General features: G+C 52.8%; 2 protein-coding genes across 4 annotated transcripts; one reads left to right on the plus strand and one right to left on the minus strand.

Annotated features, from left to right (window-relative positions):
* Nucleotides 1–27274: 27274 nt before the first annotated feature.
* On the minus strand, nt 27275–45037 carry Mvk (mevalonate kinase). Its single transcript, XM_075982884.1, has 11 exons — nt 44945–45037; nt 43946–44037; nt 43039–43186; nt 39488–39632; nt 37312–37467; nt 35602–35705; nt 35049–35094; nt 32409–32499; nt 31992–32108; nt 29259–29412; nt 27275–28339 (listed from the first exon to the last, which is right to left on the minus strand). Exons 2-11 carry the CDS (start codon nt 44021–44023, stop codon nt 28191–28193), a joined length of 1188 nt encoding a protein of 395 aa, XP_075838999.1. The 5' UTR covers nt 44024–44037; nt 44945–45037; the 3' UTR covers nt 27275–28190.
* Nucleotides 45038–45256: 219 nt separating this feature from the next.
* On the plus strand, nt 45257–59791 carry Mmab (metabolism of cobalamin associated B). 3 transcript variants are annotated; one of them, XM_075982910.1, is made up of 10 exons: nt 45259–45431; nt 46616–46677; nt 50253–50346; nt 52801–52858; nt 53821–53893; nt 54127–54224; nt 54458–54522; nt 56029–56088; nt 57388–57445; nt 57628–57748. In XM_075982910.1, the coding sequence occupies exons 1-9, from the start codon at nt 45316–45318 to the stop codon at nt 57422–57424; spliced, it is 663 nt and encodes a 220-aa protein (XP_075839025.1). In that variant the 5' UTR covers nt 45259–45315; the 3' UTR covers nt 57425–57445; nt 57628–57748. The 3 variants fall into 3 exon arrangements, with proteins under 3 accessions (XP_075839014.1, XP_075839025.1, XP_075839034.1); XM_075982899.1 differs by lacking the exon at nt 57388–57445 and having other exon boundaries at nt 45257–45431; nt 57628–59791; XM_075982919.1 differs by lacking the exons at nt 54458–54522; nt 57388–57445 and having other exon boundaries at nt 57628–59656.
* The last annotated feature ends 1157 nt before the right edge of the window (nt 59792–60948 follow it).

The following is a 60948-nucleotide window of genomic DNA, read 5'->3' on the forward strand; positions in this document are numbered from 1 at the left end:
GTTATTTAGCCAGGGTCTCTCCCTGAAACTGGGCGAGTCCCTGAGCTCCTCTGTCTCCGCTGCCCCGTGCTGGGACTGCGAGCATGAGCTCTCTGTGATTGCTGGGGATTCAGACTCAGGCTCTCTCATGCTTGCACAGTGAGCACTCTGCTTATCGAGCACTTACTAGTCCTGAGGAGCTTTAGGCTGCGTTCCTTGGGTTGGATGGTGTGAGGCATGCGCAGTGCTGAGGGTACAAGTCTTGTGCTCAGAACCAAGACTGTGACATCATACACTGCAAGGGTTGCCAGGGACACCTAGTATTCATTATGCAGTTGACTCTGAGTTAGGATTTTGGTATCATGTGTTCAGAACCCTTTTACTGTTGCTAAATGTCCAGTACCCCCACATCCATACATATCTCTGTATTGGCTCACAGCCCACAACCCACAGTTTAAGACACTGGGTTCCTTGTATGGGTACCCTGGGGTGGGACCCTGAGCTGAAGGTGGCTTGCTTGGGGCATGAGCTTAGCTGGGCTGGAATGGACCCCAGTGCTGGCTCTCCCCAGTGCAGGAGTGCAGTGAAGGGCCACACAGAAGACTGAGGGGGTCCCAGAGAGACATTAGGGTTAGGAGTGGCAGGGAAGGAGTCCCTAACATTGTCCTGCAGGGAGAGGGTAGGAAAGAGATGGCAGGGTCACCTGCCCAGAGTGGCCACCCTGCAGCCGTCTCTAGGAATGCTATCTCTATGGTGACCGTCTCTCTTGAGGACTATCTAGGAACAGGGACAGAGATTCAAGGGGGATGGGCAATGGTCACTAGTCTCTGTGAGGACTCAGGTTCTAGCCTGGGGTCCACAAAGGAAGAACTCCACTTTGGCACATAAGGTCACTGGGTGGTGTCGCAACAGTGTTACAATGCCACTCACAGGCCACCCAGACAGGATCACAGAGACAGAGAAGCATATGGGTCACCAGATGTCACAGAGACACACACAGAAGTCGCAAGGATGTCATGGAAACCAAATGTGTTCCTCAGGGGTCATCCTGATGGTGTCTGGAAGACTAGCAAGTGGTACTCTTTATAGAAACACGGCGACACACGCTTGCACATGCACCACTCACCGGCAGACCCTGATTAAAAAGTGACATTGACTGTGTAGTTCATGGAGAACATGTCACACATCCCAACACACAAGAGTTTGCCTGTGTAGACCTGGATAGTCCCTTGCAGATGTATCTGAAGGACACTGGCTGCTTCTGTAGCCCACACACAGCCAAGCTGTTCTGTCTGCGCTCTGTGGTCAAGAGGAAGTGACACTCTGTATTACAGTCAACAGGGTCATCTGCCAGTGTCCTCTGGGCGTAGATGCTGTGTGACTAGTAGACACTGTCCTGTAGCATCCATGGGCATGTTATCCCACATAGTGTAAGATACCACACCTACACCTCCACGCCCAAGGTCATACACATGCCCTCCCAGTCCATGGGTCCAGAGCTGAGGTCTAAGCTCTTCCGTGGGACTCCGGCTGTGGGCTGGATTCCGGTGTGTCCTCCTTTGGATGTGTCTTCTCGGATCTCTTCTCTGCTGGGCCTTTGTGTTCCCTCAAGAGAGGAAGCAGGGGTGACTGAGGATCCTGAAGGCTTCAGGGGTGACACGCAGGAGAGCCGAGCCCAGGTGGGCATGGTATGGGTGCCCAGTGGGCAGTGGTCCTTCACTTATCCTACTGCTGTGAGAGTGGGTTCTGGATGTAGAGACTGGCAAGGTCTCCAAGCCCGGGAAGTCCTTGGGAAAATAACACAGAAGGGGAGTCCTCTGAGGGAGGTGGCCCAGGGCTTTGTACCAGGGCTGTATTTGTCTTGGAGGCCCTGGGAACCCCTTCCTACAGGTGGAGGCTCAGAGGGGCCCAGAGGCCTGCACAGTATTGACCACACTCAGGAGGTGGGGATTTAGAAACCGGTTCTCTGGCCACCCAAGTCTATTTCCAAGGTCTGGAGGGTCCTTCTTGAAGCCCACCCTAGGTGTCTCCTCCTAGGAACAGGTCTGCTCTAGATGCAGCAAGTAGGCCCAAGAGTGGTTCTCTGAGGATGAACGTGGACCCTGGTAACCTGGGGTCCCCATGAGTGTGCATCAGTCCCAGGCACTGCCGGTGTGGGAGAAGTGGGGGTCTGGAGGTAGGTGTCTGAGTACCACCCTGGTCCTTTGCCTTTGAGTGTCAAGGGCAGGCTGAAGAAGAAAGACTGAGGCATTGCAACCTCCGGCCACTCCTCCCCACTGGTCAGGGATAAGAGAAAGTCCAGGCCTGAGACTACGGCATCCTGGCCCTGCTGTGGGACCCATGATGTGAGCCAATGTCTGGGTACCCAGGGGCCATGGCTGAATTGAGCTGATGACCCAGCTCAGTCCAGGGCACAAGGCTGCAGAGCCAAAGTCACCAGGAATCAGCCAAGACTCAGTAACCTTGTCAACTCTAGGTTCAAATTCTGGCCCCGTCTGGGACCAGCTGTGTTACCTTGGAAAAGTTCCCCAGCCTCTCGGAGCCTTCAGTCCCTTTCTTCTGAAGGCCGGAAACAAAATCTGTCTCCTGGGACTCTCAGATCAAACACAACCACAGAGGAAGGCATGATGTCGCTCACCCATAAATTCTGTACTTAGAGGGTGAAGGGGGAGATTCTGAGTTCAAGGCTAGCCTGAGCCATGCAGCAAGACCTTGTCTCATAAGAGAAAAACAGCTGGGGCCGTGGTGGCACACGTCCTTAATCCCAGCACTCAGGAGGCAGAGACAGGTGGATCTCTGTGGGTTTGAGGCCAACCTGGTCTACAGAGCAAGATCTAGGACAGTTGAGGCTATACAGAGAGACCTTGTCTCAAGACTCCCCTCTCTAAAATGAAAGAAAGAAAGAAAGAAAGAAAGAAAGAAAGAAAGAAAGAAAGAAAGAAAGAAAGAAAGAGAAAGAGAGAGAGAAAGAAACAACAGGACTGGAGGTTAATCTGGCTCAGCACAACCACCTGTAACCCCAGCTCTAGGGGCTCCTGCAACTCCGTCTCTGAAGGCACCTGCGGGAGCACATGTGCTCCTGTGTGAGCTCACACTCACACACAAACACACACACAAACACACACACACATACACATACACACACACATACACACACACAAACACACACACAAACCACACACAAACACACACACACACGCATACACACACACATACACACACACACACACACACACACACACACACGAGGGGGTATTAAAAATAAAACAAATCTTGAAAACAAACAGCCTTAGCTTTTAACTCTCTCTGCATCCAAAGACGGCACAGACTCCCAGGGCCAGTCTCAGCGAAGTGTCTGTCAAGCCATTTTCAAAACACAATCTGAAGGATAAAGGAGGCCATAGCTCCCCGCATGGCTCCCAGGTTCTGAGTCCCTCCCCTCCACATTGCCTATGTGTCTACTGGTAGCAGCTGCAGCCTCTTCCTGGGATGGGGACTCCCCAACCTGCTCTGCCAGCCCCACCCCGAGCTGTGGGAGGCTGGACACATGTTCAGAGGGGGCATTATCTGTGCTCGGCTGAGTGTAAACGTTTAAGCGGAATTGACTGTGTACTCAGCCACTTTCAAACACAACTAATCTCCACCGGGGCGACGGGAAGTGAAATACGTTATTGTCGGTGACAGTAAATTACCCGTGCCAGACCTGGTGCGGGAGGCATTATGGGACCCGGGCAGGCAAACTCTTTCACCCGGCCGCCACCCGCTTGCCCTGAAATCCATTACTGCCCACCACCCTGGTCATCCCACTAGGCCCAGCGACTGCTCCTTGTCCAGGTCTGGCCCCCATCCTCCCAGGGCCAAAGAGGTCAGGGAATGGCTTTGTGCTTGCCAAACAACCTGCCTCCAGATGTCTGGGTAGGAGACACAACCACCCGTCTGATTCTCCGAGAGTTGAACCGAGGCCCAGCCCAGTCTCTGCCCCTGCGATATGGGGTCATTCACAGGTTTTCTCTTTGCCTCTCCCTTTAGTGATTGGTTTGAAGGAATGCAGCTGGACCCCTGGAGCCGCTGTTCATTAGAGCTGAGAGACGCCCTGATTTGACTGGGGTGTAGAAGAGACCTGGCCATAGCCAGGTGCGCAGCCTGAGGAGAACATCAAGTTCTATGATGCTAAATCCAAACCCCACCAATCGTCCCTTCTTAATGGCTGGTGGCATCTGCAGCCATGTTTCTCACCTCTGCCACTTGGTCAATTCAAACCCTTGGATCTGTTTTGCATATAGAACGGAACGACATTGGTCATTGGGAAAACACTGTTTACTGAAGCCTATGGCTCTCCCATGCGTTGATATATTTCACAAGGCATAGCACTAATTCTAATTGATCTTAATAATAAAATCCCAGCCGGGCAGTGGTGGCACAGGCCTTTAATCCCAGCACTCGGGAGGCAGAGGCAAGCGGATCTCTGAGTTTGAGACCAGCCTGGTCTACAAGAGCTAGTTCCAGGACAGGCTCCAAAACCACAGAGAAACCCTGTCTCGAAAAACAAAAATAAAATAAAATAAATAAAATTCCAGAGCCGGATATGGGGGTAAATGCTGAGTGATCGGAGAAGTAAAGGAGCCAGCCACTAGAGAGACTTTTTACCTCTACTGAATCCTCAGACCGAAGGGAGCAAGATCCTGTCTCCATGAATTCTCAGACGGAATGGGCTATCCTGTCTCTACAAGTTCTCAGACTAAATGCCCCAAGCTCTTGTCTCCTTCCACCTTATGTTCTTCTCTCCATCAGACATCTCACTCCTGTCTCTGCCTCCCTAGTGTTGGGATTAAAGGCATGCGATCTCAAGTGCTGGGAACACCTCTGTGTGAGCTCTGTTTCTCTTTTAGACAGATTCAATCTCTTGTAGCCTGGGGTGGCCTTGAACTCACAGAGATCCATCTACCTCTGTCTCCCGAATGCTGGGATTAGAGGTGTGTGCCACCACTACCTGGCCTCTCTGGCTAACTAGTGTTACGTGTTACTAGTTACTGCACTCTGATCTTCATGTTTTATTTGTTACAGCACAAACAAAATATCATCACAACAAAATAATATTTAAACATTTTAAATTACGTTTCACTTATTGAGGCGGCATGTGGTAGTCCCAGGACAACCTGTGGGAGTCCCTTCTCTCTGCCACACCGGTGCTGCGTGACAAGTGCTTCTTCCCACTGAGCTGTCCTCCTAGGCCACAATATAACACTTTTGAGAAGCTGCATTGGCTGATACCATCACCTGCATCTGTAGGGAAGTGAGCAGGAATGCTAAGCCACCATGGCTGATACAAGTTCTCAAGATTCTGATTTGGCAGGCAAGTCCAATGCTATCACTGGCAACTTTGTTCATGGGGGTGGGGGGGATAACTGCCCAAAATTCAGCCATGAAGGGCTAGGTCATTTGTTGTTTTCAGTGGCAATGGTGTCTCAGGCAGAAAGAAACCGTGGCTGGGGCACCTCAACAACACACCCCTTTTCTCCAGCAGAGTGGAATTTCTGTTTCCCCACAAGGAATTATTTGAAAGCTGTTCACTGAGAAGCTTTGGTCACTTCTCACCTAGGGCTTCCTTAAGCAACTAGTGTCTTAGTCAGGGTTTCTACTGCTGTGATGAAACACTACAATCAAAAAGCAAGTTGAGGAGGAAGGGGTTTATTAGTTTACACTTCCAAATCATAATCCATCATTAAGGAAGTCAGAACAGGAACTCAAGCAGGGCAAGAACCTGGAGACAGGAGCTGATGCAGAGGCCATGGAGGGGTGATGCTTACTGGCTTGCTCCTCGGGGCTGTACAGCCTGTTTTCTTACAGAACCCAGGACCAGCAGCCCATGAACGGCCCCACCTACAGTGGGCTGGGCCTCCCCCTCAATCACTGATGAAGAAAATGCCCTAAAGCTGGATATTATTGAGGCATTTTCTCAATGGCGGTTCCTTCCTCTCAGATGACTCTAGCTTGTGTCAAGTTGACATAAAACCAGCCAGCACAACTAGGGTGAAAGACATGAATGCTGTAACTTCTCTGTTCCTCAGCTCACGCTAGCAGGCCAGCAGGACTTTTCCACTGAGACAGGCTTTTACTGTGTAGCTCAGACTGGCTCCAAACTCTCAACTCGTATGTCTCTTGATCTCCAAGTGCTTCGTGGTCCACTACCCGACGTCCTGAGGCCGGCTGCATTGTCTGTCAATCACTTTTCCATCACCGACTCAAACATCAAACATAACAGGAAGGACAAATCATGTCTCTGCAATATTACAAAAGTAGCTGTAGCCTCACAGATACACAGAGGGAACTGGGCCCCCAGAGGTGTGAGGATTCACTCTGAGGGTCCCTCAGCCAGCCCGGTCCTTCCAGACAGCTGGGGTGTGAGTGAACGTAGACGGATGAAGGGACCTTCACAAATCGCCCTACCTCATCAGAAGCCACATCATGTCTGACGTTACCTGAGCTTCTGCCCCACTTCAGATAAATGTCTCCAACCCTAGACCCAGTCCTAGCTGAGACTGCTAATAAAAATACGTCCATTTCCTTGAGACGTGGTTCCAGAAGCCAACTTCTTGCCCAAGTCTTCCACCAATGGGATTCTCATTTCCCTGATATGAGCTGTCAGTGAGTTCATTCTGTTATCTTTCTTGAGCCTGGCCCCCTAGCCAGACCCTGTTTTGGGGGTATACTAATTCCTCACCAGACTCCTGTTGATGGAAAGTAATGAAGACTCCACACATGCAGGGCTGATTCATGACACTAATGGTCCCTGGTGAGCAGGCCAGAAGCTCGTGGAGTTTCTGCTCAGAGCCATGTACCACAGCACCCCAGGCCAACCCGTTAAGCTGGCCAGGGTAACCAAAGAGCTGGATAGGACTGGTTTGCAGGGATATGCACACGGGTGTGAAGGAATTCATGAACCACACCAGCCAAGCTATCATCCACACTGTGAAAGGCCCCGTGTGAGAGGGTGATGTGTTGGCCATATTGCAGTCAGAAAGAGAGGCTCAGAGGCCATGCTGAACTTCCTGCTTGGTCCTGGATATCCACCATTTGGCCCATAAGCTACAACTGGCTAATAAAGCATTTGTATTGTATGTTAAAAAGGAGAAGGGGAGAAAGAGGAAGGGGCAGGAGGAGGAGGAGGAGAAAAAGGAGAAGGAAGAGGAGGACTCTTTTAGCTTCTGAACTCTGCTGTAGCAGCCTGTGATATTGACTTTCTCGCTTCCTATTTGGGTCCATGCAAGCTTTCTGGGCCACAGCCATCAGACAGAGCTCAGCCTGATGCTGACATTCAGGTGTTCCCTGACATCATCCGATGCTACTGACATCATACCTGCACTTCAGCTAACCCGTGAACGGCTCTGACATCCAAATGTCTACTGATATCAAACACTCCAGGACACATGCGCTAGAGAACACAGCCAGATCCGTCTCTCCTGCCCACAGTCTGGGAGACGTATGGGCCCTACACGCTCTCCAGGGCAAGATCTGGGGAGACATAAGTCACCGCCTCCCAACACACAGAGTCCCTTCTGTCATATGGAGAAGTGATGTCTCAATAACAAGTGAATGTCACTCCCACACAAGCCCCACGGTCCCCACATTCAGTCTGTCTTGTCAAAACCCAGAGTTGTCAAATCTGCAGCTCTGACCCCCAAGACTTCTCTGTTCCCCATTTTCTACACAAGGCCACCACTGGTGGGGGTAGGGCAGAATCCTAGGGGAAATAAGACTTAGATGGGGCGGAGCCCCGGGAAGACTCTCTGGGAACCTCCAGCTCAGGCTGGGCAGCACAATGGTTAGCAGACAGGCATTCATCTCACCCCAGGAAGCTGTCCAGGCAGCGGTTCCTCCAGCCCCTGCATGGGCCTCACCTCCCTGGTTTTTCTTTTATTCTTTTAAAACAGAAATCCCTGCAAGTGGAACAATCATTTTGTTGGATTTGGGAGATGTTATTCCTCGTGACAGACAAGGGCAATTACCTGCGATCCGCCAGCAGTTTTAGCCTAATTTCATTACTGCTGCGTGAGCTTCCCCTAGCAGCGAGTCTATCAATGTCTTGCAGAACGGATTAGTGGGCACTTTCTTCATCTTCAAATGAATTTCAGCTGTCATGCCCCTGATGAATAGAGGAGGGACAGGCAGCTGACCCGGGTCTAGTAGTGGCCAAGGGGTGGCCGGTAGGCACCCTCTGGCTCTGGTGGGACTATGCAGTCAGATGGGGTGATCCTGGGAGGGGAGATGAGGGGCAGGGAACTCACGAAGTCCACCTTCTTAGATCCCTCTGTGCCCTCCCCATGACCTGGACTCAGCTCTGCTTGTATGCTGTGGCCTTGCTCACGCACCAACACCCCGTCCTGAGGGCAGCTCCCTGAGTGCCAGGCTGCAAATATAGCAGAGTACTCTCTATCTGCTGGGAGCAGCTGGCAGGCACCCAGACCCCCACCCCACGAACACTTCATAGCTAAAACTTCAAGATACTGGAGACCTCGGAGGCCCAGGGTTCAGATTTGTCTCACAGTTCCTGCAAAGATGCTCAGATCATTTTCACAGCTGGACAAATGGCCCTCAATTTCCCTGCAGTTTAGTCCTCGCACACAGCAGGGCTGTCGGATGGGGCACTGTGACAGAGGCTGAGGAAGAGGACGGGCCAGGCAGAGTTGGTACTCTGCACAGACCTATTGTGCTCGGTATGTTACCGGGATAGCCTGGTTTAATCTCAGAGCCACGGCTACTCTGCCTGGGGTGGAGCAAGGTGGGAGTTAGTGCTGGAGGGCCTGTTTGAGAGGCCCAAGGATCAGCCACACCGTTGTGAGGCCTGGACCTGTTGAGGCACTGGAGCCCACTCCCACTCAGAAGCCAATTCTTCAATTCTTGCCAACAGGAGCTATGGTTTTGGGTTTTTTTTCTGCTTACTTTAGGTCTTGTTTTTTGAGACAGGGTCTTACTGTGTCTTACTATGCTCAGACTACCCTTGAGCTCGTGATCCTCCTGCCAGCATGGAGTACTGAGATTACATACCTGTGCCACTGCGATCCCAGTCTGTGGTAGGTTTCTTCTTACCACCCACCTCCTGGTCAGCTCTGGACCCCAGGAAGACGACCTTCACGGTGGCTCCAGGGCACTCCTGGACCCTCTGTCATCCAGGCAGGCTACCTGATGGGAGGCTATGGGTAGGAGGAGGGGTTTGGGTATCCCTGTCCCACAGTGCCACATTCGGGGTCTCAGTGTAGTATCCCTGGCAGATGTGTCCTTTGAGATTGCAGCTCGGTGGCACCGACACCCAGGTGACTCTGGATCTTCCTAGCTTTGGCAGCTCCATTTCTGCCCCATCTGACCTGGCTTCAGCTTCTTCCATAATGGCAGAACCGTTGGGGAATACTGAAGGATGAGTATTATTAAAGACCGCCTAGGCTGTAGTCAGTTCCTGTCTCCAACCAACCACACTAACCATTCAGAGTCCTCTTGGTAGGAATTCAGGTTTCCCTGAACTGTGAATAGGGCACGAGAGGGCCGAAGATGCTTAGAGCTGCCGACCCACTTTATATATGAGGAAACTGAGGCAAGAGATGTGCTTAGAGCTACCCAGCAGCCAGGCAAAGCCAGGAGTCTCAGGCGGAGGTTTAGCAGTTTGGAGTGGAGCCACCTCCCCCATTTCCAATTCTGTTTCTTGCTCCTGCCCCCCTGGAGACTCTCCCAAGTTATCGATCTCTGAGGCCAACCTTGAGTCAATATGGTGCACTTTGCTAATTAATCTCTTCCAGATAATTGCAGGGAATTATTGGTTGGTGTGAACAGAGGAGAGAGAGGCAGCTGTGTCTTCCAATCTGCCCAGGGCAGCTTCAGGAGGCAGACTCCACCCTTCGCCCTAGCTTCCTGCCGATCTGTTACTTTCCTCTGCCTCATCCAGATAAACCTGTCTGGAATCCTTAGCCCAGCACCCCTATTAGCTCAGCTCCTGGGGTCTCCTTGGAATGTGGCGGGAACAGATCCTGGGGTCCCCTTGGAATGTGGTGGGAACAGATCCTGGGGTCCCCTTGGAATGTGGTGGGAACAGATCCTGGGGTCACCTCGGAATGTGGGGTCCCTTCGGAATGTGGGGTCCCTGGAATGTGGTGGGAAGGGATCCTCTCAGCATGTGGGGTCCCCTCGGAATGTGGGGTGCCGCCCTGAATGTGGCAGGAAGCACTGCGGCGAACTGTACGGGAATCAAATCCCAATTTTGACAATGTCTAGCTGTGTGTCTGTAGGTAGGTTGCTTCGTTTCTCTGTGCCGTTTCTCTGTGCCGTGAGTGAAAGATAATACAGAATTTGCAATCCCCGGGTCACAGACTGCCCCACAAACAAAGAAAGCAGGTATTTTATAGCAATGTTTCACACTGCTCTGCCTAGCGAAAACATCCCCGAGGGCAGGCGGCACCAGGCTTTGCTAATTGCTGGGTGCATTTGGGGTGTCCAGTAGATGCTTTGATGATCCCACTTTATGAAAAGGGAAACTGAGGTCCTGGCTCACAATCACACATACCTCGGTAAGAGCCAGAGCCTGGACCCTCAGTCAGAGATGGAGACACTGATCCCGGCTCCACATTGTCACCAAGCCCCATGTGGTGTCAGTTGGAGGTAGCCTTCTACGGTACCCATCTCAGAAGGGAGAGTGGGACTGGGGTCACAGGACGCTGGAGGCTTCCCCTTATCCCTAAACTCTGTCTCACCAGGATGTGAACTCAGGGTCCTATCCTCACTCATTACAACAGGGTGTGTCCAGATGAAGCTTCCTGTCCGGGGTGGGGTGTCCCAGATAGCAGTTCATCCACAAGCAGGCCAGGCCCTGCTACCTGCTCTAATAAACCTCGGAGACGTTAATGAACTAAATAGCAAATTACTTTTTTATTCAAGAATGAAATTTCATCATATTCATAATTCATATTTTATTTCAGACATCTGCTGCTGATTACATTACATTTAACTAAAATTAGATGACGCTCAGAATGCAATTAAGACTCTGCCAAATTCTTGGGCCCACCAATGCCGGCGGAGCACAGCGGGGGCCGCCAGGAACCTAATATGTAATTAGGAGCTATTTTCTAGCTGTTCTGGAGTCTGAAAATTAGCTGCCTTTATTAATCACACAGACAAATATAAAGTGGAACCGGCGTTCGCTGAAATCTCTAAAAGGGATTTTTTGTTTAATTATACACCGCAGAGCGCCGGGACTCGTTTCGCATGTTGATTTGTTGTGCGTTGACATTTTGACAACTCGTTCTCAATTTGTCTGTCGTAGTTAGGCAACAACAAAGCCGACGGTAACACTTTAACTTTCAAAACCTTCAGTGTGCCAGGGAGAGGGAGAATGGCACTCCTCGTGGCAGGCCTGGGGCTCAGGCTCCCGAAGCCACAGGGGTCAGAGGTGCAGGGAGGAGGGTGAGGAGGTGGCGGAGGCCTCGGATGGGAGGATGATGCTGGGCCAGGAGTCCAGAAGCTGGGGCAGGAGTTTCTCCTTTCTTCTCATCCCAGGGCCTCAGTTTCCTCATCCACACCACAGAGGGGTTTGGAGTCTGAGCTCTGTAAGGAATTTTCTAGATAGTGAATTACGACTTCCTCCCCACGCAGGTGACCTCTTAACCCCCTGAGAGGAATTTCTGATTTCTCCACTGTACAGATCATGAACCGCGACTCGGTAAGCAGCCACTGCAGAACTCAAGCACTCGGCACCCGCGGCTGCCTGGGTGGCCCTGAACCAGACGCAGCTTTGGGTCTTTGTTTTCTGATTGCACAGCTGCAGCACCTTGAAGTGACCTAGTCCTGCTGGGACAAGGGAGAGGACACTGTGGGGTCCCACTTCAAAGAAAGACAACCCCTAAGGGGGTTCCTCAGCCCTGGAGCAAGCCCCAAGCCCATCTCACGCCCGAGGGTGCCCCTGTGCCATCCTGTAACCCGACTGAGTGATTTCCATTGGGCCCTCAGCATCGAGTGGTTACCATAGAGCCTGGTCCGTGCTACTCAGCACAGCAGCACGGTTTTCTCCATGTGCAGACACTTTCTTACCTTTGCTCTTCCAACGGACCCTACAGCACAGGCTTATGACCAGGAATTTCACGGCCTGAGTTCAAATCCAGTTGTTGCCTCTTCTCTGGTCACCTGACCAGTACACTGGTCCCCATCACTAAGATACTGACGGTGATGGACCAGCCTTCCCGGGTTCGGGTGGCCTGAACAGGATGACAATGCTTGGCCTAGATTTGGCCTCAGCCAATGGAAGTACTGATTACTCCCACTTGGTAGATGGGTATGTTGAAGCACCACAGGAGAAAGATATGCTCTCAAGTGCCTAGCACCACGCTGAGAAATACCCCTGAGTGGGTCTGATGCCGTGGCCCATTTCCTCACGCCATCACCTTGCCTCCTACATATCAACTGGGAGGGCTGAGGACTTGGAAATCTGTGGAGTCTGGAGCTCCACAGGGCACACCCCACTCCCTGTCTTTTGTTCTCTTTGCTCTTAGGTAAGGGGATGCCATGTGGGGTCTTTCTCTGCTGACCCCAGGCCAGGGGCACTGATACTGTCGGTTCCCAAAAGCCAGCTCTGCCTCCTCCTCCTACCCAGCCTCGCCTGATGAAAATGCCAACTGAGAGAAAAAGATTTTGGGGGTGACAACGAAACTGTCAATAAAATCTGGGACGAGAGCTAGGAGTGACAGTCACTGACTGTTGAGATCTGCTGGGAAGGAAGGTGGCAGGCATGTGCTGATATCAGCACGCTTCGTCCCGAGTGCAGCCCCAGGGAGAGGCATGCTCAGGAGACCTGCCCTGCCCCAGTGCCACGCGGACTCCAGCTGCTGCTCTGGGTAAAACAGTCTGAGGTCACAAGGAGAAGTACCTGAACTTGGGTTTCTCCAGCAGTGCGTGTCCCCTGGCTCCCTGAGTGCTGAAGGTGCCAACAACCTGGAAATGTCCCTGCCGGGAGGACAAGAAGGAGCTGTGTCCTGCCAAAAGGACTGGAAGGGTCCGGCCCCCCGGGCCCTGTGGTGTAGTTTTATTAAAAAACTCAAATCTTTGTAGATGTATTCAGGTTAGATAAGGTTTGGAGTGTGTTCTAACCCAGGGACTGGTGTCCTGTGAAAAGACTCCCAAGACGCAGTGCAGGCATTGTGCTGCACAGGGAAGACCCAGGGACCATACATGGCTACTGCTAGAAGCCAACAAGAAAGGAGCCAGTGGCACCTGAGGGGAAGAGGGCCAGCCTCTAGACTGAAAAATTCTGCCCGCTGGCTTTTTTTTGTTTTTATTACACACAGGGTTTGTTTGCCAAACAGCCCCTGGCAGGAGAAGTGCTAAAAGCCAATATATTCATCCACTCCCTGGACGGGGCAGACGATTGGAACCCTAAAGCTGAGAGGCCCCTTTAGCAGCTCTGACACTTCCGTGTGTTCCCCCTAGTGTCCCCTCCAATGTCTGTGACTTCAATACCCATTGCCCTCACCTCTTCCCTCCTTCTTTCCACCAGAGAACTTTCTGAGGCCGTGACCCTGCTCTCCTCCTCCACTGCTCAAGCAGGCTCCCCCAGCCCCAGGACTTTTGCTTGGTCCAGATCCCCCAGCACACACTGCAAGCTCCATGTGAACCACCGTGTGCCAGACTGTTTGCATGGGGGACCTCTGCTGCCTAGCATGCCTTTCTTCACCCAGGGGCTGGCAGCTCAACTGGGAGAGTATCTGCCTGGCATGCATGAAGCTGTGGGTTCAATTCCCGGCAGCACATAAATCAGGCATGCTGGCGAACACCTGTGATTCCAGCATTTGGGAAGTAGATACAAGAAAGTCAGGAGTTTACGGTCATTAGCTACATACTGAGCTTGAAGCTAGCCTGGGCTACTGAGACTTCATCTTAAAAAAACAAAACATCCAGATGCCACATTCAGGATGCCCTCTCCCTGCCCCCTCTGCATCCCTGTAGCCACTACAGGCTGAACAATCACCCCTCTCTCCTCGGGCTCCCTAGGGAAGTCAGAACCTACAACTCTGTCTCACAGCTATTTGCTTACCTAGCTGAGTTCATGGGGTGTGGCCACGTCTCACTCAGCCCTCAGCTCCCAGTCCATGCCCTTCCAAGAGGCTGAGGGACAGTGACCCCTCTTGGATCCCAGAGCCTGGGCTTGTGTTCCGTCACCAGCTGGTGGGCAGCTTTGTCCCTCTGATCAGCTTGTGGTCCTGGGCTGAACTGCAGTAGTCACCGTGGTTCTCATCTCTGTCACCGTAATATAGAGATTATCACAGATCCTCTTCCACAGACCCATGCCCTGACCCCCCCGTGGCAGTGTCAGCCCTGCACATCCCTGATGCTACATTGGATTCTTGGTACTCTTTATATATGCGTTGTCCTCCCAATCAGATGGTAACTCCCTTACCAGCAGGGACTGTGCCTGTCTTAGTCAGGGCTTCTATTGCTGTGATGGGACACCATGACCAAAACTACCTGGGGAGGAGTTTATTCGGCTTACACTTCCACATCACTGTTTACCATTGAAGGAAGTCAGGACAGGATCCTGGAGGCAGGAGCCGATGCAGAGGCCTTGGAGGGTGCTGCTTTCTGGCTTGTTCCCATGGCTTGCACAGCCTGCTTTCTTATAGAACCCAGGACCCAAGGATGGCCCCATTCACAATGGGCTAGGCCCTCCCCATCAATCACTGATCTTATGGAAGTGTTTTCTCAGCACGGTTCCTTCCTTTCAGATGACTCCAGCTTGTGTTGACAGAAAACCAGCCAGCACAATTGACCCCTTGTCAGCTTGACACAAACACATCACTGTTAAGCCGTAGCCTTTCTTTTCTTGTTCTTCCCCAAAATCACACATTAATATCAATTTTTAAAGTCCTACACTCTCTAAAAACTCAAACACTTAACAATTCAGTCTCTTTAAAATAGTCAGTGAGGGGGAAGGTGGAGAAAGTGGGAGGAGGGGAGAGAGTGGGAACTGGGATTGGTATGTATAATGAGAAAAGATAGGTTTTTTAAATTAATTAATTAAAAAATAAATAAGATAAAATAGTCTGTTTTTAAATCCAAAGTCTTTTTTAAAAAGTCTCCCAAATGTGGGCATCTTTAACCTAAAAAAAATATTTAATTAAATATTTTCTCACTTTAAGAGGAAAGAACTACTCACAATCTGAGCAAAGCCAAACAAACTCCAACTACATAAATAATTCAATGTTCAATAGTATCTGGGATCCACTCCCCATCTTCTGGACTCCTTCAAAGGACTCGGACACTTCTCTGGCTCTGCCCTCTGCAGCACACAGCTTGTCTTCCAGGCCCAGGCTGGCTCCACTCCTCCACTGCTGCTGTTCTTGGTGGCTGTCCCATGGTACTGGTGTCTCCAAAATCCTGAAGTCTCTGCTGCAACTGGGCTGCACTTTCACCGCTGGCCTCTCCTGGGCTCTCTTCAGGGACCCCAGCCCTGCCACACAGTGCCAGGTCTCAGCTGCTCCCCATGACCCCTGCAGGCCTTCAAAGCCAGCACCACCTGGTGACTCTTGCACTACCAAGTTCAGCTGCCAGCACAAGGCACAACCTCGGCTGCCTCTGGACCCCAGCTTCTGTGTGCTGGCCCTGAGGACACACTTCCCAGGAGACTTCATCTCGGTGATGCTGGTCTCTTCTTGATCACCGATAATCTCTTATTTCTGGCTGACCCGCATCCATTATCCCAGAAAAGCAAAGGTTTTATTTTAGTGATTCTAGTCTTTTGTTAATCATAGCTGATTCGTCAGTCCCAGCCAATCAGACACCACAGAATCTCAACTCAAAAGAGTGTTCTTTAAACTTCTCTCTGAAATTTCCTAAGGTCTTAGTTAGGGTTTCCATTGCTGTGAAGAGACACTATGACCATGGCGACTCTTACAAAGGAAAACATTTAATGGTGGTGGTTCACATACAGTTTCAGAGTTCAGTCCATTATCACCTAGGACTGATACACATTATCATCTATGTATCTAGGTGAGACACAGAGGCATGCAGGCAGACCTGGTGCTGGAAAAGGAACAGAGTCTTACATCGAGCAGGCAACAGGACGTGATCTGAGTGTCACACTGAGGGAAGCTTGAGCAAAAGAGACCTCAAAGCCCACTGCCACAGTGACAGACTTCCTCCAACAAGGCCACACCTCCTAGAGCATCACTCCCTTTGGGGGCCATTTTCTTTCAAACCATGCAGGTTTCCATCAGCTGTACTATTCTCAGCACTCTCCTCCTCCCAGGCCCCACTGAGCAGCCTGTGAGCTCTCAGCACTCACTGGCTTTTCCAACGCCGTGTCCTTCCACACACAGTCCTCCCCCAAACACCTTCAGTGCCATCACAGCAGCACCCCACTAAACTGACTTAGGGTCACTGTTGCTGTGATGAACACCACGATCAAAACAACTTGGGGAGGAAAGGGTTAATTCAGCTCACTCTTCCACATCACTGTCCACCATCAAAGGAAGTCAGGGCAGGAACTCAAGCATGGTAGGGACCTGGAGGCAGGAGCTGAAGCAGAGGCCATGGAGGGTGCCGCTCACTGGCTTGCTCCTCCTGGTTTGCTCAGCCTGCTTTCTTATAGAACCCAAGACCACCAGCCCAGGGATGGCATCACCCACCCTCATCAATCACTAATTAAGAAAATGCCCTGGAGCTGGATCTTATGGAGACATTGTCTCAATCAGGGTTCCCTCCTTTCAGATAATCTAACTTGTGTCAAGGTGACATAAAATTAGCCAGCACAGTGCCACTTGCAAGGGGGTCTTGAGACCTTCAGTCTGACTGATGTGAAGCCCTGATTGCCCACCCAGGATCTAATCCAGTGCTTCTCAACCTTCCTGATACTACGGCCCTTCTCATGTTCAGTTCCTCCCCCAACTGTAAATCATTTTCATTGCTGCTTTATAATGGTGATTTTGCTCCTGTTATGAATCATACTGTAAAGATCTGTTTTCCAATGGCCGTAGGCTACTCCCGCAAACGGCTCATTTGATCCCAAAGGGGTTGCGACCCACAGGTTGAGAACCACTGACCTAATCCAACTGTGGAACAACCCAGGGACTGGAGCTGAGGTAGAAACCACAGGTGGAGGCTGCCTCCCCCCAGCTGTGCCCACTCAGAGACCCAGTTTCCCTTTGCAGCCCGAGGGGCAGTTCCTACTTCTCCAAGTGTTATCTGATACACAGCAAGCCAGACGGGCCAGCAGGTGTCTGACCGATGCCAACTGCAGCCCTGCCTGGCTGGCTGATGCTGCTATGCCCAGCACCACTCTGAACCTGTGTGTAACAGACCTCCCCTTGAGAGCTGCTGTAGGGTAGAAGGAGGCCAGAAGTTCACAGTTGGGACAGGCAAATTCAGCTGGTAAGTGGAGGCTGGGTTGTGTTGTTTTGTTTTAGAGAGACTCTCCAACCCAAGATGACCTGGCACCTTCGATCCCTCTGCCTCAACCTCCTCAGTGCTAAGATTCCAAGTGTGCGCCAGCAAACCCAACACGTGGCTGACTTTTATTACACTGGGTTAAAAACAAGTTACGTTATTCACTGTCTATGTATATACATGTATATGAGTGACAATGTGTACGGATACTATATGTGCAGTTCTGTGCATCCCACCGTGAATCCGTGAAGGTCAGAGGACAACTTTCAGGAGCTGGTTCTCTCTCCATCACGCGGGTCCAGGAACTGAACTCAGACTGCCCGTCTTCCCTGCAAGCTTTTACCCACTCTATCATCTTGCCAACCCAACCCTGGGTTTTTATAACTGTCCAGGCTTGCATTTTCCCAGGGACATCCTTTGCTGAGCTACTGCTGATGCAGTGAAGACAGCGGTGCAATGAATAGCCCAGCCTTACCCTACCCCATGAGGGCCTTTTTTGGCCTGGGGCCCATGCAGCTCTTTCAGTCACAGGGGCACCAGCTATGGATGCTGGGAGAGAGAGGCCGCGAAGAACTTCCCCTTCTCTTTGGGTAGACAGAGGGTATGAGACAAACGCAACCCTTCAGACCAAGACCTGAGCCCACTCATGCCAACACCCAGAAGCCCCTTTGGAGGGTTGAGGGGCATGCTCAGGACCATGGGCTCCACAGCCAGCAGGGTGGCCACCATGAACAAGGAGAAGCCACTTCCTTAAATCTTCCCTCCCTCCCTCCCTCCCTCTCTTCCTTCCTTCATCTCTGCACTCATCTCAGAACCTCAGGCAGTTATAGCGTGCCACACACCTGTGGCTTTGGGTAAGACAGAAATGAACAAGGTGGCTACCCACCTGCACCCCCAACCCAGAATGGCAGGGTTGACAATGACAGGGGGAGGGCCACTTCAGAAGGTAGGGAGGACTCGTGGGAAGGCTGGGGGAAGGGGAGAGGCTGGGACCTGGAGCTAGTCTGATGATGAGGACCAAGGGGCCAGGGGAGGCTGGTAATGAAGGCCAGGGGCCAGGAGAGGCAGGTAAGGAGGGCAGGGGCCAGGGTGTCAGGGGAGGCTGGTTTAACCCTGTTCTGTCTCTGCACCCTGTGTGGTTCATGCAGCACCCAAGAAATTCCACGCTGTCATCCCCTGCACTGGGATAGACACTTCCTACAGGCAGACCAGGGGTAGGGGTGGCTAGGTCCACCATTACTTCACTAAGGGTCCTTCCTGCACTGCTGCCGCTGTAAGCGCTTGGCAGAGGTGTCACTGAGCAGGCAAGTGAATGGTGCAAGCTGGGCAGATGTCCCACCCAGCACCTCACTATCCACCCAGCCATCTGCTGAGCTGTTTCCACATGGAGAATCAGGTTCAGCGGGCGGCTGCCTCATTAATCTCAGCACTTGGAAGCTGAGGCAGGGGGGTAGCTATGAATTCAAGACTAGCCTGAGATGCATAAAAAACCTTATCTTGAAAACCGAACCACACAAAGATGACCTACTCGGAGGCTCAGAGATGCCGCTCGCCCAGAGTCACACAACCAGCACGTGGCAGAGCTGAGCATTGAACTTAAATCTTCTATCTAGGCTTTGTCTTTCCTTCCCACCCACTGTCCCTCAGACTACAAGATGGGGAAGGACAGCGGCAGAGAACAGAGGCCCCCAGCCCTCCTCCGGAGGAAAAGCAGGTCCCAGGGGGATAGTATCCTGGCCGCTCCATAAATAACCAAGTCCCTGGGCCCCGGCGGCAGTGGCTCTGTGTTATACAAACAGCTCTAATCCCATCAGTTAGCCTGGATATCAGAGGAGACAAGCTTCTGAGCGGGGAGGCCTAATTGAATGGAATTGAAAAGGCAGTATGGGGGGCGGGGCCCGGGAGGAGGGACTGGAGCACGCAAGCTGGGGCTCTCCGAGGCGGCCCGGGGCTCCGTGGCCAGCAGGGGAGCCAGGCTGGGAGGGGGGGCGTCGATGAGGTCGGTGGGGGACCCTAGCCAGGGTGCTCCACCCCTCAGGCCTCCCCTTTATCTGCTGGCTCTGCTGTTCTCTCTCTCTCCCGCGCTGACCCCTTTTCTGCTCTCTCTGTTATCTCAAATAATGTCACTGCCTCTTTAGTATCTATTCATCAGAGCAGAAAGAAGCCAATACTGACACTGCTTAAAAAAAAAAAAGCCATCTGTGCCTCCCGGGGACAGAGCGAGCTGGGTTCCGAGCGCTGGCGGCACCGACCGCTGGCGCCCTGCGGCCCCAGCCTGCCATTTCACCGCGGCAGGGTAATCAGATTCCACAGGCAATCCTCCCACCCCGGGCCCAGAAGTCCTCCCCAGGGCTGCTCTCCCAAGGACTCACCCTGGGGACCTTTTCAGCTCACAAAAAGCTTGGCCTGGCCTTTCCCCCCCTTTTCTTTGTAATTGGTTTTTCATTCATTCTTAGTAGTATTTAAAAACTGAATTGTATCATGGCAGCCAGATTTTTAGAATCTCTTTTTCAAACTAGACAGAGGAGCCAGGGATGGTGGTGGGAGGCCTGAAATCTCAGCATTGGTAAAGTAGAAGCAAGAAGATGAGGAATTCAAGGCCATCCTCAGCTACGTGGTGAACCGGAGGCTAGCCTGGGCTATATGAGACCGTCTCCAAAATATATATACGTAAACAAAATAAATAAATAAAACTAAATAGAGGGCCTGGGCCAGAGCTGAGTGACCTTTATAATGTGTGTGAAGGACCCAAGGTCCACACTGGAACCTGACCTGCTTGCACAGCAGCCCCACCCCTATTCCAGGGGAACAGCTGGCTGGGGCGGAGGTCAGGCAGCACCCATCAACCCTTCCCCAACGAGGTTGGAGATTTGTGCATGTGAGGTATGTAAGCAGAGAGACTTCCCAGCACCATGTTAAAAGCCACGGGAATCAAGGATAGGACTGGAGATCAAACCCTCAGAAGTAGCAGAGAGACCTGGGCCCAGAGAGGGCAAGCCAGGGCTTGGAGAGGTGGGACATCCTGATCTTGACATCCACGCCTCACAGCCTCTAGTCCAAAAGGCCGTTTGGAGCCCCGCCCCCTTTCTGCTGGCTCTGGAGAGCTCAGGGGGCCACAATGGAAGGGCCACAGCCGTGGGAAGCAAGGTTACATTAGCTTCGGCCCCTTCTCGAGGCCTCGGAGCTGGCTGAGCTCAAGCCAGTGTCCTCAGTCCTCTAGGAAACCTGGGCCAAATCCCAGTGTACTGCAAATGCACTGTCCAGGGGCAGGTCGCTCCCCAGCTCCGTGCCTCAGTGTCCCCATCCACAGTCTGGACCTTTGTGGCTGTATTGGGGGATGGTCTTGGTGGACTCGGATCTTTGAGGCAGATGGCTGGAGGAATGGGCAACCACTTGCTGCCAAGGACAGGCCGGCTTGCGCATGCTGAAGTCCCCCACTCTGTGGGGTCATAGGGGGCGTGGAACAGATGTGTTGCCTTGGCAACAGATGGCAGGTGCCTGGGTCCAGAAAGCCTCGTCCTCCAAGGTCATGTCCTCCAACTCCCGGAGCCCTGGCAATCTGGTATGTGGGCACTGTGGTTTAAGTTCAGTGTCCAGCTCAGCACAGCCAACCCTGCCTTCCTGCTGCCACCCACAGGAGCAGGAAGAACGGCGGGACCCAGCCCTTGTTAGAAAGCGAGCGGGGGACCCTGGCTTCGACAGCTGCTGTCACCAGGTCTGAGGCCTGGATCTGCTGCTCTGGGCACAGGTGGCCTCTTTGAGCCTCAGTTTCCCCTGTAAGAACAACAGCAGCTTCACTTCCTGGATGCTTGGGCCACATGGGACATGGGCAGAGGAGCCTGCCAACTCCATAAGGAGATGACCTGACTAAAGTCCTACAACTGGGGGGTAGGAGGGTGCTGGGCCATAAAACAAAGCCAATTCACAGAATAGTCATCAGTGGCGGGTAAATAAGACACAAGGCTCAAGGTCCTGCTGTGTTAAACAAATATACTTTCTATGAATAGAGAGACTGAGGCCCAGAGAGGACAAGATATCTCTCTTGGGTTACACAGCAACCTGTCTCTCCTCGCCTTGTCTACATCCTGGTCACTCTGATCTCTCACAATGTCTCATCCACCAGCTGAGGGCAAATGAAGCCAGTGGGTCTCCAGGAGCAGTTCAGGTCACGTCTCTGGTGCCTAGCCTAATTCCCTGTACATAGCAGGGGTGCTTATGACTCACAACTGGGGCAGACCTGCCAGCCTTAGCCTTGTCAAGAGGCAGCATCTTTCTCTGGGAAGAAGAGGAAGACCTAGGGGTCTTGGGAGGCCTGGGGGTACCGTGGAGGTTCCCTGCCTCAGTCTACACAGCAATCTACACATGAAAGGGCTTTGAATGATGTCCTCCAGTCACAGAACCCTTACAGTGAGAGGGCACGTGGGAGGGGTCAGCAGAGCACGGTCCAAAAGGGCCCACTTGGCACATGGTGTCCCATCCCTATGTGTCCCCATCCCTGTGTGTCCCCATCCCTGTGTGTCCCCATCCCTGTGTGTCCCCATCCCTGTGTGTCCCATCCCTGGCTGTCCCATCCCTGGGTGCACGAGTTGGCTCTATTATCAGATGCACTCAAGTCTCCCTGTCCCTCCGCTAACACAAGGAGGGAGCTGGGGAGGAGTCGGGAGCAGAGGAAGTCTGTGACCCCTTTGCAGGGCCCCAAGAGGATCCAGCCGCTGGAGGCGGGGCCCATCCCCCTGTATCTGCAATCTCATTCATCACATAGGCCTGCGGTGAGGAAAAAATAAATGAGACAGAAAACTCAGATTTGACTAGATGTCTCGGTCAGGGGCTCCAGGCCTCGAGTCCCTCAAGAGTCTCAGGCAGCAGGGCGAGGGAGGGCAGAGTTGTCTTTCATCCGGACATGGGCTCTGGTCAGCACCAAGCAGGCTGGCAGTCATCCAGCCTGTCAGAGGGCACACCTGTCCGGCTGCCTCCCTGTAAAATGGAAGGGTCAATCTGCTACTACCCAAGATGCCCTGCACCCAGCCTGGTAACCACAGCCGTGCACCAGCAAATCCAGCATTGGTTGGCCAAAGCAGTCGGTCTTAACTTTGGTCTCCTCCCTCTTTAGTGAGCCCCCCCACACCTGCTGGCACCTTCTGCGTACCACTAGAAACCCTATACTGCATTGCTGCCAGCTTCAGACAAGGGACTGTACAGAGAGCCCCTGCGAGCTGTGCCATAGGGCCCATCACAACTGTAAACCTGATGACCCCCAAGAGGTTGAGCACACTGCCTGCCATTTTGCATGTGGGGAAACTGACCCAGAACAGAGAGGCAGAGCAGATTCCGGGCGCCAGGCTAGGCAGGGAGTACAGAGTGAGGCCGAGATGGGCTGTGCATAGCATCCCAGTTATGGAACAGCAATGATAGAGGAGCACGAAGCAGCTCACTGTGGGACCCTTGGCAGGTCTCTCTGGAGTTGGTTTCCTTATCAGTACCACCGAAGGTCTTGCGAAGTTGATGCTTTGGGACTCTGATGCAGTTGATGCCAGTTCACACGTCTCTTCACACATTTGTTTGGAAAAGACATGCTGAGCGCATGGGCTCCTTCGATCTGGTGTCAGACTTCCAGTGTTGGGGGGAAGCAGGGGGCGCTCCAGGTTTACTGCAGGAAGAATGCTCATGCCCGTCGACAGCTCCACCTCCCTGTTCTGTGTCAGTGAGGGGCTCATGCACAGGAAGCAACAAGGACTGAGAGGAAAGAGGCCGAGCTGGGCATGACAAGTCAGACTGCCCAGGAATAGATCTGACATCACAGACATGGGTTTCCCTGCGCTCTAACCCTTGCCTGTCTCAAGAGCCTGGGGCAAGTCCTGTCTCTTCCTAGGGCCTCAGTTTACCTAGTAACAGGATGGGGACAGTCCTGGCTCACAAAGATAAGGCATGTTAAGTAAATGGCCTGTATTGGACACATGGTAGGTACTCTGTGACGGTTCAGTTTTTTCGGGTTCCTGACACCTGGGTGTGGGGAGGGTAGGGCTAATTCTGAATGACAGGCAGGACACCCTGTGATGAGAACGATGGACACACAATGGAGTGTGAGTGGGCGTGGGTGTGGAGGGCTCCTGCGATGGATAAATAGGGATTTAGTGCTGCACAAGACAGCTGCGGGGCACTTAACACAGCTCTAGACACTCGGGAGCACACTGGGGGAGCCGGCCTGTGGCCTGGACACCAGACATCAATACATATTGGCAGAGAATGGCGACTACACACCAAAGCAGCAGGTAACCAGAGCATGCTCATGCATGAGGGAGGAAGGTAGTCACACTCTGCGTGGTTGTAGGGAGGTGGTCACACTCTGTGTGGTTGGAGAAAGGTAGTCATACTGTGTGTGTGATTGGAGGAAGGTAGTCGCACTCTGCGTGGTTGGAGGGAGGTGGTCACACTCTGCGTGGTTGGAGAAAGGTAGTCATACTGTGTGTGGTTGGAGGAAGGTAGTCACACTGTGTATGGTTGGAGGAAGGTAATTTGGTTTTCTTGTTCATTTTCATCACAGTGAATTCATGTGACCAAAACTTTTTTGAGAGAGAAAGGAAGGAGAGAAAGAAGGTGAAGGAGAGGGAGAGAAGAGAGGAAGGAGGGAAGGGGTGGGGAAAGAAAGACTCTATGTAATCCTAGTTGGCCTAGAACTTCCTATGTAGATCAGGCTGGCCTCAAATTCAAAGAGATCTGTCTGCGTCTGCCTCTGCCTCTTGAGTGCTGGGATTAAAGCTGACCATCGCCAGGCTCACCATTATGTGATAAATGTGGAAACATTTCTGGCTTTCGTTGTGGAAGTGGCACTCCCCTCCTCACAGCAAGATGGCTGCTGTGGTTGAGAAGCCCATCCAGGAGTCACACGGCCAGGAAAGGAGCGACTGCTGGATGCTAGGTGTGGATTGAGATGCCTGGATGCTAGGTGTGGAGTGAGACGCCTGGCCCACAAGGACAAAACCAGAGGGCAGAGCCAAGCACATGGAGGTGGGCAGAGCAGCCAGAGCCTACACCACGTGCTGGCCAGTAGCCTCAGGACTATAAGGTTTCACTGAGAAAGAGCACCCCCCCCATGGTGTATGCAGCCTGCTTCCCCACCCGAGACCCTGCTGTGCACTGGAGGGTGGCAGAGACACTGTCCTGTGGTGCCAGGTTGTGGCAGCTCTGAGCAGAGAAGCTAGGAGGGTGAAGCTGGGTGGCACTAACAATCTTTCCAACAGCTAACAGAGAACAGCATCTCTGACCAGCAAGGCTAGATTTTTAACCAGTACCGAACGCTGCTGAGGTTTCTGGGAAATTCTTACTATCATTCGGGCCAAGTGAGCACTCACGGTGTAGCCTGCAGAGGGTCAGCACCGCCATGTGAATGTTTAGTGAGCACTCACGGTGTAGCCTGCACAGGAATGTTTAGTGAGCACTCACGGTGTAGCCAGCAGAGGGTCAGCACCGCCGTGTGAATGTTTAGTGAGCACTCACGGTGCCGTGTGAATGTTTAGTGAGCACTCACGGTGTAGCCTGCACACCGTCAGCACCGCCGTGTGAATGTTTAGTGAGCACTCACGGTGTAGCCTGCACAGGGTCAGCACCGCGGTGTGAATGTTTAGTGAGCACTCCCGGTGTAGCAGGCACAGGGTCAGCACCGCTGTGTGAATGTTTAGTGAGCACTCACGGTGTAGCCTGCACACCGTCAGCACCGCCGTGTGAATGTTTAGTGAGCACTCACGGTGTAGCCTGCACAGGGTCAGCACCACCATGTGAATGTTTAGTGAGCACTCACGGTGTAGCCTGCACAGGGTCAGCACCGCCGTGTGAATGTTTAGTGAGCACTCCCGGTGTAGCCTGCACAGGGTCAGCACCGCCGTGTGAATGTTTAGTGAGCACTCACGGTGTAGCCTGCACAGGGTCAGCACCGCCGTGTGAATGTTTAGTGAGCACTCATGGTGTAGCCTGCACAGGGTCAGCACCGCCGTGTGAATGTTTAGTGAGCACTCACGGTGTAGCCTGCACAGGGTCAGCACCGCCGTGTGAATGTTTAGTGAGCACTCACGGTGTAGTCACGGTGTAGCCTGCACAGGGTCAGCACCGCCGTGTGAATGTTTAGTGAGCACTCACGGTGTAGCCTGCACAGGGTCAGCACCGCGGTGTGAATGTTTAGTGAGCACTCCCGGTGTAGCCTGCACAGGGTCAGCACCGCCGTGTGAATGTTTAGTGAGCACTCATGGTGTAGCCTGCACAGGGTCAGCACCGCCGTGTGAATGTTTAGTGAGCACTCATGGTGTAGCCTGCACAGGGTCAGCACCGCCGTGTGAATGTTTAGTGAGCACTCATGGTGTAGCCTGCACAGGGTCAGCACCGCCGTGTGAATGTTTAGTGAGCACTCATGGTGTAGCCTGCACAGGGTCAGCACCGCCGTGTGAATGTTTAGTGAGCACTCCCGGTGTAGCCTGCACAGGGTCAGCACTGCCGTGTGTTCTCTCAGCCGATCTTCACACGACCTCTGTAAAGGCAATTGCATTCACCTCATGAGAAAGCCTTAAAAGGTAACTTAGCACAGTCACATGGCCAGAGGGTAGCAGAAGCGGCCTTGTGATCCTCTGGTTTGTGACCTCAGGCCTGAGTGTGCACCAGATTTACCCAGGAGCTTTAAAAGCAACTAGTGGGCTGACCGGGTGGCGCACAAGATGGCTCAGCTGGTAAAGGCACTTACTGCCAAGTCTGATGACTTTAGGTCAACTGGCAGAACTCACAGGGGAAGAGAACAAACTCGTCTTTTGCTGTAGCACACACACACATGTACACACACATACACTATGTTTAAAAAAGGAAAAAAATCATGGGAGAGGGTAAAAGGGGAGGGGAGAGGAAGGGAGAAGAGCAGAGAAAAATATATAGCTCAATAAAAACAATTTAAAAAGAAAGAAAAAAGATAAAGTCTTTAGTGGTGGAGGCCCACCCAGACCAGCAAGGGCAGAATGTCCAAGGCAGACAGGACAGCACTCCTGGGTCTTCTGGAAGCTCAGGGGTTAACTGTGAGCTACAAAGGCCTCTCAGACAGGTGGCTGTAGATGGCGGCACTAGGGGTAGAGCATGATCAGAACATCAGAACAGCAGCTGAGGTAAGCGGCTACGCTGGCCCAGGACTCAGAGGTGGCTGTTTCCCGAGGACCAGTGCATCGCATCAGCATCAGCCGCTGACACAGTCCCCAGAGAGCATGCAGGCTCTGCAGATCTCAGGCTGCCATGGACGTTCCACCTTCCTCCCCCGAAGTGGGACCACACCATGCAGCAGTCCCAGCTGCTCACTCAAACTACACAGTGAAAGAAACATTTGCGCCTTCATGCTACAGGTGGTTACAATCGCAGCCAGCCTGAGGGGAGGCGGTGCCAGGGCAGAGCAGGCTGACAGCTGGCTTTGGAGTCAAATGCCCTCTAAGGCTGATGAGCTTCGTGGCTTCAGACAACTACCCCAAATCTCTGAGCTCTGGCTCCTTGGTTTGTAAAATGAGCATGAGATTGCTGATTATGTCGTGAAGTTAGGCATGGGCTGGCTTGCGAGTGCCCAGATGAATATTATTGCTTCATGTATTACTGCTTCCAAAGGGCAGGGGCACAGAAGATGTACCCCAGCCCAGCTTCCACCCACCCTCCTCCCGAGGGTGCTGGGAAAGGTATCAGCTGCCCCCTAGCGGCGGAGGGCAAACACACAGCGAGTCATGGGAAACAAAGTTTAGCCCAGCCCATCTTTACTGTGGCCCCGGCTCCCAGGGGTTCTGTGGGTGAGGTGGACCCTGCCATTCCAGGAGTATGAGGGAAGGGTGTTCCCTCCACCTAGCCAGTTGACATCAGAAGGGAGGGAAGGCCAGGAAGTAGTGGCCGCATGCCTTTAATTCCAGCACTCAGGGAGGCAGACAGATCTCTGAGTTCGAGGCTAGCCTGGTCTACAGAGTGAGTTACAGGACAGGCTCCAAAGAGAAAGAAACCCTGTCTTGAAAAACAAAACAAACACAATCTTCCCCCTCTGCCAGGAAAAAAAAAGATGTCCAAGGTTTTAGAGCTGTGTGCACTGGTGGGTGCTCATGGTAGCCCAGCTCTGTTGTGACTGAGGCAGATGTCCTTGTCCCCATTCAGCAAGTGCTACCTAGAAAAACTCCCTCTCCAAGCTACACTGCAAAGTGAGGGGAGTCTTATTTCTTTCTGCCTCAGAACTCACAAGGGAGGGAGGGAGGAAGGGAGGGAGGGAGGGAGGGAGGGAGGGAGGGAGGGAGGGAGGGAGGAAGGGAGGGAGGGAGACCAGGGAGCACTGAAGAAGGGAGGAGGAAGAAGGCACAGAGGGCACCAGCCCTGCCTTCCCGCAGGGCCTGAGGCTTTGCCTGCGCAATCTCTTTATTTTCCCCACGGGCGGCTTTCCCATGAGTTCACATGGAGCCTCAGCTGACGATCCCTGCGTACGGACAGCAGGACAGCAGACAGGAGCCACAGGCCAGGCAGTTCCTAAGGAGCCTTCAATGGCAGGACAGAGGCGTGCATGGCTAAGAGCCAGAGTTTGAGTGAGGCAGATGGAGGCCAGGCCCAGGCAGATGTACCCAAGAGCTCCAAGGTGAAGGCTGCCATCTCAGGAGACCCCACAACTGATGCCTGTTTGGCTCCAGAAATGCCAGGGTACAGCCGGGACACTGGGGAGGCGCTACCAGCAGGAAAGGTGTACGGCCAGCACAGAGCTCAACTCCAGTCCCAGAAGACTCCAGGGAGAGGCTTCTCAGCAGGACTCAGGGCCACATCACTCAGAGGCCCAGGGCTTGGCGGACGGGGTCGTCTACGGAGGCAGCCGAGTGCATGGAGACCCCAGGTGCTCCAATGCTGGTCTCCCAGCAGTCAAACCCACAGCTGGTCAGGGCCTGCTTGGCAGCCTCCACTTTGGCTGGCTCTAGACCTGAAGAGGGAAGGCTGTCAGCTCTGACGGACGGCACTCGGCAGACACTCCCACCCTGCTGTGTGTCTTGCAGTCTCAGAGGATCTCTGCAGCACCTATGAGTCATGTGCCCAGTCCCAAACTTTCCTCAATGGGCTTTAATCACCTGGACCCAGGCTTGCCAAGCATCAGATGGTCATGTGGCTTCAGGCTTAATCCCCACATGAGCCTCAGTTTCCCTATCTGGGAACCGAGCTGACACTAGCCAGACCCCCTCTACCAGAGTGCCTGGCTAGTACCTGGTAGCCTGGGCATGCTCTTACAGCATTCTCTGCTAACCAGCATTGGTCTTGGACCAGTAGCTACCATGCAGCATCTCCTAGAGGAAGGCTCCCTACACTCCTTAAAGCCAGAAGCCACGACCAAGAGCAAGGGGCTCTGGGAACCCTGGTGGGCTGTACAAAGTGAGGAGACAGGGGATGAGAAAAAGGAGGAGGGCAAGCAGGCCAGAGAGGGTGGAGGTGGGTGGTATCACTGGACACCTACCGGATGCCTGCAGCAAGAATTCCCTGCACGCTGGCCTGGCCTGGGCCTCTCTTCAGGTCTACTACTGGGTCTTTCCCCCAAAGGCTAATGAGCATGGCCATTCCACTCTGCTGCTAGGTCACCCTATCCCTGTTCCACAGCCAAGAGTGGGCTGGGAGGTAGGGGACGGGAACCAGCCCTGGCTGTTTCTGAAGCTGCGGCAGGAGGCGGCAGGAGCAGCTTGGGGCAGATGATCTTTTCAGCCACAGGCTCCCCCCTGAGCAGACAAAGGGACAGCGAGGCTAACTAACTTGCCCAGAGTCACAAAGCAGAGCTCAAGCCTCCCTTTCTGGGGAGCCCTCCAGTGGGTCCTCCACCACAGTCCATGCTAGCAGCCGGCTCCCCAGCCCCGTACCTGGCTTCAGGAGGGTGATGCCGCAGCCGCCACCACCTGCACCTGTCAGTTTGCTGTGCAGTCCGTGTGCTGCTGTGACCTGGCAGAGCTGGTCCAGGGAGGTGTGGCCCACACCCAGGGCATTCAGGTGATGCTGGTTCATGTCCATCAGCTCCTGGAGAAGATGCCATCTGTTCCTGTCTGAGCCACCCGAGGTAAACCCTCTGTCCCTGCCCACGTCTCCTGGCCACCTGGCAGCGGCTGATGTGGGATAGCTCACGTTCTCTACGTGGGACTTGGATGAACAGAGCCAGATTCATCCTCCCGCCACGGATGAACCTGTCCCTCATGGGGTAGGCAGGTAATCTAAGGTGTACAAGCAGGGAGAGGATACCTGTCACTGGATAGCTAAAACTAGTTGACTTCAGATACTGTCCACCTAACATGTCCACCTTCCATTTGGTCACAGATCACATGACAGATTCCTAACCACCCAGCTTCAATCTCTGGATCAAGTTAGGCTTGAAGCCATTACCACTGGCCCCTCACTTAGGAGACAGTTCCATTTCCGCTAAGGCTAGTGGGGACAGATTTGCCATTTTTGAGAGAAAATGTCTCGAACAATATGCCACCTTACTGCTGCCTTCTGAGCTGGCTGTCACCCCAGCAAGGTTGCGAGTGAGGAAACAGCTAAATATTTGTCTAGGTTTCTTCAGTTATGTGCAATAAAACTGCTGCTTGCCAACTAACAAGGAGCGAGGGGTAACCGCTGGAGGCAGCCCCTGCTGGCCTTTGACTGGACGATGGGTGCAGACTGCACTCTAGAGAGGCACATCCAGTCAGGCTCTGCACTCTCTCCTGTGACTGGAATCCAGGCAAGCTGCCGTGAGGCTGGGCTCCGCTCTTCTCAGCCCTGAGGCAGGGTCCTTTGCTAGAGTGTTTCTCCCGCGGAAACAGATGGTGTGAGGTCTGCCTGCCTCCTGGTTGTGTGAAGGGAAGGACTTTCGCACAATGCCTGTGTTATGCAAACATTCTGCCATCAGTGTGTGTTACTTATCATCCCACTTTATAAAGGGGGGCGCTGAGGGCCAGGGGCAAAAAAACCTGGCAGGGACCACCCACCTAGTAGGAGTGAGTCAGTGCCGGTGACATTAGCAATGCCTTCTCTTGTTCGGGGGATCTGGTGGGCCTTGTGCTGTGCGGCGCTCTGCTCCGAGCACGGAGCTCAGGATGCCTGAGGGCTGTCCAGCACCGAGGCAGCTCTGCCAGGGTCTGCCAGGTGCTCTTGCTCTCAGGCCCGCCCCACGCTCCAAGCATTCTGACAAACAAGCAGACAGTGTGGCCTGGTGGCAGTCCGGGCAGGCTGCGTGTGGAGAAGCCTAGCTCCAGGTGTCATGTTGTCAAGGCAGGTTCCAGACACCTGTCACATTCTGATCCAAATCTGTCAAGGATCAGATGACAGAGTGTGACATGAGAATAGCTCGCTGGTTCACGTGCAGAGCTGTCTAAGAACAGAGCTGCGCACTTCAGCGGCTGTGGCAGCCAAAAATACCCACACTGTAATGGGTGCACTGCTCCCCAGCACTCTGGGGCTTGGCAGTGCCCTGGCGAGCGCTCCTCATCTCTTTTCAGCTCGGATCTGAGATCCTGAATGTGGAAGGAAGCGAGAGATGGGGAAGCAGGGGAAGCAAGGCTTGGGGACCGCAGAAGGGTGTCTGGGAAATAAGGTCAGAGGCTCCAGGTTATATGGAGACCTGTGCCCAGCACACAGTAGGTGCTCAGTAAAGCACTCAATGATTCTAGGTTGATGGTGCACAATGTAGGCGCACTTATGAGCCTGAGGCTATCCTGGTCCATACAGTGAATTCCAGGCCAGCCAGGGCTACACAGTGTGATCCTGTCTCAAAAAAAATCAAAATAAAATCGGCTGAGTGGAGGCATACACGGGCATCAATTAGGGTCCTGGCTCTGCTACCCACTAGCTCGATAACACAGGAGGAAGTCAGCCGTTTTGGACCTTAGCTTTTAAGTCTGTAAAATGGAGACGAAGGTAGCTGCAAGGAGCACGAGAGACGTTACCCCGAGAGGCTGCACCGGAATGCCAGGAGCGACAGGGGTGGCAGGAGGTAGGCCAAGCGGAGCAGGAGCATGCCGGGTCATCTGGAGGGGACCCTGCCTGCACCTTCCTACGACCTGCCACTGCTCGGCTACTTCAGCCAGGGACTGCTGAGCCCTAGTACTCTCAGGGAGGCCAGATGGCATTTTACCATCAGCCTGATTTACCAGACCAGCTGGCCCATGTCTGAGAGGCAGCCCTTGGCTCTCTGAGCTGGTGGCACATGGGCACTGGAACTGTAACAAGCTTGTGACACCCCAGTGAGGCCACCAGCAGGCGGTGAATGAAAGAGAATTCAGACACTGGCCTGCTCAAATGCTGATCGTGGGATTTCTGTGCCACACTAGCATAGCATGAATGGTGCTGGCTACGGTTAGAGGCCCACAGAACAACTTCAGAACCCGCCTGATCAGAAGCAGCAGGTGGCTGTTGAGTGGACACCCGTAGCCAGCACAGAGCGGGAACCATGAAGGTCAGCATCTCCCCAGGACAAACAGGGAATGGGGATCAGCAAGATGAAGTGTCTGTTCATGTGAGCTGCTTCTTAATCTTGTGACCCCACCTGCCCAAGGGCCAGGCTTCCAGGGTCCAGCCCTGGGCCAGCAGCAGGCTAAGGAGCTGGCCAGTGGTGGACTTACTTCTAGAACAAGGTAGTGTTCCGGGGCTGGAGCTGCCACCATCTCTCCGAGCACGCGCTCACACTCCAGGGATATGGCATCAATCGAGGTCAGGAGCGGGGCCACGATCTCAGGAAACTGGAGGGAAGGAAGGGCAGAACACGAAGTCTAAGGATAGAGGAGTGCCCTGCTGTAGTAGTGGGGCACCATCTACACCAGCCCTCGGGAAGTCTCCTCTGGCCTGGCCTCTGTCCTGCTGCTGCCCTAACATCTGCTGGGATCCTTGCACAAAGCCAGTGACTAAAGGAGCAGGCTGGTTCCAAAACTCACTGGTCCTGACTCTAGTCTAGCAGTCAGCATCTTCCTTTCTGTCCACAGATTCCCCTCCTCAGAGTCCCCTGTCCCCAACACCCACAGCACCCCTCCACCCAGGAGCACCTTGATTAGCCTGCTTCTGACGCCAGCCACGAGCGCCTTGGTACTTCGCGGGACCTTGGTGTTAGTGAGCAGGATCTGCAGGGCCGGGAGCCTGCAATGAGAAAAAAGGCAGGATGGAGGAACCAGGCCTGGGACTCTACCCCATCCTGGTACAGAAGTGGAGGCCCAGGAAGGTATGTCATAAGGATAGCACACGGGAGGACCCCAGCTTAGTCTAGGGACTAGCAGGCAGATGGGAGGAAAGAGATCCTTCAAGGCTTTGCCATCCGTGAGAGATAAAAACCACTAGGGTAAGAGGCTGGTGCAGAACAGCATCTGCTGAGCCTGGACAATGAGGTCATAAGCCTTCACTGGGTTCAAAGTAGCTATGGCAGAGTGCGGGAAGGGGCGGAGGCTCAGTGGTGCCCAACCTTGAAGCTTGGGTGGGGATGAAGAGGGACACAAGCAGGAGACATGTTTATCCTTCTGCAGGAATGTTCCAGGTCTTAAGGTTCTAGGAATTCAGGAGTCTCTACATGGGTGTCACTTGCTGACTGTCCTCAATCTAAACCTGAAATGTTCTGCAATCCAAAAACTTTGGGGCACCATGTTTGAGTTTAGATTTCTAGCTTAGGGTTGCCTGTTCTCTCACACACCTGTAGTGGTCCCTGTGGGAGGGAGCAAGCAGACTGGATGGATTGCAGAGGCACCCATGAACCCCTTCTACAGTGCCCAGAGCAACAATCCGGGCAGGAAGCCTGAGGCAGCCACAGGAGTCAAAGCCCCAGCTGCCGTGGAGAAGAGAGCAGCCCAGCGGCTGCAGTACGCAGATGCCCCAGCATGGCCCTAGGGAAGCTGTGCAGTCCTGACTGTCCTTGTGTGAGCAGCCTCTGGAGGAACCAGCCGCTCTTACTGGCCAACCACTCTGCCCTTCAGAGAGCTGGGGCGGGGATGGAGGCAGAGAACCTGGATGCGCCTCTGTGAGACAGCTGCAGGCTGTGGAACCCACACCTTTACTCGCCCTCTTTACAGTTCAAGACTAAGGTCCAGTAGCGGAGAGGCCACTGTCCTACTAGCTCAACACCCAGAAGCTCAGGATGGAGGGTGGTGCTTGTCTTTTCTAAGCTTCCTAAGATGAGCAGACCGCCTGTCATCAAAAGGGCAGTGTTCAGGGAGGCTGGACCTGGAGCCACACCACAAACAAGGTGCTGTATACAGAAAGGTGCCCTTTTGGCTTTGGGGAGAAGATTCCCTGTTGAGCCAGCTGTAGGATGAAGGCAGGACTGGCTTGGGGGTTGGGGAGCTTGGGAATCCCATCTTCATCTTCACCCACATTCTCTGCTAAAGGCTTGCTGCCAGTCCTCACCAAACCTATTGTGTCCAGGGGTCAACACTCAGGACTGTGCTCTGGAAGTGTGTGTGTAGTCTGGGCCTGGTTTCCCCTGATCCAGGTCATCCCATCTTTTCCTTCCCTAGTGAGCACATCATCAGTACCCTGGCCTCCTCACCCCTGTTCTGCACAGCCACGGGACCTCTGCACTCGCATCCGCTCTCCCAGAGGCTGCTCCCTCCCCACAGCTGCCTGACTCCTAGTTGGTCAGGCCACTGCCCTGGGGCTACCTCAGCAGGGTCAGGCCTCTGCCCTGGGGCTACCTCAGAAGTGGCTCTGGAAACCCCACCTGACGTCCAACCAGCTGCACTAAGGAACACTTTTGATCATCACAGCTGAGGGGTGTGGAGGGCAGGTATGCGCTGAACACCTGCAAGGTACAGACCCCCCCACACACAGTAAGGATCCAGCCTAATCCTGGTGGAAACAAGGCTGAAAAGCCCCAGGGCAGACTTGTTCAAGGCCCAAACTGGAAGAGGCTGGGGTCGGAGATGAGTGGCCCTGTTAGCCACTAAAGGAGTGACTCAGCTGGGGCAGTGTGCCAGGACCTGGTGCCTGTCTGAGAGACAAGCGCCAAGGGTGAAGACGGCAAGAAAGCACCAGTGACCCTCCCCAACACATAAACCACCACGTGACCCACCTCAGCCCCAGTGGGCTCCTACTTGCCACCATCCAACCCGTCCCCAACCTTTCCATTGGCGACAAAAGCACTGCGTACCAACATTGAGCCTGACCAGGTGGGGCACAGACATGCAAAGCAGCCAAGTCCTTGCTCTGAGCCTTGCCTGAGCCTCCCATTGCGGGCTCCATTCCACAGAAGCCTTGCTGGCCTCCATAACACCCCTTTGTCCTGTGTGGGTTTCCACACTTACCTGTAAACCCCAACTCACCCATCCTCACTCACAGCAAGCGCTCCCAGAAACTCCCGGGAGGTATGCCTATGCTCCTACGCCCCGTATGCGCCATCAGAAGGAAGGCAGTGCCCACTGCTTACTAAATGAATGGACAGACAGACAGACAGAGTCTGGGAACCAGCTGGGCTTCAAGAGGAAGGACAGTAACACTTTCACCTTCCATCACAATGAAGAGTTGGCATGGAGAGGAGAGACAGTGGCTAGGCAGGCCTTGCTGTGCCCCAGGCCTCACAATGTGATACGGCCACAGCAGGAAGGGGACAAGGACAACCGCCCCTCACAACTTCACAAAGGTACAGTGCTCTTCCTGGACATGCGGAGCAGCTGTGCTAGGCCTGGTCACGAAGCCTGAGTTACCTCTTCAAGGATGACATCTTCCCTTGCTGGTAGCGCAGGGCTCCTCCTAAAGAGAGGGACAGCAGCCATCATGACAGGGAAGGCTCAGATCTGCACTCTGGGACAGTGTGAGGTCAGTGTAGCCTCACCATATGCCAGGCTGAATGATGCACCCATCCGTTCCAGCTTCAGCCGTGGAGGACCCAAAGGGTATTAAGGCCCTCGGGACCTTGACCTTCTGAGCTGCCGGCTTCCTTAGCCATTGCCCATGTGGTGAGGTGAAGGCCCAGGGCTCAGAGGCCAGGCCTGTAAGCAAGCGGCGTGCAAGGATGGAACGTTGCTTGTGTGGTCTGCCAACTCCATAGCAACAGTCCCCTGTGACTCCCCGACAGAGATCAGTGGGGTGTACTATTTCCCAGGGCCTGAGCCCACCCTTCAGAGAGGCATGGCCCTGCGATCTTCCCTTCCCCTTGAACACAAACATGCTCTTTTCCTCATCGCCCTACGCCAAGAGTCAGGGCACCTACGAAAGCAACGAGCCTCTCAGGAAGGATGAGGAAGGAAACAGACCTACCCCAGGTGCTGACAGCATTGTCCACGCCGGAGGGGTTCCCGTGGATCACTCTCTCTCCCTCGTAGGCCCACTTGTTAATCAACTCCAGGTCCTCGTCAGGCCACCTGGGCATACAGAGTGAGGGTCACTTTAGACAGCAGAAGGAGTTGTGGGAGGACCCACTGCTAGCACAGGCTACCCCAAGCCCAGGGCTGATGTGATTGGGCACAGGAGCTCAGAAGGAGCAGAAGAGTTGTCCTCTTAGCTCAAGATGACACCAAGCCTTGCCTTCCCTTCCTCTGAAACCACACAGCGCAGCAGGAGAGGCCCAGGCCTCGGCTTCCCAGTGCGCTGTGCTCTCACTAGATGACTGACTCTGAACTGTCAACTAACCTCTCCAAGACCCACTGTCCTCACTCTCTTCTGGCCCACGTCAGGCATGGCTGGAGGCAGGCCTCGTGTCTACACGGGGCACGTGGCCTGCAGGGGTGGCTCAGCAGCGGTCAGTGTGGCAGCACCCACGGTGGCACACTCCTGCAGCTGTGTACTTGGGAGACCGAGGCAATAACAGCAATAGTGTGAGCCCAGCCTCACACAGCAAGACGCCACCTCAGAACAAAGACACCACCACTGTGAGTCTCTGGTAGGCACCACTTACCTCTGAACCTCCTGGAAGCAGAGGAGCCTCCTGTGGAACAGTGTGGGTGGGCTCAGGGCCAGCATGTGACCAGATCAAACACTAGTTGGAACCCGGAAGAGCAACCCCCACCCCTGCCTCAGTGTGGCTCTTTTCTGGATATGCCCTTTCCCCTGCAGAGCTGTGTGGGGTGCTGCGGGCTGGTTGGACGCCAGCCACTACTCAAATCCTCCAGCTATTCCTTCTCTCTCATCTGCCAAAGACGAGACAGCAGTACCTCCTTCACAAAGATGCCACGAGGTGGAAGAACACACCACGCTGTTATATGATGCCTGGGGCACAGGGGCCTAAAACAGGTACTGGGACCACTGCTCCTGAGCGTATGCAAAAACAGCCCAGCGCCTTGCTGAGGCAGCTGCTGCCTCTGGGTTTTCTCCTGTGTGTCCGGTGAGGACCATGGATCTGCAACTCACACAGTAGTGTGTGCCAGTGGCTAAAGGTAACTGGCTGGGTGTGAGGGATACACTGTAACCAACCCCCGCATCTGGAAGGCTGGTGCAGGAGGTGAACTGGCTTGGCTGGGTGTGAGGGGCCACAACCCCAGTATCTGGAAGGCTGGTGCAGGAGGGTTATGAGTTACAGAACAATCTGTGCTATGAAGCAAGACACTTTCATAAATAAAAAGAAAGAAAAAAAAAAGCAAAGGAGAGAAGGTTCAAGCGGGTAGAGACTCGCTGTACAGGCAAGAGGAGCTGAGCTGACCCCAAACCTCACGTAAAGCTGGGAGGTGACACACACCTGTAATCCTAGCACTGAGCAGAAACGGGACTCTGGGAGCTCACACACCAACCAGGCTGTTGTACCCAGTACTCAAGGTAAAGGCAAGGACTGACACCTAAGAGTACCCTGACCTACATCCCACCCCCAGAGAGAGAGAGAGACAGAGACAGACAGAGTTTAAAAACCCTATAGGAAAGGCAAAGCTATCCCTTTCACACAGGGGGAAGCTAAAGTTCAGACAGGTACCAGGGTTCTGAGCCCCAGTGCTACTCACTGCTCCATCACAGGAAGGACAAGGCAAAGACAGGCATTACCTGCCGACGGCACCCTTGTCCTTGAGCGGGTTGGTGATCTCCTCGCAGGCAGTCAGGAGGGCAGCCACCAAACACACCGAGTAGGCGGCACTGGAGCCCAAGCCTGCCCCAGGGGGCAGTTCTGACCACACTACAATGTCCAGGCTCGGGAGTGTTCTGAAACACACCGGGGCACAAAGCATGACTCCTTTGACAGTGTGAAGTGCCTATGGGAGCCCGGGCCCAGGAATGGACATTGGGGGAGTGGCTGGCTGATCACCTGGACCACTGGATGGTGGCAACTGAAGGTGACTCAGACAACCAGGAAACAGGTGCCAGACTTAAATCACTGTGAACTAGCCCCCATCCCCAAACACACACACACAGCTGGGTTCCTTTCTGGCCTGGCTCTCAACACCAGTTGTCCGTCTGTCTGGCACAGCCTTGTGCCACATCATCTCCTACCCATCTTTCCAGAGGTCACCAAATGTTTTCACTGGAAGCTTCCCCAAAACACCCACAAGGGCCATCACTAGGCTCTGAGGATCCACACGTCATCTCCCTCTGTGGCTGCCTGTGTTCCCAGGTGGCCTCTCCCACCAGACACCCCTCCTGACACACGGGACCCGGGTCTGCTGCAGATTAGTTAAAAGAGCAGCTATACCATCACACACAGACCTCCCTCAAGTAACGCCCGACAGTGTTAGCCTTTTTCTAAGTCCTGTTCCCACCTTGTAGACATCAAAATACACATGCCCACCCTATGCAGATGGGAGACTCTGCCCTACCCACTGAAGGGAAGCGTGCTACCCAAGCAGAAAATCTCCAAGTCAGGTACAAGTGCCAGCCACCTATGCAATGTCCCCAACACAGGGCCTGGTGGCGGGGCCAGCATCTGATGCTCTGCCTTTCCCCTCACATAAAAAAGAACACTGGTGACACGGCACAGGCTAGCCTGGTCTACACAGTGAGGCCCTGACCAACCAGGGCTACATGCCTCAAAAACAACAACAAACCCCAAACTACTCTATACAGCACGCCTGTCATGGCAATGGCCATGTTACCATTTTAATTATACTCCTAACCCACCTTATTGATTCTTGAGGAAACTATACATATTATTAATTAATAATGAATTTACTCTGTGAGCTCATGCCATTTTGGAAAGGGTCTTATGAAGCCCAGGCTGACTTAAAGTTGCTAAGCAGATGAGGATGGCGCTGAGCTTGACCAGCCAGCCTCTGGCTCGCAGGTACTAGTTACAGTGTGCATCACCACACCAGGCTATATGTGACAATGGGGACAGAACCCAGGGCTTCACGCATGCCAGGTAAATAACTGGCCACATCCCTAGTTCTGCTTGGTGCTGTGCTTGGATTGTTTGGACAAGGTCTCACAATGAAGCCTAGGCTGTCAGCCTATCCTGGAAGTCATGCTGGAGCCCATGCACATGAGGACTCAGGGCAGTCTTCTTGCCTCACTTTACCTGAGCACTGGTGTCACCACATCCAGCCAGAGGAAATGGTTAGTGGTCACAGTAATGATGCATCAAGCCACATGCCAGGCTCTGAGCTCCGCATTTTCATCAGATTAAACCTTACTACCCTCAGAGTCTGGTGCTATCAATGCACCACTTCACAGATGGGAAAGCTGAGCCTCAGAGAGGGCAAGCAGCTCAAATGAGGGCAAGAGGCCTGCCACCATCCTTCAGAGCACCTGTGATGCTGTCTCCGCGGCACTGTCAGGCTCGAGGCACCAGCTTCCCAGGTCTCTCTGAAGAGAGAACTCAGGCTTCACTCTGCTAACTGTAGCGAGACAAGACACACATGTGCCTCTCCGGCCATACCACAAAGAGGCCACCCTGAGGAACAAGAATGCAGCAAAGCCTTTGTCCTCTTGAACTCAAGCAGCAGAGGACACAGTACAGGGACAACATGTCAGTGTTCATGTGAACTGGGTGCATGTCATCTCTATGGCCTAACCGGCTGAATGGTCTTTGGGCTGTCTAACTCCGGGTCCTCTGCTTCCTCAGGAATAAACAGGTGAAGCCTCTCTTCCGGGCCGCTGCCTCACTGTATGCACCACCTATGGCCATCATCCCTAGAGACCCATGAGGCACAGGGATTCTCCAGTAACAGTGGCAACCAAAACACTTCCCAGGAGAGTCTGGGCGGACTCCTACAGACCATGCACACACCTCTGCTTCCGGCAGATAGTCAGGTACAGGTACAGAAAGGCGAGCACTGCCAGGCCCTCAGTGCCGACACAGTCCCCGGGGAGGCCCGCCACCTTCTTCAGCTTCTCCAGTTGCTCTGGGGTGGGTGCTGGGCCATCGCCTTGCTCTGTCACACAAGCAAACAAACAGGCAGCTGAGAGGGCTTCTGTAAACCCCAGAACACAGTGGGATAGCATGGGGACAAACAGGGTCCCAGGTGTATCTGTTTGCTTCCAGTTTGGGCGGTAGGCAGCCTTCGGCGTGGGTCTTGACTGTGAAGATAAAGACCAGGCACTCAGGACTCAACATGGCTCCCAGCCTGGAGCGAGTGCTGAACTAATAATCTGAGCACATGCTGTGTACAAGCCTTCGCTTCACCTCGAGCCTTCAAAACCAAAGGGAGCAGTAAGGTGATCCCCAACGACTTCTCCCTCTCTCAAAGACAATTAGCAAAAGGTCTGGGGATGTGGGCAAGGCCCTCATTTAGCACGTGCCAGGTCCTGGACTCCATCCTCCGTGTGTGCATACACACACACACACACACACACACGAGGCTGAGCAAGTCTAACCAGTTCAACCTCACAGATCACGCCCAGTCTCGGGTCAGCAGGTGGAATGGAGCGGAGCGTGGCTGTTAGGAAAGTTCAGGGCATCCACTAAGGGCTCAGGACATATGTGCTGAATAGATTCACGGTACATTCTAGAGGGCCAGACCAAGAGGTCAAGGAGACACCAGCATTGCAGAGTTCTGTGATGGAGACAGACCAATCTTGGAGTGTAGAGACCTGTGTAGGCCTTTCTGTAGCCACGATGGAGGTGCAGCCTCCAAGCCTCCATTGTTACATTCGTAAAATGCAGATGAACACAATCACCTGCTTTGGGGACTGCCAGCAGAGACCATGCTCGGCTCACGGTCTGACACCTGTGCTCAGTACCTGTTCACTGTCTGTTACTATGTGGAGGGAGCAGTGGCAGCCAGTCTCCAAGAAGACCCTGTGGTCTCCTACTGAGGCAGACTTACAACCCTGGCACCAACCCTTTCTCCTGCTGGGTCTTCACAACAACTGCCAGTCAGCTCACACACCATCGCTCCCGGGCCTGGCATCAGCAGAGACTTGCCCGGACTCGCCAGTGGGTCTGTGTGTTCTCGGCCATGCCTGGCTGTTGTTGCTTCAGACACTGACTCAGAAAAGCAGTTGCTGGTCCTCAGGGATGGTGACATCCTACGGACTGCCTGACGCCATGGAAGGCAAGTCCCAGAGGCTCGGAGCTGAGGAAGGTGCAGGAGTCACCCAGGGAACGTCTTGTAAAATATACTCAGTTCCCACCAATGGTACCAGTGGGAATATACTTAGTTCCCACCGCCTGTTCCAATCCTCTACAGCAGAAACGCAGGGCTAAGAACCCATATACACAGAAAAAAGAACAAAGCCCCCAGCCAATTCCAAAGCCCAGCAGACAGGAAAGAACCGCTCTAGATTGACAGCCCTCATCCTTCTTTCCGTCTACTGGGGATCAAGCCCAGCCTTCCACTGCTGAGCCACAGACCAAAGCGGTCATCACACTCCGCCTCTGGTGGCAGGTGACAGGGCTCAGGGGCAGCTGGAAGTAGTCCCAGGAGGGCTCTCACTCGCCCTCGCTGGCCTGGCCGAGAAATGCTGTTTCTAGTGAGGAGGCGTGAGCCAGAGAAGATGAGCATCCTGGGAGTCAGACCAGGCCATGGGGCAGGGGCCCTGCTGACACACAGGAACCAGCCCAAATGCCTTCAGTCACCACTCTTCCCACGCCCCCAGCAGCAGCAGCAGCAGCAGCAGCAGCAGCACAGGGGCTCTGGGCTATGGGCATGGGAAACCAGTGCTGACACCCTGAAAGAAAAGTATAGTATGGCCCGACGCTGTTTCAAAAACAAGAAATTCCCTCTCCCAAAGTCAATCCTGACTGGCTAGCGCCAGAATGCCCAGGGTGGTACTTGGGGAGCTGAAGCTATGAGGTGTCTACCACCTCAATTTATTCCTGACTGTCTACTGAGCCAGGCAACCACCATCTTGGGGAATTCAGCAGTGCCCCCTTGCAAAAGCAATGATCCCAGCTGGGTTTGTTGACCGTGCACCCCCTCACAGAGGTATAGGGAGGTCGTAGGACCCTCACCTGGGCATCTACTGGCTCCCTACCACAAGCTGTATGCAACTCTGCCCCAGAAGCACATGGCTGCAGGGAGGGGCTAGGATAGCTGGGCTCCATCTATGTGACTTCATGAGAGGCATCATTCCTGCCAGGTGAAGACTTTTTGGTGGGGCACCCACACCCCAATAGGTAACCCCTGACCCATACCCAATAAGGAAGCCCAATGAACTCATGGGTTCCCCAGGGTGAGCTCTAGTGGAACTGTGCCTGGGTTGTCGCTGGGACCTTAGGAGAAGGGTGGGTGTCGTTTACGTTCCCCGGGAAAGAATTTAGCAACGCTTCATTAGTATTGACTGGACTTGCCTGTAATAAACGTAACTTCCTTTGGCCTTTTAAATAATTTCTAGTGGTGCTGGAGAGTAAACCCAGGGCCTCGCATATGCTAAGCGTACACTCCGCTGCTGGGCTCCCCAGCCCTGTACTCAGCAGCAACCACAGACTAAAGGCAGAAACTGAAGGCTTCTCGTCACAGCACCTTCCCCAGGATCTAAGCAACGCTGATGGCTGATGCCTCTTCTCCAGGCCTTCCTACACATGTACACCAGCTTACACTAGCAAATGTGCCATTGCACAACTGTGACACACCTTTTGTTCTCTTTTATCTTGCTTTCTTTGATGTGGTCTTGTGTAGCCCAGACTGGCCTCGAATTTACCATACAGCTGAAGCTGTTTTGGAATTTCTGACCCTCTGGCCTTTACCTCCTGGGTACTGGGAATACACTAGCTAATATTGGCAGGATTTAAAGTCACCTAGAAAACACGTGGATGAAGGTGTTTCTAGAGAGGGTTAAAGAAATGGAACTGTGCCCAACATCCATCCACTCATCTCTCTGCTTCCTGACTGCAGAGGCAATGTGGCTGGCCACTTCACGCTCCTGCCACGAGCAGGATGGAGAGCCCAAATACACCCTTCCTTAAGTGGCTTCGTCATAGCCACGAGAAGGGCAATGGACACCACAGCGTGAGGTTTTCATTCTGCATGGGTCTGAACGATGTGCCCCCAAACAGCCAGTGGTGTAGGGACAAGTTTTCACAAGTTTAGGATGACCAGCTGAGCATAGGGGCGCACGCCTTTAACCCCAGCACTTGAGAGGCAGACATAGACAGATCTCTGTGCATTTCAGGACAGCCTGGTCCACAGAGTAAGACTGCCACAAACAAACAAAATCAAATCAAATACTAAATGAGTAAAACCAATTTTTTGAGGTCAGAGGTCAAAAGAGAAACCTCTCGAAATGGCTGTCCTCTGGATCCCTTAAAGACAGCCTGAAGTAACTACCCCATCACCAGCTCCCCACTTTCTTCAGGGGCCAGGCTCTTACCACACCTGGCTCCCCCTTTGTACTAACCAAGAAAGCTTGTGTCCAGCAGTTGAAGCTCGGCTACATTCCAGACCTGTTTAATACCAATGTTTGGTAAATTGAGGCTCACTTTCCCATTGCTCTGTGGTCGAAGCAGTAGAAACGTTCTCAAGTTCAAGGCCACCGCCAGGGCCACCTATAGGACAAAGGGCAGAAGCAGTAAGCCGAGGGTGAACGGCTCATGGCCTGACATCCATGTTTCAGAGATGTAGGTGGGAGGGTCCCTGGGGTTCACTGGCCGTCTAGCCTCGCCATTCCAGAAGGCTCTAAAACAATGAGAAAGAAGCACTGCCTCAAAACCTGAGGCAAACAGTGCCTCCTGAAGAACAATACCCAAGTTCATCTCCTAGCTTACACACACACACACGCATATGCACAGACAAAACCATAAAGTGACAGTTCCAGGGAATGGAAAAAAAAATCTAAGTTTTGAGTTCAGAACCACTCAGGCTCATACCCTGCCTTGTGAAGGTGTAATGTGCTTGGTCATGTCACCAATTCTTTCCCAAGCCTCAGTTTCCCTCCCTGTAAGACAGAAGACTACGAAGTTGCACCCCTGGGGGCTAGCTCCGAGGATTAAATGAGATAATGCATGTGTTCAACACCTCTACCAGACCCTGTCTCCAATTTCCCAACACTGGGACACCCCAGAGTCCACTCCTCTGAGCTCTTTTCCCTAACACAAACTTCCTTGGTGATTCCACTCAACTTGTGAGGGTTTACACGCCATCTTTCTGGTATTATACTAGGTGGCCAGAAGTCATTTAGCAATTTAAGGTTTGTTTGGCTGGATAGATTCATCCAGTCCACCCCTTAGGCCTTTCTTTTACCTTCTTCAAATTCAGAGTCAGAGAGAAGTAATACTCAATTCTTCAGGGCTCCGGGGACTTTTTACCTTGCCATGGACCACAGCATGTTCTCCATGGAGAATGACTTTCCCGGGAGCAGATACCAGCAGGACTTCTGACAACATGGCTCCTGAGACTCCTGAGAAGGAATAGGAGAGAGGGGAACAAGGGTGCCTAGATGTTAATTAGTCACATCAGAAAGGTTGGGCTTTGTGACACATATCTTTAATCCCAGCGCTTGGGAGGCAGAGGCAGGAGGGATCTCTGGGTTCAAAGCCAGCCTGGTCTACAGAGTGAGCTCTAGGACAGCCAGAACCATGTAGAGAAACTCTCAAATAGAAAAGGAGAGAGAGAGAGAGAGAGAGAGAGAGAGAGAGAGAGAGAGAGAGAGAGAGAACCATGAATCTGTTTCCCACATGTCAGATAGGGCAACACCAGAGACTGAAACCAAAGGACTGGGAAGCAGCAGTGTCTGTCTGCCAAATAGCTCCTTGACTAGACGGCTACTCAGCACTGGCCGGTTCTCGGCTCCAGCTCATTGCTATCACTACTGAAGGTAGAAACTGACATGGCCTCCAAGTGCACCACTCACTAGTGAAGGGCTTGCCTACTATGAGGAAGGCCATGTGTTTGATGGTGTGGTAAAGGGAGGTTTACATAAAATCTTAAAAAAGGAAAGAATTATTCCCAGACATTGAGTCCACAGCTAACTGTCAGAATAATAAATAAGGCTGCAGGACATACCTGTTACACCCGGTGTTGGGTATTTAAACAAGAACTTCTGCAAGGCAGAGTCTAATGAATGTTTTTTCTGGATTTACGGGTGCATGCATTTTTGCATTGTTATAACTAAGGTAAAATCACCCGCGTTTAAGACTTCACCGGAACTGCCTCACACAATCCACCCCACTAGCAGACACCGACTGTCCGATCTGATGCCGCCGACCGCTCCGACCAAGGAAACTAAGGCAGAGGAATGGGGCGCCTGGCCTGGGGTGTCCGGGGCCCCGGTCCTCGCCGCCCGCCCCGCAGCCGAGGCCTCTCACCTGCCGCTGCCAGCGTCCAGGTGTGCCGAAGCCTCGGCCACAGCTCCCGGTCTTCTCCATCCCGGAGCGCCCAGCCCCACGGAGGCGGGCGCGTCTTCCCTCGAGCCAATCAGAGAACTCAAACCGAGGATCCCTATACGGATTGGGTCGAATATTGACCAATGGGAATTTTAAACACGCCGGGGGTTTCCCCGCCTTACTCTTTTCGTAATCCAATGGGAAACAAGCACCGGGGAGTGCCCCGCCCTGGTGCGAGTGCCACAGACCAATAGGAGACGGCGATTGAGAGGTGGCGCGGCCAGCTGCGGGGCGGAGTCATCCCCGAGCGTGGACGGAGGCCTCGCGGGGTCAGCCCTGGACTCGTCCCACGCATGGCTGTGTGGGTATTTGGGGGCCGCCTTGGCCTGCGCGGGCATCTCGGCGCCTGCAGGCTGCTGTGTTCCCGTTTTCAGAGCCGCAGCTCTCAGGGCGAGGAAGACGGGAACAGGTGAGTGTCAACTCCAACAGTTGCGGGGGTGGGGATAGTTGTATTGGCTCCGTGGGTACGTCACGCTGGTGACGTCACCGGGGCAGCATGGCGTCAGAGACCAGAATTTCTTGGCACAAGTTCTAATGCAGTCCAGCTGTGGCCAGTCAGGGCAGGGCATGTCGATGCGGGCCATCAGGGCCCGCTATTCGGATTTTACCCAGTGTCCAAAGCGGTTTAGTTTTGGACATATTGGGATTAGTATTAGGACTCCAGACATCTTCTAAGAAAGACATAGTAGCACTTTGAAACTTGTACCGTAGACTTCCAGGACCTTAGAACCCGCAGACTACCATGAACTTAGAGTCAGTGTTTCCTGCCCAGTTCTCTGATTTTTGAATAACCTTGTAAGGTAACATTTTAATTGTAAACTACATATTTAAGTTATGCGCTGTGATTTAAAAATGGCAGTGTCTTGAGGGAGAGCAAGGACTGGGGTTGTGGCCCAGTGAGAGAACGTTTGTCTATCATGTCCAAAGCCTGGGCTCCAATTGCAGGCATCAAAAATTAACAAATTTAAAAAGTGAAAATACAATTTTTTTCCAAATTCCATTTTGCCAGTGTTTTTTATTTTGTGTGTGTGTGTGTGTGTGTGTGTGTCACTTGAACCCTTTGAAAACGCTCAGTTTTCTTTCCCCACGAAGCCGTAACTTTGTGATAGAGAAGTGGAGTTAGGGTGGACTAGGGGGAAGAGTTTGGGGAGGGTAGTGACCCGGGTCACGCTTAGAGTGGAACAGTCCTGGGCATAAATCCCAGTCCTGCCTCTTCCTGGAGACCCAGGGAGGTGAATCTTTGTGGGCTGCTATTTCTACAGAGAAGTTAATGGCTAACTTTGGGGGTGTGGGAGAAGCTGAAGGGTAATTCCAGGAGGTAGTAGCTTTAGTTCACTGTGGAGCTAGGGCCACGTGGAGTGGTGGGTTAGCTCCTCCAGCAAATATTTGTCAGTCACTTCACTGGACAGTGCACTACAGCAGTTACTGTGCCTGGGGTATTACCTAGAAGGCAAGGAGAACGGTTGACAGAAGATTGCCATCCCATCGAGAAGGGGGCTGAATGCTATCGCGGAGTTTGCAGCCAGCAAGCTGAGTGAAGTGCTCCCTGCACGCCACCCCCCTTACCATGTCTTGATGTCTCTTTCTCGTTAGGGTGCAGTCATCCTCGAAGACACCCAAGATCCCCAAGATTTATACCAAAACAGGAGACAAAGGTAGGGTGACGATGGGTGATAAATGCGGCAAGACACACAGCAGGCATCACTTTAAAGTTCTTCTCTCCTTGTGGTAGCCGTGTGACATGAAGTGACATGAAAAATTATTAATATGATATAATTATTAATATTAATAACTATCATTAAGTGTTCAAACTATTATCAAGTTGTAAAGAAGATGGGAATAGTGCGCGCTTGTAGTGCCAACACTCGGGAGACTGAGATAGGAGAGTCATGAGTTCAAGACCAGCTAGGGTGACATGTCAGTCTCCAGGCCAGCTTAGGAGACATAACTAAACCCTGTCTTGAACTAAAGGGAAGGCAAGTTGTGGGACTGGAAGTGTAGCTTAGTGATAGAATGCTTGTTTAGTATCCTGGAGGCCCTAGGTTCAACCCCAGAACTGAAAGAAAAAAAAAGATAAACAAAACCAGTGTGGCACAATCTAAGAACTCTGAGTCATGGGGTGGGAGGGATGGTTCAGTGGTTAAGAGCCTCTACTACTCTTCCAGAGGGCCCAGGTGTGGGTCCCAGCACCCACATTGGGTGGCTCACACTTTCCTATAATCTTTTTTTTTAAAAAATATTTATTTATTTATTATGTATACAATATTCTGTGTGTATGCCTGAAGGCCAGAAGAGGGCGCCAGACCTCTTTACAGATGGTTGTGAGCCACCATGTGGTTGCTGGGAATTGAACTCAGGACCTTTGGAAGAGCAGGCAATGCTCTTAACCACTGAGCCATCTCTCCAGCCCCACTTTCCTATAATCTTAATTCTAGAGGGATGCATTGCCTCTGACTTCTGGGCACCATCCCCACCCCCACACAATTAAAACAAATTAAAACTTTTAAAAATATGTTTTAGTTCTCTTGGATTAAAAGTTTAACTATAGGTATGGTGGTATAGACATGTAATCTTGGGACGCTGGATGCAGAGGCAGGAGGGTCACTGTAAGCTCAAGGCCAGCCTGGGCTTCAGAGTGAGACTGTGTCTCTAAAGAGAAGAAGAAGAAATTGTGTGTGTATTATGAGTGTATGTTTGTGTGTTTGTATACCTGGCTACACAGGAAGTTCTAGGCCAGCCAGGGCTACACAGTGAGACCTTGTGTCTAAAGAAATGGGGAAAAAAAGCTTGTGGAAGGGGACTCAGATATGTCTGAGAGGTTATCTCTTTGGATTTGGGTTTTTAGTTATAATTTATTTTTTGGGTGTGTCTGTGCCACAGTGCACTTGAGGTCAGAGAACAACTTTCAGGCGTTGGTTCCTTCCTCCCACCCTGTAGTTCCTGGGCATAAACTCGGGTCATCAGGCTTGGCAGCAGGCCCATTACCAGCGGAGCTGTCTCACTAGTCCTGAAAGAGTTAATCTTTGACTGGTAGCCAGGAGAGAGGTTGAACTGTGGGAGAGAGAAATACACAAAGTTCACATACTTTTCTTCTATTTTTTTTCAAAACAAACATTTCATTGCTTCAATTTTTTTTGTTTGTTTTATTTTTTGATACAGGGTTTCTCTGTGTAGCCCTTGGCTGTCCTGGAACTCACTCTGTAGACCAGGCTGGCCTCAGACTTACAGAGATCCTCCTGCCTCTGCCTTCCAAGTGCTGGGATTGAAGGTGTGCACCACCACCGCCCGGCACTTCAATATTTTAGTCAGTGCCAGGTGTAGCGTAACAGGGAAACAGACCACTGTGGTACCATTTTCTGAAACTTAAGACCATGCAGATTGTTAACAGCCACTGTGCTTGGGGCATGTCCTTCATGCCGAAGTATGCCTGTGCGTAAGGTGTGCTTCCCACCTCTGAGCTGCAGGGAAACAAGAAGTTGGAATGTAAGTGTCACAAATATGTTACTGTAACAACAGAAAAGAAATCATGCGTAGCAGTGACAGATGTCAGTTGGTGGTGTCAGTGCTTTCCACCAGAAAGGTCCGGGAACGGCCTCCAGTCAGTCACAGACGGGGCACTTGGCTCACTAAGGCCCAGCCATGGAGTCTTGCAGTAGCACTGGACAGGACTTCCCATAAGGTGAAGGGTGTGCTGACACAGGGCTGGGGCCAGGGAAGTGGAGCTTTGCTCTGCTTTGTTCCGGATCTGAAGTGGTCAGGAAGCAGCTTGGAAGGTGGGAGAGACAGGGAGATGGTGGGCTGTGACAGACAGATGAAGCCGTCACTATCCTTAGCCCAGAGAGCTCTGTGACTTCACTTCTGGCACGGTTCCTTTGATTTGTGGAGAGTGGTTTGTCACAGCTACGGTGTGACTATCTGTGGTGCTTGGTGGAGTCATTTGTGCGTGACGACAATGCAGTGGGTAGAGTAGCTAGCCAACACCAAAGCCACGTTTCTGGTACTAGGCCCGAGCTGTGACCTACGCTGAGGTCCAGACTAAATGACAGAGAGACAGCAAGACACCACAGGTGCTTTACTTCTTAAGCAGGAGGCTTCATTTGTGGCTCCTAGTCTAAATTAAAAGCATGCCAGGGAAGTAGAGGGGACACCTTTGGTCCATAGACATACATGCAGATAAAACACCCATACACGTATGTCACACCCCACCCTCGTCCAGCAAGGATGACACGCGACACACCGGAGCTCTTCTCACTGCAGTTTTATTCCAGGACTTTATTCACTTTCTCTCTCTCCCTCTCTCTTCCCCTCTCTTCCCGGGCAAACCTCTCCCAGCCCTGAAGTAGGCATGGGCTGCCAATCCTGGATTGCCAGGTGGGCATTGCCCATAGGTCCAAGCATATGCAAGCAGCTGATAATCATTGCGTGATAATAACATAAGTCAGACTTTAGCCATAGGAGTTGATTATACATTTCCATCAGGTGTGGCTTCACGCAGCTCGCTACACACGTGAAATAAAATAAATATTTTAAGTGTATCGGGAAAAATCTGTTTTTGATAAGATTCATTTGTTATTTTTATTTGATGTGTATGAGTGTTTGTCTACATGTATGTCTATGTACCATGTGCATGTCTGCTGCCTGAGAAGTCAGGAGACAGCATCAGATCCTGGAACTAGAATTATAGGTGGTTGTAAGCCACCACATGAGTGCTGGGACCTGAATCTGGGTCCTTGGCTGATGTGGGAGTAATTTCTTTCTAATCTGTTGCTTTCATTGGTTAATTAATAAAGAAACTGCCTAGGCCCATTTGATAGGCCAACCCTTAGGTGGGTGGAGTAAACAGAACAGAATGCTGGGAGAAAGAAGCCGAGTCAGTGAGTCGCCATGATTCTCCCACCCAACACAGACGCAGGTTAAGATCTTCCCTGGTAAGCCACCTCGTGGGCTACACGGATTATTAGAAATGGGTTAGATCAATATGTAAGAGCTAGCCAATAAGAGGCTGGAACTAATGGGCCAGGCAGTGTTTAAAAGAATACAGTTTCCATGTAATTATTTCGGGTATAAAGCTAGCTGTGCGGGCAGCCGGGTGCCAGGAACGTAGCCCACCGCTCCTTTTACAACACTTGGCAAGAATAGCAAGTGCTCTTAACCACTGAACCATCCCTCCAACTCCTGCCCCTCCCTTCAGACAGCCCCCAATTCTTAATGTGCTAAATATCTGCCCTAGGATTTTCCAGCACCTTCACAGGAGAGCGGAGACCTAAAGATGACCAAGTATTTGAGGCTTTGGGAACTACAGATGAACTAAGTTCAGCTATTGGGTAAGGGGGGCAAGGATGGGCCCTGATGTGAAGTTAACCTGTGGCATTGGTGACTGTCATCATTGTGACATTCTCCCGGGTCCTGGAGGGTCTGGAAGGTTGCCTGGATGAATCTGTATGAGCTGTTAGCACAGGCTGGTCAGTTCCATGGGTCTGCAGGTTATAGGTCTGTCCCTCTGTCAACACAGGGCGGTCCCTTCTTCTCACCCTCCCTGGTTCTGTCACTTGGAGCACACATGTGCCATCAGGAGACAGGCTGTGGGGGAAAGAGGTGAGGTCAGGTGATCGTCAGTGCATCAGAGGTGGCCCCCCTGTGAATGGATTTTAAAGTGAGTCAGGGGTTAGAAGCCTTGCTCAATGATTCCTGTCCTCAGCTCCCAATCCCGACTGCTTATCACACTGAAGGATTAATCCCCACCCTCACTTCCAGCCATTGCACGCTGGCTGCACTGCTGCCAAATATGGCCTCTGTGGAACCCTGATGATGAGACCACTGTCTGGGGCCCTATAGGTCCTGGTGGGTGAGGCTCGTGCCGGCTCCTGAGACTTCCTGTGTGACCCCCTTCCCATTGCCCTGGTCAGAACCAGTCACATCCTGGTACTGTGGGAAAGGCCAAATGCACGTGGATGACCACATGGTGGGCGTGCTGGCCACACTGGGGTGTGAACACTGATAGGCTGCTCCTTGAGCTCTGCCCGGCCCTGTGGTCACAGATGTGGGGATCAGGAAGATCTGTGTTCAGATTCTGTACCATCCCTTAGTAGTTGTGTGACTTCAGGTCAGACCAGACACCCTTGTTTTAAACCTCAGTTTGCTGTTCTGTGAAATGGTCATGGAAGTCCTTTCCCTCTGTTCTTATGAATTAATATGATAAATCTGCATCTCCCTGACTTATCTTTATCATTGCCCCGGGAACTCTCAGGCTCATGGTCCCAGGTGCCAGGAGTGGAGTGGACAATGATGACAGATGTGCCCCAGCCAGCATAGCCTTTCCTGTTGTAGTAAGAAGAGCGGTGGGCTGCGTTCCCGCCCAGCTCCGCACGGCTAGCTTTACCTGAAATAATTACATAGAAACTGTATTCTTTTAAACACTGCCTGGCCTATTAGTTCTAGCCTCTTCTTGGCTAATTCTCATATCTTGATTAACCCATTTCTAATAATGTGTGTTGCACCATGAGGTGGTGCCTTACCAGGAAGGATCTTAGCCTGCGTCCATCTTGGAGAGGAGAGCGATAGCATCTGTGACTCACTTCCCTTCTTCCCAGCATTCTGTTTGGTCTACTCTGCCTACCTAAATTCTGCCTTATCAGGCCAAGCAGTTTTCTTTATTAATTAACCAATGAAAGCAACAAATAGACAGATGACCCACCTCCATCACCTTGTCATCCAGAGGAAGACAGATGTTAGGAGTGCGTGCTCTGTTCTGATTGGAAGATGATTGTTTGCTGTTCGCCCCGCTGCTCCTTTTCCTGTCCTCTGGCCTCTCTGCCTGGGAGGGTGCTCGACCAGCGGAACTGCCAACCCTACGCCCGATGTCCTGGTCTTCGCTTCCACGAGGGCCCAGTGATGGGAGGCAGCAGTGGGCAGAGAGGAAGTGTGCGGAGGAAAACCTGGGAGTGTGGACAAAGTGTTTACCACCCGAGTGTGGCCCTGGCAGGCTCTGGGTCCTGCTGCTCACCCTCTGAGTTTGGAATGCACCTGCATCCCTCCCTTGCTTCTCTGGGCTTCTGTGCTTTCCACTCTTCACCGTCAGTCATCAGTTCCTGTATCTCTGCTTGCATCTTTGAGGATTGTCCCTTTGAGAGTTTCTCTGCCAGGAATCCTTCTCATGTGCCATCATCTGTCCCCTGCCAGGCCTCGTGGGGTGCAAGAGGGGAGTGCAGCGTCTTTGACCTATGTCTGGGAAGTTGTCTCTTCATCTGTCCTACTTTACCACGGAACTCCTGTTCATCCTTCAGAGTCCCACCTTCCTCTTCACCCCTCGTCAAGGTTCTTTTTTTTTGTTGTTGTTTTTTCGAGACAGGGTTTGTCTGTAGCTTTGGAGCCTATCCTTGTATTAACTCTTGTAGACCAGGCTGGTCTCGAACTCACAGAGATCCACCTGCCTCTGCCTCCCGAGTGCTGGGATTAAAGGCGTGCGCCACCACCACCCGGCTCCTCGTCAAGGTTCTTAACCCCTGCATTGTGGTGCACGGCACACATCTTTATCTCCTACTGGACAGGCCCCAGGTACTCTGCTCCCTACCGTATCAACAGGACCGGCCTGGGCAAGGGCAGAGAGGAACAGCTGACTGGGGAGAAAGAACACAATAAAAGCACTCTAGGAAGCAAATGCCCCTGTCTACCTGGTGTTCTCTTTGTCAACAAGAAAGACTGCTATGGTCACTGTAGGTCATGGTATCTTACCGCCCCACAGCATTCTGTTACGGGCTAATTTTTCCTTGTACTCTTAGGTTTGCCATGGAGGTGATCACAGAAAAAGGCCACACATTTGCCGAAGAACTTCAGAAAGTAAGTTACATCGTTTTAGCCTATATTGTGGCTTTTTGTCCCCACGACTTGGGTGTCGCTGGCTTCCTCCTCTGCCCGTTGCCTCTTTGTGCCACGGTAGGTAGTTACTTCTGAGAACTGCTCTGTCCTCATTTCTGAAGTAAGGACACGTAATCCTCCGTGAGATGAGGGGTGCTGTGTAAAGGGCGGCTCTGCTCTCCAGAGGTCCGTGTCACATCTGGCAGCGAGAAAGCTGCTGGTGTCAGTACCCCACATTGCACAGGGACAGCATCTTGGCAAAGAACAACCAATGCCAGTGGCCACAGCCCAGGCTGAAGAACAGCATGCTCAGGAGCCCAGCTGTAAGTCTCAGCCAGGCTGAGTGTGCTTGGTAGTGTTGCAGTTGAGTTCCAACAGACCCGCCAGCCAGGGCACCAGCCACATCTTTCTAGACCCTTGCTGCTGTCTCCCAGGCATCGCTGTAGCCTGCCTGGGGGACTCAGGAGCACAGGAGTCCTTCCTGAGTCCTCCTGTCCTGCTGGCCACTGCCTTCCATATCCTGTCCTTCACAGTTGAGGTGGCTCTGGCACATTTGGTCACTTTGTTCATTGAATTACAACTCCAGAACTGTCAGCGTAGAGAAAGAAGGCAGGTACGTGGGAGCCAGAGATCAGACCAAGAAGGTGCCTCTTGGGTTGCACTTAGCAGAACTTTACTCCCTCAAATTCCCCTCTGGAGGCCTCATGGTGCTTAGTTTGGACAGTTTGCCTTTGGATGTGAATTCAGAAGTTCTGTTAGCTCCTCACTGCCTAGTGTGCACACTCTGCTGGCACGTCCCTCTCATAGGCTCTGCTGGTACACTCTGTGGCACACGTTGCTGGCACGCTCTGTGGCTCCTGTGCACATGCAATAGTGCGGTACGGTTGCACAATTTCCACCTAGCCTGCTACTGATGACCTTTTTTCTCTCCTCCTGTTCCCCAGATCCAGTGCACGTTACAGGATGTTGGCTCTGCCCTGGCTACTCCACGATCCTCAGCCAGGGAGGCTCACTTAAGTAATTCCCAGCCCTGCTCAGGGAATTCTTGGGGTCCTGGGGTGGGGACCGCCCCTTAGTGTAGGTCCCCGGGCTCTCTGGCAGGGCAGACGACTTGTTCTCTGCTTTGGGAAAGTCGTTAGCTTCAAAGCTGATAGGAACCGTTGGCAGGATACCGTGCAGAAGGGAAGGGGTGTTTCCCAAATGTACTCATGGCATGCTTACAGGAGGCCTTTCTGCCCCTGACTCCTCAGAACTCACGGTCTTCGAGGAAGGGCCTATCATGGAGCTGGAACAGTGGATTGACAAGTACTCCAGCCAGCTTCCCCCACTCACGGCTTTCATTCTGCCTGTAGGTATTGCGGGGCTCAACCTGGGGTAGCCAGGGTGGGTGTAGTGACAGAAACACGTGAGCTTGCCATTAGTTCCAACTTTGACTTTTACCACTACAAAGCCACCCCCAGCACCCCACTCCTTTTCCTGTCCACTTGAGAGCCACCCCAGAGGTGTGTCTGGTAGGGCTCTGGGAGGCAGAAGACTGTCCAGGGTGGAGCAATGCTGGCCAATGCTCACTTTCTCTTTCAGTCTGGAGGCAAGAGCAGCTCAGCCCTGCACTTCTGCCGGGCCGTGTGCCGACGAGCTGAGCGACGGTAAGGGTCCCAGAGGCCAATGCAGGAGCCTTATACCTGTGCCATCCGACCCTTCCCTAGGTGACTTCATCATGTCATTTCCTAAGTCCCATGTCACAGAGGGGACTGTGATAGGTGACTGCATACTGCTCAAAGGCAAGCAGAGTTTTCCCTCCTCCTGAGATTCACAAGAAGCCAGTGACATATTCCAGGCTATAGGGAGGCGCAGGGAGAATAACATGAAAGGACCCTTCTGGAATTAGACAGAAAGGACCGTAGGGGCCCTGTGGTTAGGGAGGACCCAGGTAGAAGCTGTTCATAGTCTAGCCACCTCCTGCCTTGCCTCATTTCCAAACTCAGTGTTCATGGTCTCAGGAGGTTCCTCACAGTGCTCCCCTCCCCAGGAGTCAGGCAGCTAAGTTAGCAGGACCTCCCAACAGGTTCTGTGGCTGGGGCCACCCTTCCACAGTCTCCCATATCACAAGAGTTTTGTCCTTCACAAAAGGCTCATAGACCTAGACATTCCCAGATGCATCTTGGGTAACAAAAAAAGCTTGGGCCTCAAGAGAAAATTGTGCTTTGTACAAAGTCACCCATATCACTGTAGCGAGCAGAGGGAGTGGCCTACAGGCCCAGCATGAGACTGAGCTGGTGTTGCATCCTCTGTGTGGCAGACAGGCCCCAGCCACGACAGGGACCTGCCAGTGACCCGCCAGGATGCTCTCAGGGCAGGTGGTTACCTAGGTGAAGCAACCATGCTGAGTGGGAGGTGCCTCCAGGCCTGCCTAGACATAAGACTTCTGGGGTACTGGCCAAGTACATCATCTTGGATAGGGTCAAAACACCTCAGGCTGGCTTGGGAGAGTACCAACAGGGATCAGGCAGTGTGTGTATGTGTGGAGGAGTCGGGTGGGATGTTATCACGCCATGGTATCCAGTAGGCACACTGTCCCAAGTGTATGCACACATTTAGAATTACTAGTTAGAACGGTAGCTCTTTGGGGATTAAGGCCCAGATAAGCCTTCTTTTGAAGACTAGAGGCTGGCAGCTCTGCCCACGTAGGAGCCGAGACTGTGCTTGTTGGCACAAAGGCCAGCAGACTGGACTATTGGCCAGCCTACTCTCAACTTACCTGCTGTGCCACCTCCTTCACTCGCCAGGCCACATCATGTATGTCCAAGGGAAGGGGTCAGCTGAGGTAATGGTGGAGTTTCATATCTGCTTCATAGTTGTCAGGGTTAGTTTAAGTGGTGAGGTCAAGGGGCGCTCCATGTCCTGGCTCCCGTGTGTTGAGCCTGGCCGTGGAACCTGTATGTGTCTGTGCCCCAGCTCCTGTGTGCTGAGCCTGGCGTGGAACCTGACTGCGTCTGTGTCCTGGCTCCCATGTGTTGAGCCTGGCCGTGGAACTCATGTCCCGGCTCCTGTGTGTTGAGCCTGGTCATGGAACCTGACTGCGTCCGTGCTCTGGCTCCTGTGTGTTGAGCCTGGCCATGGAACCTGACTGTGTCCGTGTGTTCTCTTTACAGTGTAGTGCCTCTTGTCCAAATGGGAGAAACGGATGCAAATGTGGCGAAGTTCTTAAACAGGTGCTGAAGTGGAGTATGGCGGGTCTCTGAACCTCCAGGCATGCTGTGAACCCTAAGAGCATCCACAGCTAAGGCCAACACCTCTCCCTCATTCCCTCCATTGCTCCCTCTTCTCTCCTCCTCCCACCCCCAGCATGTATGTTTGTGAGTGTGCTGTCTGCAGACCAGCCCTGTCCCATCTGTGAGGTAAGGCTCTGGTTAGGAAGTGCCAGTAAGAGCCAACAAAGGCACACCTAAATTAAAGGAGCAGGCTGCTCTCTGGGTCTGTTCATGGAGACTGATGCCCAGGGCCTTGATGTTAACCGACAGGAAGCCTGTCCCGCCAGCATCTCTACCTGAATACCCTAGGTGGCGCACAACCCTGCTGAGCTCAGGCCCCAGTGCTGTGAGCCAGGAAATCCAACAGTGCCCTGCCCTGTGGTCAGCCTCTGCATCGCAGCTGTACCTCAGGCTCAGACATGGGCCAGCGGAGGACTTGAGGAAGGTGGGGGCTGCACCCAGGAGCTGCCTAGTCATGCAGACAGTGACCTCATAATGCCTGGCGGTGGGATGTCCCGTATTATCCCCACCTCCCCCAGATGTAGACTTCTTGGATCCTCACAGGTTCCCTGCCTCCTGGGTGGAATGTCACCCAGACTGAGTGAGAGACAGCTCCTTTTTAACTCAGAAGAACCGCTGGACGTCCAGTGTTGTGTGGGTCAGGGCAGGTCATCCCGACTCCCTGCAGGTTCCCAGGAGTCACCAAGAAAGCAGCATATCCTTCCCTAGGAACATGAGGTTCAGAAGGGCAGTGTAGAGTCCCGTGGTCCTGCTAGCCAGCAGTGGGCCCCAGGAGTTAGCAGTAGTGCACCAGATGGGAGGGAAGGAGAGGAGGGGAGCAGCAGGCATGGAGGGGAGAGTGGCAAAAGCTAGCTGTTAGCCTCCCTGTAAGTACCTCGAGGTGTAGCATCACCTGGTAGTCTCTGTCCCTTTCCCGTAGAAGGCCTCTTGTCCTGAGCCCATCACTGCTGGGTCTGCGGAAGAGGTAGGGATCTAGACGTTGATCATGAGACTCCTCCAGGCTGCTGATTCTCAAGTGGGGCATTAGCAGTGTCTAGAGATGTCTGGGTGGTTGTGTCTAGTTCTGGTGCCACTGGCCACTCTGCATGCACGGGAGAGCCCTAGCCATAAAGAATAAGACTCACCTAAGGCCTCTTTATGCAAAATGTGACTCCTGATCCTGTCTGGGATTGGGGCTGACCTGCAGACTCCTGGTCTGTGAAGCTCCCCTGAATCCCAGATGTCACATCCCTGTCACAGGAAATGGAGAAGCAGCTCAAGTAGCCAGCGTTCCTAGGCTCCACCCTTGCAACTGAGGGTGGGCAAATAGCCTGTGCCCACAGGAGCACTCCAGGAGTGCTCCAGCCCCACCATCCATCATACCACAGGGTGCTCCCGGGGGTACGAGACTCACCTTTCCTGCTTGAAGACCAGCTAGGTATGAGCCAGCTGGTATCAGTCTCTCACACCCGTCCTTGTTGCTTCTTTCTGCCCTTCCAGACTCAGCGATTACCTCTTCACTGTAGCCAGATATGCAGCCATGAAGGAGGGCAGCCAAGAGAAAATATACAAGAAACGTGATGTGTGAGACATGTGGAAATGGTGAGAGCCTCGGAGGCCCATCTGGAGAGACTGTGGTGTTAACAGAATGGAAGTGGGGCTGAGGTAGACTTGGGGTCACCTCACACCCCCTCTCAGACTCCTGCTGGCTTCCCCGGGCTGTGTTCGAACACATGGGACTGAGCTCCATACTGCTGGAAGGAAAGGAACACTGAAGGCTACGAAGAAAAGGGGTCACTCAGCATTGGGACTGAACATGGGGAAGGTTTGAATCTCACACTTGGGGGGAGTGTATATAAGAGAGAAAGAGATGTTGCTGCCAACTCTGGCTTCTCAAGGATTTGGAATGTACCAGAGGCTCCTGAAGTTACCAGTGCCAACACTGAGCCCTCTGCTGTTGCACTGGGCTGGTGACTGCTCCTGTGAGCCACACCACATTGTGTTCTATTCCACTTGTCACCGCTGCTGCTCCTCACTATGGAATGACATTGCCAGTGGCGCTGTGCCCTTGAGAAGAGGGATATTTATGAAAGGCTGAAGGCAGCCCTGAGAGCTTACGGATTCCACACCTGCTGGTAGGTAGTGACTGCGGAAGCACAGGTCAGGGATGCTGGATCAGCTCAGCGCTCTCCACTATGCACCTGCTTGGCTTCCATGCTAGGTGTGGGTGGACTGGCCTCTAGCTGCCTTCCTTGTTAGTCAGCAAGCATTTGACTTCAGCCAAGTGCCCTCCCTCCCACCTTCCTGCTGCTGTTTCAGGCTAGCAGCTACACATATATCTATCTTCTGGGGTCTTTAAAGGATAGATACTGGGTAGGAGGAATACCTCCCCGGGAGGCAGTTCCATCCAATGCCAGTACAGCCACCATAGTGAGGCACAGATCAGATATGGAGTTGGTGCTGTGTGTGCTAATGGAGCGTCATGTTCCGGGCCTGGGGGTCGTGTTCCAAGAGCTTGTAGCAGCAGCCCTGTACTCCGCCTACAGCTACCGCTCCCCCTAAAAAGACAGACTGAACTCAAGGAAATAGCAGCCTAGCCCCCTAGCCTATGCCTTCAGCATTCTTGGGTAGCTCTTACGGTAGATCTCAGTGTTCAGGCTCCAGGCATTGCCTAGCCTTTTGCAACCGCCCCCAGTCCTCATGGGGCAATTCCCACTGTGCACTGGCACAGCTGCCGAACTGTTGCTTTAAATTGTACCCATTTATCACCGGCCTCTCTCCACTTGCATACCTCACTCCTCGAAAAGATTGCAGGAAGGCTCCCTATCTTTTTAAAAAAAATTTGTCAATAGCTGTTTCATTGAGATACAATGCCACCTACCAGAAATTTCTTTCTAAAATGGACAGTCCAGTGGGTTTTATGATATTGCCTTGTTTTTGCTATCTCATAGCTCACACCCGTGAAGATGGCTCTAGTTTGGGACAGTATTCACCTTTGTTAGCAGAGGTGTCCCCCTCCCTCTGCAGTGGTGCCTGCCAGTGCTACAGAGGGGCCCCAGGCTCCTGCTCACACTGGACCCCCGCACTGGGAGTGGGGTCACGTTTCTGCAGGAAGGGAAACTGAGGCTCAGAACTGGCCTAGGGGTCTCATGACCCTCCCACCCCCAAGCCACCAGCGCTCAGCAGTCGTTTTAATCACAGCAGTGTCAGGCACTAATAGATCTGCGGTCGCGTTGCTCACCGAGTTTCCCCTAACTGGTATTTCATGGCTATTGGTAGTGTGCATTTCTCACTGAGTAATTTCCCGAGCCTGAACTTGTAGCACATCCCAGTGATAAACGTCCCCAGTTCCGAGTCCCCTGTCAGCTGCAATGTCACCCTTACCTCCTCCTGAGCACCTCCTGACAGCCCATCCAGTTTTATGATCCCTCTGTCCCAGTGATCATGACTGAACCTTTAAGAATCCAGACGCATTTCAAGTTTAATTGAATAAAATTCTTTGTATAATAAATTCCGCATGAATGCTACATAAATCAGTGCCTGGAAGGATTTGTGGCTCATCTCTCTCCCCAGATGGGGTTCGAGGATCCTGCTGGCAGTGCTGTACCCAAACTGGTCCTGTCTTGATTACCAAAAGGAATAAATTTGCCTTTGGGGTCCTGTGGAGGGTGTGGCTTCTGCTGTCATGTCCTAGGATTGATCTTGGAGTCCCTCCTGGAAGATGGCACTTTTTCCAGGCAGGGCAGAAGACAAGCACACCAGGGGTTTGGGGAAGGGTTTCAGAGTCGTATACGTTATAGAATCAGAACTCCCATCTTTGATTGCTTTGGAATCCTGGAGAAGGCTGTGCACACACTCTCTTTAGAGTGGTGTACACATTCTTTCTAGGTTATTGCCAAGTTTGCATGCATCCTGAAAGTCCATGTAACCCCAAGGTAAGATTCCCAGGCAAGCTGGGGCACTGTGGCACATGCCTGTTGTCCCAACAACAGTGGAAGGCTGAGGCAGATGGACTGTCTGAACAACCTGGGAGTTTAAGACCAGCCTGGGCAACATGGCAAGACCCTGTCTCAAAAAAAAAAAAATAACAAAAAAATAACAGCACCCTCTTCAAAAGCTAAGTGTGGATCCATGGTGTACCTTCCTCCAACAGCAACTTAGGGTTTCACGGAGCCCCCAACCTTGAAGGTGAGAAGGCATGCCTGGAGCTAGAGACGGGGCCTCCTGGGAGCCTTGGATGTCTGCAGAACCTGGAGGGACAGTGAATGACTGACAGGCACACAGCTCCACCCTGGCCTCCTAGACCCCGAGAACAGGCCTGTCACTTGCTAGCCTATGAACTCTGGACACTGTGGTCATTTCTTCATCCTTGCCTTCTCACTGGTAAAACGAAAAAAGTCTTGGGGCTCTGTGGCCACTGGGAGAGCATGCGTACTTAGGAAGTGTTTGCCAGGGCCCTGGCAAATGCTAGCTACTGATACTTGAATTCAAATTCCAGCTTTGTCACCTTGAACAATTCCTTTAGCTACCTTGTAGCCTAGGCTGGCCTGGAGCTTGTGATCCTCGCACCTGAGGGCCCTTTCTGCTCTAGAGCACTGGCGGATGAGTAGGGTGTACTGTGCCTGGAACGCTGGATAACAGCAGCTTGCTGAGATTCGAGGCCGACTCCCCTGGCCTGGTCGGTGTAGCCGTTATGGCTGAGCAGCTTTGTCCTCTTCAAAGCCATTCTGAGCCCTGAGTGTGGTGCCAGGCTTTGAGATGGGGTTTTGCCACAGAGCCAGCTGACCTCAAACTTATTATTCCCCTGCCTTGGTTCTCTGA

This window comes from Microtus pennsylvanicus, chromosome 1 (genome assembly GCF_037038515.1).
Source record: "Microtus pennsylvanicus isolate mMicPen1 chromosome 1, mMicPen1.hap1, whole genome shotgun sequence".
Classification (NCBI taxonomy): domain Eukaryota; kingdom Metazoa; phylum Chordata; class Mammalia; order Rodentia; family Cricetidae; genus Microtus; species Microtus pennsylvanicus.

Bases quoted from the DNA above. Each gene is read 5' to 3' on its own strand.
- Mvk (XM_075982884.1), bottom strand. From the start codon at position 44,023: ATGTTGTCAGAAGTCCTGCTGGTATCTGCTCCCGGGAAAGTCATTCTC. The intron at 43,187-43,945 runs GTAAAAAGTCCC...TTTGTCCTATAG, and splicing joins ATGCTGTGGTCCATGGCAAG to GTGGCCCTGGCGGTGGCCTT. The intron at 35,095-35,601 runs GTAGGTCTGTTT...CCCTCTCTTTAG, and splicing joins CAATGCTGTCAGCACCTGGG to GAGGAGCCCTGCGCTACCAG.
- Mmab (XM_075982899.1), top strand. From the start codon at position 45,316: ATGGCTGTGTGGGTATTTGGGGGCCGCCTTGGCCTGCGCGGGCATCTC. The intron at 52,859-53,820 runs GTAAGTTACATC...CCTGTTCCCCAG, and splicing joins TTGCCGAAGAACTTCAGAAA to ATCCAGTGCACGTTACAGGA. The intron at 54,523-56,028 runs GTAAGGGTCCCA...TTCTCTTTACAG, and splicing joins TGCCGACGAGCTGAGCGACG to TGTAGTGCCTCTTGTCCAAA.